Below are 71,917 nucleotides of genomic sequence, written 5' to 3' on the forward strand. Positions count from 1 at the left end.
GGCTAAAGATCCACAAATGGCGGCCTATCTGGAATATGTGCAGGAGTTGAAGAGTTCTTTTGCCTCTTTTGAAGTAGTGCATGTGCCCAGAGAGCAGAATGCCCGAGCTGACTTGCTAGCTAAGCTCGCCAGCTCGGGCAAGGGGGGTAGGCAAAGGACGGTGATTCAAGAAACTCTAAACACGCCGAGAGCATTTGTGGCAGATCACCTGGTCCTTTAGATCAGCAAGTCGACGGAGAAAGCCGCGAGAAGCCATAAGTCCCTGACGCAAGAAACTCTGAGATCGCCGAGAATTAGAGCTTGCCAGGGAGAGAAGGTGAACGTGATGCAGGTCTGCGCTACCCATGAGCCAGACACTTGGATAACCCAGTACAAGCGATGCCTGGCGGATGGCCTTCTCCCGCTGGATCCGACTGAGGCTAGGAAGGTAAAGAAGAATTCTAGCAAGTACACCCTGATCGATGGCGATCTGTACAGGTTTGGGTTCACTCACCCGCTCCTGGAATGTATACATGGCGAGAAGTGCACGAGAATCATGGCGGAGCTCCACGAAGGTATATGCGGAAGCCACGTCGGGGGTCGAGCTCTGGCCGCGAGGACTCTCCGTGCAGGATACTACTGGCCATCCATGAGAGAAGATTGCAAGAAGTATGCCCAATGTTGCAAACAATGCCAGCAGCACGCCGATTGGCATAAGGCGCCTCCCGAGGAGTTGAAGTCGATTTATAGCCCTTGGCCGTTCCATACCTGGGGAATCGACATCCTGGGACCTTTCCCGCTGGCGATCAGGCAGATGGAGTACTTGGTGGTGGCGATTGAATATTTCACCAAGTGGATCGAAGCAGAACCAGTGGCCCAGATCACCGCACACAAGATTGAAGGTTTCGTGTGGAAGAACATCGTGTGCCGGTTTGGAGTGCCTAAACGCCTGGTGTCGGATAATGGGACTCAGTTTGCAAGCCACTTGTTGAAGAAGCTCTGCGAAGGGGTGGGAATTCAACAAGTGTTTGCATCCGTCGAGCACCCTCAGACAAATGGCCAGGTGGAGTCAGCTAATCGGGTGTTGTTGAGAGGTTTGAAGAGAAGGCTAGAAAAAGCCAAGGGAAGCTGGGCTGAGGAGGTGCCCCGCATAGTCTGGGCATACCACACCACCGAGCAGTCAGGAACCCACGAGACCCCGTTCAGCCTAGTCTATGGGTGTGATGCGATGATTCCAGTAGAGATCCAGGAGAGCTCGCCGAGATTCCAGAACTTTGTAGAGGAAGACTCGAATGAAGAGAGAAGGCTGAACCTGGATCTACTGGACGAGGTCAGGGAAGGGGCGAGACTGAAAGCTGAGGCGGTGAAGAGAAGGATTGAACGAAGGTACAACTCGAAGGTGATGCCAAGGCAATTTAGAGAAGGCGACCTGGTGATGAGAAAATCCCACCAGTACGAGATGGAGAATAAGCTGTCGCCTAAGTGGACGGGACCGTTTAGAATAACCGAGGTGCTCGGGAACGGCGCCTACCGCTTAGAGACGCTGGAAGGAGGGGCGATTCCTCGCACTTGGAACGCCATGCACCTGAAGTTGTACTATAGTTAAGAGCTTGTAAGTAAAGACAAACACAAAAGTTACATTACAATGTCTCTGATAAAACAGTTTGAAGGGGGCACTCTTTTTTCCCTAAGGAGGGCTTTTAATGAGGCCACCCAATAAAAGAAGAGTTTACGAAGTACAAGGCGTTTTCAGATTGCATGCTTGCTGTTTTCCAAAATGTTTTGAAGAAGGACCTTGTCACTTATACGTGACTTAAGGCGAGTAAAGGTATATTGCATGCTTTCTAAAAAGTTTTTAAGTCCTCATCGTTTTTCGGCGATTGGAGGCATCAGTTAAAGTTTTTAAGTCCTCATCGTTTTTCGGCGATTGGAGGCATCAGTTAAAGTTTTTAAGTCCTCATCGTTTTTCGGCGATTGGAGGCATCAGTTAAAGTTTTAAGTCCTCATCGTTTTTCGGCGATTGGAGGCATCAGTTAAAGTTTTTAAGTCCTCATCGTTTTTCGGCGATTGGAGGCATCAGTTAAAGTTTTAAGTCCTCATCGTTTTTCGGCGATAGGAGGCATCAGTTAAAGTTTTTAAGTCCTCATCGTCTTTCGGCGATCGGAGGCACCAGTTAGAAGACCTCAACGCCCTCGCGCGTTCTGAGGCAAGTTAAAGACCTCCTCGCCGTCGAGCGAGTGCAGGCGAGAAAGAGAAAAAGTCCTCAGTGTTTCTGGGGGCGAGAAGATGTAACCCCTGGGGCAATGTAGAGGCAAGTAAAAGTCCTCAGTGTTTCTGGGGGCGAGAAGATGTAACCCCTGGGGCAATGTAGAGGCAAGTAAAAGTCCTCAGTGTTTTTGGGGGCGAGAAGATGTAACCCCTGGGGCAATGTAGAGGCAAGTAAAAGTCCTCAGTGCTTCTGGGGGCGAGAAGATGTAACCCCTGGGGCAATGTAGAGGCATGATTTAAAGACCTTCTCGCCTATGAGCGAGTTCAGGCGAGTTAAAGACCTTCTCGCCTATGCGTGAGTTCAGGCGAGTTAAAGACCTTCTCGCCTATGAGCGAGTTCAGGCAAGATAAAATCCTTCTCGTCTCGAACGAGTTCAGGTACGGTGTAGAGGGTGGAAGAAGTTCTGAAGGTGGCTAAGGTAGGTTCGAAGAGAACGCCTAGCCACCCGGTCTCTCGCTCTGAAGCACAAGGTGGCAGAGATGGATCCAAAAGGCATCTCTACCCCCAGATCAAAGAGCAAGGGCCAAGGCGTGAAGCCAGAGAGAAGCTGATCGCCAAGAGTTTCTGGTGACCAGGAAAAGTTCAAACGATGGCGAGAATGTTAAAGGACCCGTTTTGATGGAGCAGATCGGGTGAAGCAGTGTTTAAGCCAGTAGCTGAGTCAAAGTTTGTTGCTTAAGGTATCATTTTACGCTAAGGGTTATTGCCTTAAGTTACGAGTTGATAAATGTGGTTATTATTCGAAGATGAGATGGTTCGAAACAGCCAAGTACAAGGTCGTGCCTACGAGATTACTGAGTTACTTCGTTGAAAGTTAAGCAAGCAAGGAAAGTTGAAGCAGTTAAAGAAGTCATAAGAGGAAAAACGCAGACTTTGTCATTAACGGTGAATAACAGTTCAAAACGTATATACGAAAGGACATAAAGTTTATTACAAGTCATAATGCAAGGGAGAGTATGAAAGCAATGGATGAATTAAATTGATCAGTCTTCGGCGGGCACCACTTTTCCATCCACCACTTCATTATCCAGCGACACCATGCTGAGATCCAGGTCGGGGAACAAGCAGGCAAATTGTTCCCATGCAGCTTCGAATCCAGCGGCCAGAATTTGAGCAGAGTTTAGCTTGAGTTCTTCAATCTGCTTCTGAAGTTCCTCAATCCTCTTCTTGAGATCTTCAGTTTGCTCTTTCAGCTCCTTATTCTGTCGCTCCAGCTCTTCAACCTGTTTCTTGAGTTGTTCATTGGTCTCTTGAGCCTGGAGAAGGTCTTCAGCAACCTTCTTGGATTCCGCTTGCACTTGGGCCAATTCAGCAGCTACCTTTCCCTTCTCTTCTTTGGCTTTGGCGAGATCAGTTATGGCGTCGTCCCTTGCCTTTTCCACCTGCCCAAGGAGGGTCTCTCGGTCGGCTGACCTTTTCTCTAGTTTTTGCACCTTGACGGCGTCGGCCTTCATGAGAGCCTCTAGGTCAGCCACCTTGACGCGGTAAGGCACAATCTTGCTCTCTAGTTCGATCTTTTCTTGAGCAAGCTGTTGCACTTTGTGGCGGAGATCAGTGGCCTCTTTGCGCGCCAACCTGAGCTCGGTGCTCATTGCGTCCTCCACTCGGGAGTGTTCAATCTCCGCCAGCGTCAAGTTGAAAGACAACTTCTCCACCTCAACCCTCATGGTGCTGTTCTCGGTCTTGAGGTTGAAGAGGTCGTCTTGGAGCCTCCTGGTAGAGCTTTCCACAGCTCTGGTGATGATGGCTGGGATATCTTCTGCTATCGTCTTTAGCTTAGCAAATAGAGGCTCCCACATCCTCGTGACCTCAAGGGGGAGGTTTGCTGCTTGTAGAGGCACCAGAGGCGCTGTGGGGGCCTGTTGTGGGTTCTCGTCGCCACCTTCCTTAGCAGGTTCTTCAGTGGGCGCTTGTTGGCGTGGTGACGGAATCGGGGATTCGGTGATCAGAATCGGTGAGGTATGAGCGACCTCATCCCCGATTGGAGCAACCTCTGCGGCTGAGGCATTTGAAGGGGGACCCCCTCCCGCTGATATATGTGGCGTGGAGGCGCTCGGGGGGTCCTCCATAAAGTTTGGCTCTTGGGCCTCAACCGCAGGCGACGCAGTGGCTAGCGGGATGGCTTGGACTGGTGAAACAGGAGCTTGTGGGGGTGGCGATGATGGAGGAGGAGCAGGTGTGGATGGTGGCGTTGACGAGGGAAGAGGGGGTGGTGCAGGTGGTGAAGAAGGTGCCACCCTCTTCCTCTTTGTAACGAGGCCATCCTCAGTGACCTCGTCATCTTCTTCCTCATCCTCTTGGACTATCTGGGGAGCCTTCCTCTTAGCCCTCTTAAGGACGAGTTTCTTCCGCTGGGCGGCGGGTTGGACGTCGGAGGATGCTGGTTGCTTAGGTGGCGATCGCCCGTGGACGATGGTTGTCTCCACCACCGAGTTGGGCACTGTTTGAGAACCCGTCGCCAACCCGTGGGTTCGGGCGAGCGCCCTCAGTTCAGCAAGCATACCTTTGCCCAACATGTTATCTACATGAAATGAAAATGCATGGGTTAACTCAAGGAGAAAATAAGTGCACAAGGCAGTATGCAGCATAGCAGATAATCGGTGCAGGAAAAATAAAACCAAAGTCTTGCGCATAACGCACAAGACGCCCAGAAACAGTCGAATAGCAGCAGTATCAAAACAATAGTGAATGTTCTAACCTATTCGAATTTCGAGTTGGTCCTCGTAGAATTCGAAGCAGATCAGGGTGGTGGTAAGGAAGGTGATGTTGGCATCCGCGACCCTTTTCCAGAAAAGGCAGAGATCTCGGTCCAACGCTCCCATGCTGTCAGGACTCCTGGGTCTCCTGAAGCAGCTTTTGGACTCTTTCTTCCCCTTGTCCACCCAGTACAAGGGGAAGCCGTCGAGTAGGGAGTCGTCCTTGTCGTTGGGGCGCACTTGGACGAACTTCCCCTTCCAGTCCTTGTAGGATTGCTGGAAGATAGCAAAGATGGACCTCCCAGCAATCGCGTTCAAGCTAACCCACAGGCGATCTCCTGGGTGCTTGGCTTCGAAGAGAAATAAAAAAACGTCCACGGATGCGGGCAACCCCAGATGGTCGCACATCACTTGGAAAGCTCGAACAAACGCCCAGCTGTTGGGGTGAAGCTGGGCGGCGGCAATGTTGAGCTCGGTAAGGAGTTCCCTCTCGAATCGGGTGAAAGGGAACTTGAGCTTCACCTTCTTGAATAAGGTCGTGTAGACGAAGCAGAAGGGCCCGTCGGCGTTCACTTTGTCATCAGCACAAACAGGCAGATCGGGGGGGCAAGGCAACACTATCATCTTTTCGTCGTGCTCCTTATGAAATGATTGATGAAGCTCATCCCCCTTAGTCAGCCGCAAAACTACTCCCGCAGTGTTCACAGAAGATGTCTCCCTCAGAAGGGTCGAGTTGGCCCAGGGATACAAGGTTTTGAAGTCTGGCAAGGGAACGGGGGCTCCTCCGGCGATAGGTGGAGTCGCCTGGGCCAGGTTAGGGCGGGAAGACGCAGGCCTCTCAGCCTGGGAAGATGAAGCGCCACGAACTCGTGGTGGGTCGTGTGCTTGAGAAGGGGGGTTTCTTGATGAAGGGGGAGGATTCGGGGTGATCTTTGTGCGAGTCATTGTTGCAGCTGCAAAGGAAGAAGAAAAGGAAAAATGATCAGGGGTTACAAAGGCTGACTCGATCATGGAAGGAAGGTGAAAAACGAACGAACGTAGGTTCGTTGCGATGATTGACGAAGCCCTAGGTTACATAGAAGGAGAAATGAAAAAAGCAACCCACAGCGTATGCACCAGGCAGTTACAGGATGATGCGAATCGGTTAAAATGCAAGAAAAACCAGCAGAAGAAGGAAAGTAGGTACCTTTTGATGATCAGGAAGACGATGAAGGTTGATGGTGATTCAGAATGTTGGAGAGCGCTGAGAGTCTTTTGCAGAAGAAGGTTAGAGCGTTCGTGAATGCGAGGGAAAGTGATGGAACAGTATTGAGTGAAAATGGGTTTAAGAGTTTTTTCGAAAATGGGTTTGGGAAGCGCAAACGATAACTGAAGGTAACCGTTGATGAAGCCACGTGTCGAGTGATGAACGAGGGGTTTGGTGGAGCGTCAGAGCAGCAGAAAGTACAACCGCTTGGAATTCTACGTCAGTGCCACGTAGATCGGTGTTGACGTGACTCTTTCAGTCTTTTCGCTAGACGAGTCTTCGCTTAAGACTGGGGGGCTTGTGTACCGCCCTGGTAGTCGGGAGAGATGACGTGGCATCCCGCTACAGTATAGGCGTGTTGGCAAGGCGCCAGGTTGGCAGAAGGGAAGGAAGTCGGGGGGCTCGTGAAGTCGCCAGTTATTAAGTTGGCGTGTTCCGATCTCCAGCATACCAGAATAGGCGATCACCGAGTTAAAGATGAAGTCGCCAGATGTAAACTCAGGCGACCAAGCGATTGGAGATCGCCAGAAAAAGCACATCGCCGAAGATGAAGGAGAAGCAGATTATGAAGGCGGCCGGCGAGACCACAGGGAAGGTATATGAAGGCACCCTAACTCGCCAGTTCCAGTAGAGATCGCACTCCCAAGTTGGCTATGTACTGGACAGTACCATGCATAGGTAACTTAGTAAAACAAGAGTAGAAGCAGCGCCCAAGTCAAGGAGGCTCCAGATGATGGCACGTGTACAGTTGGATACGAGCCACGTGTCCAAGTCTGTAACTGCCAGGAGAGAGAAAGTAACCAGGTATATAAGAGTTCTCAACGAACTTTCTAAGGTACGCACGTTCAGATTATACTCTTTATGCTTGCGAGTTATAGAGCTGACTGTGAGAGAGGATTTGCACGGTTCTTGTTCTCTTAGTATTTGGTGATTCGGTCACTGACTTGGGCGTTGGAGTGCGATCGGCCGCAGCGGCGCCGCTCTGTTTCTTTGCAGGTTCTTGAGGTGGATCTCGAAGAGGAACGGAGGTGTGAAGCGGTGCACACGTCGATCCTTTGACGAGGCAGTTTCCAGCGTTCTGGTCAACAGGCAGGATCAAGACCCAAGAGGAAGGCTCCTCAAGTGGTGCAAGAGGAAGAAGAGGATGATGAAGAGACTGAGGATGGCCTCGTTACTAAGAGAACAAGGGCGGCCCCCTCTTCACCACCTGCACTTCAAACACCAACACCGCCCTCACCTCCAGCTCTACTGCAACCAGTCCAAGCGACGCCCTTAGCCGCCGCGCCCCCAGTGGTCGAGAGCAGCGACCCAAACTTCATAGAGAACCCTCCAAGCGCCTCCACACCATTCGTATCTGCCGGAGAGGGTCCTCCTTCAACCACTTCTATTGCTGGGGCTGCGTTAGGAAACGATGAGGGCGCTCAAGCCTCGCCATTCTCATAACAGAATCTCCGACCTCACCACCACGCCAAGAAGCCCCCCTCACCCTACAAACTCAAGAGGGTGGTGGTGAAAGTCAGCACCAAACTCCTCCAGCACCTCCAGCAACAACCTCAAGCCTCCCAACCTCCTTCAAAGAGATCTTGGGACCCTTCACAGCCCGACTGAAGATGATGGCGGAGGATCTTCCCTCTATTGTATCAAAAGCTGTGAAGGACTCCCTCAAGAAGCTTCAAGAGGAGAACTCCGCGCTCAAGGAGTCGAACCTGATGATAAGGGCTGAGGCTGAGAAACTCTCTTGCAACCTGATGATGGTGGAGTTGAACACTCAAGGCTGGAGGACGCCATGGATGCTGAGCTTAGGAGCACTCGCAAGGAAGCCTCCGACCTACGCCAGAAACTGCATCTCCAAGTCCAAGAGAAAATCGACTTGGAAAGCAAGCTGGTCCCTTACAGGCTCAAGGTGGCAGACTTGGAGGCCGCAGAAAAGGCGGATGCGACCAAGATGGAAAACCTTGAGAAAAGGTCAGCAGATCGGGAGGTTCTCCTTGGGAAGGTCGAGAAAGAAAGGGACGATGCTCTTGTTGAGCTCGCCGAAGCTCGAGAGGAGGCCAAAAAGATTGCTGCAGAGTTGGCCCAGGCTCGGGACGAAGGCAAAAAGGCTGCTTAAGACCTAGCTCGAGCTCGTGAGGAAAAGGAAGAGCTGAAGAAGCAAGCACAAGAGCTTGAGCAAAGCACCGCCCAAGTCCTCACCGCCGGGTTTGACGCTGCTCTGGAGCAAGTAGTGTGTCAATACCCCGAGCTCGACCTCTCCATGGTGTCGATCTGCAACGAGGTGGTGGATGGGAAGATTGTACCCTCCGAAGACTAGCTGCCTTCCTCCATCACCTTTTCTTTTGTAAAAACTTTATCTGTAATTACTTTTTATTGTACCGACCAGGTAGTCGGGAGTGATGACGTGGCAGCAAGCGATAATATAGGCGTGTTGAACGGAACACCTGACTGGCAGAAGGGAAGGACATCGGGAAGTCTGTGTAGTCGCCAATCGTTAAGTTGGCGTGCTCCGATCTCTAGCATACCTAAACCGGCGGTCACCCGGCTTGTGTCGTCGTATGTGAGCTTAGGGGACCAAGTGGTCAGAGATCGCCGAGAGGGGGACATTGCCGAAAGATCAGGAAAGCTTGTTCAAGGCTTTCAAGGGGCACGAGTACGAAGGATGAAGTTATCAGATAATCATTCCCCAGCCAGAGGTTGAGGCAAGGGAACAGTTTACCAGAACATGCACGATGAGCAAGTATTGCAGATCGTGATAGCGGCAGGTGAGATCACATAGAAGGTGTGCATGGTGACACCCCGTGCTCGCCATTAAAAGAGATCGCACTCCAAGGCAGCTACGCACCTAGTTACTCCTGACCTGAGTAACTTAGTCGAACAGCCTGAAGAGTAGGAGTGGCGCTCAAGCAGAAGACGCTCCAGATGGTGACACGTGTACAGGTGGATGCGAGCCACGTGTACAAGTGGATGCGAGCCACGTGTCCAGAGGTGTAACCGTCAGGAGAGAGAAAATGCACAGGTATATAAGGAACTCTTAACAGATTCTGAGGTACGCGCGTTTAGAACACTTCTTTACGCTTTGAGAATACTTGAATACGTTGAGAGAGATTTTGCACGGCTCCTTGAGTTTTCAGCTTTTCTCTCTTAGAGTTTTGGTGATTCCGTGACGGACTTGAGCGTCGGAGCGCGATCGGCCGCAGCGGCGCCACTCTGTCTTTTGCAGGTTCTTGAGGAGAATCGAGGTGTGGAGGACGGAAGCTAGCATGGTGCAAAGTCGATCCAGAGGGAGATACCTTTGACGTGGCAAGACTCTTGCGCTCTGGTCAACCGGCAGGATCATCAGGCGCCCACCGTGGGGCCGTGTAAAACCTGTCCCCATCCACAGCGTGAGTTCTTGAAGTTTTTGTTTGGTTGTGTGCTGATGCAACCATTTTCCACCGTTCGTTCGAGCTTTGTTCGGTGAATTCGAGTTTCCCGCCGTTCGTTTGGGTTTTCATCGGTAGTTTGAAGTTTTCCACCGTTCGTTCGAGCTTTCGATCGGTTTGTTGAAGTTTCTTGATGTTTGCGCGGTTTTCAATCGGTTGATGCGATGTTTTACTGTTCGTTCGCGTTTCTGGTTGGTGAATCGGGAGTTTTGCTGGAGGAGCGGTAGGTTCGTGGTAAGATTGCAAGTTTCTGTGAAAGTTTCGACGTCCGAATCTATCGGCGTGCTGTTGTGGTTGCGTTCTTGGAAGTTCTTGGGAGTTTGAGAGTTTCTGACCGATTAATTGCTGGATCGATCGTTTGCTGCTGAAGGTCTTGTTCACTGAAGTTTGGTTTGTTGAGTTTTCATGAGAAAGATGAGAAGCAACCGTTCAAGTCCTGTTGTGCCCGTTGCTGCAGAAGGCGCCATGACCATGGCACAGATGATGGAGATCATGCGTGCGCTGCAGGCGAATGTGGAGGCATCACGCATAGAGCAAGCGAAGATGCATGAAGACCTGGTCGCCTCTCAGGCCAGGAATGAAGAGCTCAGCAAAGTGACTGAGGAGTTGCGTCAAGCTCTTCAGGAGCAGAGAGGACGCCCAGTTGTTGAAGAGGTCGCGCCGTCGTCGCCATCGCACGTTTTCCCTATGCCGTTTGCTCAGGCGATCACAGACACGCCTATCCCTGCGAGCGTAGTACCTGTGAAAGCTTCTTTCACCGGCGTGGAGGACCCTGAGGCACATCTCACTACGTTCCACACGCAGATGATGCTGTCAGGAGGCTCGGATGTTGTATATTGCAAGATGTTTGTGAGCACGCTTCAGGGAACAGCGCTGGAATGGTTTGTAAGCTTGCCTACAGGTCGCATAACCAACTTTCAGCAGTTTTCGAAGCTTTTCATCGAGCAGTACATTGTGAACAAGGCACCACCTAGGGTTACATGGTTTGTAAGCTGTTCGACATAAGGCAATACCAGAGAGAGTCCCTCAGGGACTATTTGAATCGTTTTGGAGCACAGATGGTCCGCTCGCCTGCCAAAGACGAGGAGATGCTGGTATACGCCTTCAAAAAGGGCGTGTTGCCGGGACCTTTCTGTGAGGCGCTGATTAGGGCTCACCCCGCCACGTTTGCTGAGGTTAGGCGGGCCACCGCCGACGAGAGTGAGGTCGCCGAGAAGAGAGGGAGCGTGGCCCCTGCTAGGCCACGTGCCCAGACTAGAATCCAGCCGCAGAGGGTGCTGGAGACGATGGCGGCCAAGAAGGATCAAAGGACTCGCCATCCTTATGATCCAAGAAAAAACAAGGGAAGGGGCCCAGGGCGCCCCAGGGAGTACAATCGCCCACCAAAGTACAAGTTTGTCATGGGGTTGGCGGATCTGATCGCCATTCCCAACATAGCGGCCAGGCTTAAGGCGCCGGAGAAAGTGGGCGACAAGGTGTTAGGACCAAAACCAAACTCTTGGTGTGAGTTCCACCAGAGTTTTAGTCACACAGTGGATTCGTGTTTGGCCCTGGGATACCAGCTCGACGATCTGGTCAAGAGCGGGTTTTTGAACAATTACCTGCTGGACAAGAGGACGGGAGGTGCGTCGAGCTCCCAGCCGGCGGGTGGTGAGGCTCAGCAGCATGACATGCCCACCCATGGCGAGATCCACACCATCGCTGGAGGTTTCTCGGGTGGTGGATGCAATGCATCACAGAGGAAGAAATACGCAAGGTCTGTGATGACGGTGGATATGTTCGAGGACCACTCGCCAGATGTGGACATCACGTTCATGAAGGAGGATCTTCGGGACGTTGTGCCTCACGACAACGATCCCATAGTCATCTCGCTTGTCACGGCGGGAAGGAAGGTCCACCGGGTACTGGTGGACCAAGGAAGCTCGGCGGATGTAATGTTCTGGCCGACTTTCACACAGTTACAACTACCCCTTGACCAGCTAAGACCTTGTGGAGGGTGCTTGTATGGCTTCGCTGGCGATCAGGTGGAGGTCAGGGGGTACATCGAGCTAAGAACAACGTTCACGAATGAGGTGGCCTCGAGGACGGAGAAAATCAAGTACCTCGTTGTGAATGCCCCCTCAGCATATAACATTTTGTTGGGAAGACCAACCCTCAACAGAATAGGAGTTGTGCCCTCAACTAGGCACATGAAGGTTAAGTTACCATCGATGGAGGGGTTGGTGATCACCATCAGATCTGACCAGAAGGAGGCGAAGAAATGAGGTCAGTAAGTTACATCACCACGACGCCGCCTCCCGGTGTGAAACCCAAGCCAGCAGAATGGCGAGTTGCTGATGCGGCGATGGAAGTGGCCGCCGGAGGCGATGTCGCCATGGTGGATGCTGAGGTTGAGGGAGAGGGCGCCGGACGGGAAGAAGAAGCGAGGAACCGCCCAGAGGAAGCGAGGGAATTGGGAATCGTCTGGGCGGTGATCGCCAGGGAAACCAGACCCAAACCCGTCGAGGAGTTGCTTGAAAGGGAGATCGGGGGAAAGGTCTTCAAGCTGGGAAGATCTTTGGAGGCTGAGCTCCAAGACTAGATCGCCAAGGTGATAGAACGAAATCTGGATGCTTTTGCATGGTCTGCTTCAGACATGCCGGGAATTGACCCCGTTTTCTTGTGTCACCATTTGGCAATGGACACACAAGTCAGGCCAGTGCGGCAGAGAAGAAGGAAGTTTAACGAGGAGAGGAGGCAGGCGATCAGGGATGAAACACAGAAGCTCCTCGCCGCAGGCCATATCAGGGAGGTCCAGTACCCTGAGTGGTTGGCTAATGTCGTGCTGGTGAGGAAGAGCAATAGGAAGTGGCGCATGTGCGTTGACTTCAGTGACCTGAATAAGGCTCGCCCAAAGGATTCGTATCCTTTGCCAAGCATAGATGCCCCGGTCGACAGTGCAGCAGGGTGCAAGTTGCTGAGTTTTCTGGACGCCTTCTCGGGGTATAATCAAATAAAGATGCATCCTATGGATGAATAGAAAACTACCTTCATGACTGAGAGGTCGTGCTACTGTTACAAGGTGATGCCTTTTGGGCTGAAGAATGCTGGGGCCATGTACCAAAGATTGATGGATAAGGTACTTGCACCAATGCTGGGAAGGAATGTGCAAGCGTACGTAGATGACATGGTCGTGACCTCGTTAGAGAAGAGCAAACACGTCTCGGATCTGGAGGAGTTGTTCACCACGATTGCAAAGTTCAGATTAAAGTTAAACCCCGAGAAGTGCATTTTCGGCGTGGAGGCAGGGAAGTTCTTGGGGTTCCGATCAAGGGGCAGATTTTCGCTGATTTTGTGGTCGAGCTCTCGTCAGAAGCAGCACAAGTTGAAGGGGATGATTTTTGTTGGGTGCTCTCGGTGGACGGATCGTCAAACCAGCAGGGTAGCGGTGCTGGATTCATTCTAGAAGGGCCCAACGGCGTGCTGATAGAACAGTCCCTAAGGTTTGCCTTCAAAGCCAGCAACAATCAAGCAGAGTATGAAGCGTTGATCGCCGGAATCTTGCTGGCCAAGGAGATGGGGGCTAGGGTGCTGATGGCTAAGAGTGACTCGTTATTAGTCACGGGACAAGTAATAGGCGAGTTCCAGGCCAAGGATCCACAAATGGCGGCTTACTTGGAGTATGTGCAGGAGTTGAAGAGTTCCTTTGTCTCATTTGAAGTGGTGCATGTGCCCAGAGAGCAGAATGGCCGAGCAGACTTGCTAGCCAAGCTCGCCAGTTCGGGCAAGGGGGGTAGGCAGAGGACAGTGATCCAAGAAACTCTGAAGACGCCTAGAGCATTTGTGGCAGACCACCTGGTTCGTCAAATAAGCAAGTCGACAGAGAAAGCGGCGAGGAGTCACAGGTCCTTGACCCAGGAGACTTTAAGATCGCCGAGAATAAGAGCATGTTGGGGGGAGAGGGTGAACATGACGCAGGTCTGCGCTACGCATAAGCCAGACACATGGATAACACAGTACCAGCGCTGCCTGGCAGATGGCCTTCTCCCGCTGAATCCGACGGAGGCTAGGAAGATAAAGAAGAACTCCAGCAAGTTCACCATGATAGATGGCGAGCTGTATAGGTTTGGGTTTACACACCCACTCCTAGAATGTGTGCACGGAGAAAAATGCACTAGAATCATGGCCGAGCTCCATGAAGGGATATGTGGAAGTCAGGTCAGGGGGTCGAGCTCTGGCTGCAAGAACTCTCCGTGCAGGTTATTACTGGCCAATAATGAGGGAGGACTGAGTAACTACATGTCTCCGTCATGAACGTCGTTTTACACTCATCTCTTGGATGCATCTTGATCTGATTGTAATCTGAGAATGCGTCTAGGAAACTTAGCATTTTGCAGCCCGAGGCGCTGTCCACCAATGCATCGATGTTGGGCAGCAGGTACGAATCTTTGGGGCACGCCTTGTTCAAATCTGTGAAGTCGACGCACATCCTCCACTTCCCATTCGCCTTCTTCACTAGAACTACGTTGGCCAGCCACTGAGGGTATTGTATCTCCCTGATGTGTCCGGCGCTTAGCAACTTTTGCGTCTCTTCTTTCACGACGAGGCATCGCTCTTCGTTGAACTTTCTTCTTCTATGTCGTACAGGGCGAACCTTGGCGTCCATGGTAAGGTGGTGGCACAAAAAATCCGGGTCGATGCCTGGCATGTCTGAGGCGGTCCATGCGAACTCATCTAAGTGGCGTGAGATCACGGCTGCCACTTCCTCTTGTTCTTCTAGGCTCAACAAACGTCCCAACTTGAACATCTTACCCCCTATCTGCCTTTCCACCATATTGTCTATTGGTTGGGGTCGCCTATCCCGCACGCTCTCTGCACAAGACTCACTTTTGTGATCCTCTTCTAGTGGCGTCGCCCCATCGGATGCATCGAGCGTATCTTTCTTCCATGGGCGAGGCCTCACCGTATCTTTCTTCCGTGCGCGCATCTTCTATAGGCGTCGCCCCTGCAGGTGTGGCCTCGACAGGCGTGGACTCCGCGGGCGTCGCCTCTTCCAAGTGTTCTAACTCTATTCGCGAATCTGAGACGGGTGGTCATTCAATCACCATCACCACGCCTCTCTTTGTCTTCAGGCTATTTTCATAGCATTTTCGGGGCTCTTCCTGATCTGACCTGATTACAATCACTTTGCCACTAAGATCTGGTAACTTCATCTTCTTGTGGCGCGTTGAGGACACTGCCCTTAGCCTATTCAGCGCTGGTCTGCCCAACAAGATGTTGTAGGCTGAATTGGCATTTACTACTAAGTACCGAATGCTCTCGGTACGTGACGCCGCTCCATTGGTAAACGTTGTCCTTAGCTCTAGATAGCCACATACCTCGATTGGGTTGTCCGCGAACCCATACAAGCATCCGGTGTAGGACCTCAACAAGTCAGGGGACAACTGTAGCTTGTTCAAGGTCGACCAAAACATGTCATCTGCGGAACTGCCCTGGTCGACGAGAACCCTATGCACCGTTCTCCCGGCGGTGACGACCGAAATGACCACTGGGTCATTGTCATGTGGGACGACGTCACGTAGGTCAGCTCTAGTGAACACGAGGTCCGACTCCCAAAAGTCATCGAAAAATTCCTCAGCAACTGAATTCACTGACCTCACATACCTCTTACGCTGAGAGGCAGTGGGCTCTCCTCCGGATAAGCCACCAGAAATGGTGTGCACCTCTCCATGGATTGGCATTTCATGCGCCTGACCCTCCTCTGGTACCGCCAGGGCTGTGGTCACAGCAGACCCAGCAAGATAATCCTTTAGGAAACCATTCTTCACAAGCTCATCCAACTGATAGCCCAGCGCTAAGCAGTTGTTGATATGGTGCCCGAAATGCCTCGTGAAACTCACACCACAACTCTTTGTGGGGTCCCAGCACCTTGTCAGACTTCACCGATGGCCTCAACCTGTCAGGTATGTTGGGCACAACGATGAGGTCTTTTAGCTCCACCACAAAATTGTGCCTCAGGGGTCTATTTCCTTCCCTCGCTGGCCTGTTTCCCTCTGCTCGACCCCTGGGCTGGGGCCTCCTTGCCTCGTAGGGGCGCTTCCTATCTTGGTTCTTCCTCTCTGTCGTGGCCTCGTGGACCCTGACGGTTTGTGCGCGCGTCTGTGCTCTTGGGCGTGCGAGCGCAACACTTGTGCGTTTCTCATACACTTCACCCTCAGAACCGCGCGACGCCTTATCTCAGCAAAAGTTTTGGGGCGGTTGCGGATGATTGACTCGCAGAATGGCCCGGGGCACACCCCCTTTCTGAATGCGTACACGATCATGGGCTCTTCTGTGGTGCCAATCTTCACCACTTGCGCCCCAAAGCGGTTTATGTATTCCTTCAAGGTCTCGCCTTGATATTACTTCACGTCGAACAGGTCGTATGAAACTGGTGGTGGAGCCCTGTTGGCTAGATATTGCTCTCTGAACACCTGCGAAAGTTGTGCGAAGGACGTGATATGACCCTCGGGGAGGCTGATGAACCAGTCCATGGCCATCGCAGTCAAGGTGCTCATGAAGAGCTTGCACCTTACGGCGTCGGAGCCGCCTACCAGCATCATCAGCGTGTGGACGCAGTGAGATGCGCCTTAGGGTCCTCCATCCCTGTGAACGTCACCTTGGGCCCAGTGAATGTGTTGGGAATCACCGTCTCCAGGATCGCCTGCGAGAACGGTGTAGAGAACACCCTTGGTGGAGTGAGATGCTCAAGCTCAAGCTCATCCCTGTGTGGTTGCGCCACCCGCGATGCAACTCCTCATTCACGCGACACAACTCATCATTTCTCGCCTGAGACGCCGCGAGATCTGCCTGCATGCGCTCTTGCTCAGCCTTCGACGCTGCCATTGCCTCCTGCAATCCCTGCATCATGCCCATGACCTGCTGCATGGTCATCTCTTCACTTTCAGCGTGCGTCGTACCTTGCCTCGTGGATCTCATTATTTGTGGTTTCTGGAACTTCTTCTAGCTGTCGTGCAACTCCAAGGGACGTTGGGAACAAACTGAACCCAGAGCACTTGGTGCAACTGTTCAAAGTTCGCGACGAACGGTGGATCTTGGAGAAATCTTGAAGAAAGTAGCTTGAAAACTCGGATTGTGTGATGGTACTTGATCCTGCCTGTTGACCAGAACGCTGGAAACTGCCTCGTCTAAGGATCGACTTGCGCACCGCTTCAAACGTCCGTCCTTCTCCAAGATCCACCTCAAGAACCTGCAAAAGAACAGAGCGGCGCCCCTGTGGCCGATCGCACTCCAACGCCCAAGTCAGTGACCGAACCACCAAATACTGAGAGCAAGAACGCTCAAGAAATCTCAAGGAACCGTGCAATGTTCTCTCTCACAGTGTGCTCTAGAACTCGCAAGCGTAAAGAGTATAATCTGAACGTGCGTACCTCAGAAAGTTCGTTGAGAACTCTTATATACCTGGTCACTTTCTCTCTCCTGGCAGTTACAGATCCGGACACGTGGCTCGCATCCAGTCGTACACGTGCCATCATCTGGAGCCTCCTTGACTTGGGCGCTGCTTCCATCTTCCATTTGGCTAAGTTACTTATGCATGGTACTGCCCAGTGCATAGCTAACTTGGGAGTGCGATCTCTACTGGAACTGGCGAGTTGGGATGCCTTCGTACATCTTCCCTGTGGTCTCGCCGGCCGCCTTCATAATCTGCACCGCCTTCATCTTCGGCGATGTGCTTGTTCTGGCGATCTCCAATCACTTGGTCGCCTGAGTTTACCTTCTGGCGACTTCATCTTCAACTGGGCGATCGCCTGGTATGCTGGAGATCGAAGCACGCCAACTTAATAACTGGCGACTACACGAGCCCCCCGACTTCCTTCCCTTCTGCGGATCTGGCGCCTTGTCAACACGCCTACACTGTAGCTGGGTGCCACGTCGTCACTTCCGACCACCAGGGCGGTACACAAGCCCCCCAGTCTTAAGCGAAGACTTGTCCAGCGAAAAGACTAAAAGAGTCACGCCAATACCGATCTACGTGGCACTGGCGCGGAATTTCAAGCGGTTGTACCTTCTGCTCCTCTGACGCTCCACCAAACCCCTCACCCATCGCTCGACACGTGGCTTCATCAACGGTTACCTTCGGTTAACGTTTGCGCATCCCAAACCCATTTCGAAAAACCCTTACACCCATTTTCGCTCCACTGTTCTGTTGAAGATGGTTGCTGCCCCTTCAAGATTGTGTTTGATGAAGACTTGTATGTAGTGTTTGATGAAGACATTTATGTACTTTCCATGTATTTGTGCTTTGCTTTAAGTATGTCTTAGTTAGTGCTTAGAGGTTGTCTAAGAGTAGCTTTTTGCTGAGTAACTCACCTCATAACCACTGGCCATGTGTTAAGAACAAGCATAAGTTTTCTAAAACTGTTTTTCACATGTTTTACACAAAAACACGTTTTACTGCATAAAAATAAATCTGTTCTTTTCTAAATAAACAGATTCATTTTTCTTCACTGATGCCTTGGCTAAAGTCTTGTAAAAATTTGATTTTGTGCATCAGGTATTTTGACTAAGTCTCCTTCTTTTCAAAACGATTGAGTTTCAAATAGTTAAACCTTCTCTGTTTTCGTTTTGAAAAATAAATCTGTTCATCTGTAAATGAATAGATTCTTTTTCTCTCTGGTGCCATGACAAGCTTAAACGTTTTCAGTTTTATCTCTGCACCAGAATGGTTGACTAAGTCTCCTCACTTAACAGATTCTCTAACTGCTTTTTGAAAATAAATCTGTTCATTTTATTTTCAATCTGTTCATTTTATAACAGCTTTAACTGTTTTTCAAAAATCTGTTATAAGCTGGCTTTCTATAAAATGCAAACTTGTTTTCTGAGTTTAAAAACGATTCAAACAGTTTATACATTTGCAAAAAACAAGTTTTGACAGCAGAGAGTTAAGTGTTTTCAAGGATTAGCATTTGTTCTTCAAAGATTTCGAAAATCACAAAGTGCTTGTTCTTGGTTTGGTTCCAAAAGCTTGGTGTGAGGTGCAGCTACTGCTCTAGCAATCTTGCCTACTGGTTTAAGGCTGATCTTTGCTACCTCAATCAGGTGTAGTCGTTTCACTTCTTATTACTTGTAAAAGTTTGGTTGAATCCTCTTCTTGATAGGTGTTCTTGGAGAGTGGATGTGTGTGTGAGTGCTGAAATAGGTTTTTTCAGCAAGAGTACCTAAGTTCTTGTAGGTTTCAAGAACAGTGGGAAGTGTACTTGATTGTACTGTGTTTTAGTGATTTCCACCTGTTGTTGGTGAAGACTGGATGTAGCTCAGGTTGAGTGAACCAGTATAATTGCTTGTGTTCATTCTCTCTCTCTCTCTGCAATTTCGTTTCTGCATAATTGATAAAACAGCAAAGAAATAAATCTGTTCAATTGAAAATAAATCTGTTCTTTCTGGGCACTGTGCATACTGTTCTTGATTTCTGAAAAAGCTGTTGTAATCTGATAAGAACATACAGAATCTGCTAAAACCAGTGGAACAGATTGACTGTGATAAGCTGATCAAGAAACTGTCAATATCATTAATTGAACCTTAAACAAATTGCTAAAAGTTGAAGCTTGCTGTTCTGTGATTAAGTGTTCTTAATTTCTGGAAAATTGCTTAATATCAAGAAGAACATTCATAGTCTGTTAAAGTCCACTGGAACAGCTTGTGTGCAAAGGTAACTCAATTAATTAGCATGCTATAATCACTTGCTTGAAATTGAAGCTTGCAGTTTTGTGTTTCACTGTTTTTTCAAATCTGATATTTGTGTGTGTGCTGCTGAAAATTTTCACTGCATGATCTTGTGATTAATCTTGCTGAATTAAAAGCTTTTCAAACAAAAACAGTGCTGAAATAAATCTGTTCATTTTTACATAAATCGATTTATTTTCTGTAAAACTGGGTTAAACACTGTTTCTGCGAAGAAGTTTTAAAGGGTCAATTCACCCCCCCTCTTGAACTTTGGCACTATTAAACCCAACAATTGGTATCAAGAGCTGGGACTTGTAGTTTAATCAAGTTTGTTTGTAAAAATGTCTGAGTTTAATGTGCTTTTTGCTGAGGGTTCTGCTGTAAATAGACCACCTATGTTTAATGGATTGAATTATGCATTTTGGAAAGTTAGAATGAGAATTTTTATGGAATCCATTGATGCATTAATTTGGGAAGCTGTGGTCAATGGACCTTATGTGCCAATGCAGATTGTCAAAGATGAACAAGTTGAAAAGCCAAGGTCAGAGTGGAGTGATACTGAAAGGAGAAAAGCTCAACATGATCTGGTGGCCAAGAATATAATAACTTCTGCATTGACAATGGACGAGTTCTTCAGAATATCTCAATGTAAGTCAGCAAAGGAGATGTGGGAAGTCTTAGAAGTGACTCATGAAGGGACTGAGGATGTAAAAAGGTCAAGGAAACATGCACTCATCCAAGAGTATGAGCTGTTCAGAATGCAACTCGGAGAGAACATTGCTGATGTGCAAAAGAGATTCACCCACATTGTGAATCACCTCACAGGCTTGGGAAAAGAATTTGATAAAGAGGAGCTCAACATAAAGATATTGAAGTGCCTCGACAGAAGCTGGCAACCAAAGGTGACAGCTATCTCTGAAAGCCGTGATTTGTCAAAATTGGGAACTACTGCACTGTTTGGAAAGCTGATGGAGCATGAGTTAAAGCTTAAAAGACTTAAAGAACAGGAAACAACAGAGAGGAAACCCAAAGGTTTGGCACTGAAAGCAACTGAATTGGATGAGATCAAGGAAGAAAAGGAAGATGCTGAAGATGATGATACAATCAACCTTCTTACAAAAAGATTCAGCAAATTTCTGAGGAAGAAAAGCAAAAATAGGAACCAGCAGAAAAGAAGGTATCCTAAACCTAATGATTTAAATTCCTCTAAATATACTTGCTTTGGATGTGGCAAAACAGGGCATATCAAAACAGATTGTCCAGACAATCAAACAAGGGACAAATCTGCCAGCAAGAAATTTGAAAGGAACAAAGGAAGAAGAGCCTACATCTCATGGGAGGAAAATGAAGTTTCCTCAACCAGCAGTTCTTCAACAGAAGATGAGGAGAACAATCTGTGTTTTATGATGAAGGATGAGGAGTCAAGCTCTGAATAAGTAAGTAATTTCTCTGCTGATTCTGATAACTATGATGATTTGCTTGCTGCCTTCAAGGAAACACATGAGGAAGCCAATAGGCTAGCTTTAATATGCAATAAGCTGCAAAAGGTGAATAATGTGCTTGCACCTAAAGTAAAAACACTTGAAGAAGAATTGCATAAGGCCAAAACAGATTTGGTAAGCCTTGAACTGACTTGCTTGCATGCCTCTATTAAAAACTGTGAAAACTGCAAAAGATTGGAAAAACAAGTGGAATATTTGCTGAAAACCCTTTCCAATTTCACCAAGGGAAGAGAGAACCTTGAGTCTCTCCTTGGATCACAGAATGTTGTTTTCAATAAGAATGGACTTGGTTATATCCCTGGAAATACAACCAATGTCAAAAAGCTTTCAAGTTTTTTTGTTCCAGCAAAATCAGTTTTTTCAGCTTTTAACAGTGGCAAAAAGGCATCTCATGTAACCTGTTTTTACTGCATGAAATCTGGTCATACATCTAGGTCTTGCATTGCTAGAAGACATCTTGTGCCTAAGAACTTAGCTAAGTGGCTACCAAAGAGAAGGTGTTAATCTGTGCTGGACCCTATACTGAAAAGGGTACCATTTGTATATTTTTTATTCTGTTTTGCAGATTGGAAGCAAGAAGAACCAGTGGTACTTGGACAGTGGCTGTTACAAGCATATGACTGGAGATCTTACAAAGTTCACCAGCCTAAAGCTCAAAGCAGAAGGACATGTGACCTATGGTGACAATAACCGAGGGAGAATTTTGGGCAGAGGAACTGTTGGAACAGGGAGCTCAACAACCATTGAGAATGTGCTGTATGTAGAAGGACTTAAGCATAGTCTTCTCAGCATAAGTCAGCTTTGTGACAAGGATACAAAGTGAATTTTGAGTCAAGTGGCTGCACAATCTCAAGTAATTCATCTAGTAAGGCATTGTTTACTGGTAAGAGAGTGAATAACATTTACTTGTTGAATATCATGGAAACTAACTCTTCAAATGAGTGCTTGCTGTCCAGAAGTGATGAGTCTTGGTTGTGGCACAGGAGGATAACAGGCTTTGTGATGCTTGTGTGAAAGCTGCAGGTTTGCCAAAAGAGTGGAAAACCCCAAGAGACTTAACCCTTGATAATGTCATTGGGAACATTGAGAAAGGAGTATCAACTAGAAAATCCTTGAACAATTTCTGTGAAGCAATGGCCTTTGTATCTCAAGTTGAACCCAAGAATTTGAAGGAAGCTCTCAAGGACAGTAACTGGATTTTAGCTATGCAAGAGGAACTGAATCAGTTTGCTCTTAATGAGGTCTGGACTCTTGTTCCTAGAATACCTGAGATGAATGTAATTGGAACAAAATGGGTATTTAGAAACAAAATGGATGAGCATGGAGTGATCACCAGAAACAAGGCTAGGCTTGTAGCTAAAGGGTACAATCAAGAAGAAGGAATAGACTATGATGAGACATATGCACCAGTGGCTCGGTTAGAAGCTGTTAGACTGCTGCTTGCCTTTTCTTGCATCAAAGGGTTCAAGTTATTTCAAATGGACGTGAAGAGTGCCTTTCTAAATGGCTATATAAATGAAGAAGTATTTGTTTCACAACCACCAGGTTTTGAAGACCATCAACATCCAGAATATGTGTTCAAACTCCAAAAGGCTCTCTATGGACTCAAGCAAGCTCCTAGGCAATGGTATGAGAGGCTAAGTGATTTTCTCACCTCACAAGGCTATGACAGAGGCACATCAGATAAGACCTTGTTCATTAAGAAAAAAGGAGATGACTCAATTCTAGTCCAAGTATATGTGGATGACATCATTTTTGGATCAAACAATGGAGAATTGTGTGAAGCTTTCGTGAAGGTCATGAAGAGTGAGTTTGAAATGTCAATGATGGGTGAGTTGAACTATTTTCTAGGCTTGCAGGTCAAACAACTCAAGGATGGCATTTTCCTAAGTCAAGCTAAGTATTGCAAGGATCTGCTGAAGAAATTTGAAATGGACAAGTGTAAACCAATCAGCACACCCTTCTCAACAAGCTGTCATTTGGATCATGATGAAGCTGGAATTTCTGTTGATGAAACCAAATACAGAGGACTCATAGGATCACTGCTGTATCTTACTGCCAGCAGGCCAGATATAATGTTTGCAGTGTGCATGTGTGCAAGGTTTCAGTCTGCTCCTAAAGAATCACACTACAATGCTGTCAAAAGGATTTTGAAGTATTTGCAAGGAACTAAAGAAGTTGGCTTGTGGTATCCAGGTAACATTTCATTAAGCTTAACTGGATATTCTGATTCAGATTTTGCAGGTTGCAAAATTGATAGGAAGAGCACAAGTGGAACCTGTCATTTGCTTGGATCAAGCTTGATCTCATGGCAATGCAAAAAGCAGGCTTGTGTAGCTCTTTCCACTGCTGAAGCAGAATACATTGCAGCAGGGAGTTGCTGTGCTCAAACTATATGGCTTAGACAGCAATTGAATGATTTTGGTATCTCACTTAACCATATACCTCTGCTGTGTGATAATACAAGTGCAATCAACTTAACCAAAAATCCTGTCATGCATTCAAGAACCAAACACATTGAAATAAAGCATCATTTTCTAAGGGAACACATATCTAATGGAACATGTGATATTAAGTTCATTGGTACTGATTTACAACTTGCTGATTTGTTCACAAAACCATTAGCTAAAGATAGGTTTAATTTTCTGCTTAATGAATTGGGCATTGTAAATGTCAATTGTACCTAGCAGTGAAAAATTAAATCTGTTTAATCGCAATTAAATGTGTTTATTTTCTGCACTGATACGCATTGATGACTAGGAAAGAGAAATTCTGATCTTTGACTGCTTTACTGATTTAGTGGGCATTAACCTCTGTACCTTTGACGGTTTTGGTCATGGTTATGTAACCGATTTGATGGTTTGGGTGCTCAATAAGAATTTGAGTGTATGCATCGTGACCCTAAAGATTTGGTGCTTATTTTCAAAGATACTCTGCACAAAATTCAGAAGCATAAAATCTTCATGCATATCTTCTCATAACTGCCATATCAATCCATTTATTCTGCTATAAATCTGTGTGAATACTTGCTACCCACATTGGCCATTCTCTTTCTATTCTCACCATTTGAAATCAAGAAAAGAATTCAGGTTACCATGGCTTCGTCTTCAAGACAAAAACAGAAAGGCAAGGGAAAGCAAACCACTTCTCAAGGTGTGTTAGAAGGTTGGTTCGCTGGAAATGAAGAAGGCATCAATGCCTACATTCATGAAACAAGCAGGAAGCAGATCAACATACCCAAGGTGCTGGATTTCAACTGGCTGAAAGCTGAAAAATTGGTAGAAACAAGGGCTGTGTTGAAGCACCAGAAACTGAAAAAGATGCTGGAATTAACGGGTAATGTCTATCCTGACTTTGTTAAGGTGTTTTATACTAACCTCACATTGGATGGGAAGAATGTTGTCTCTTATGTGAAAGGGACAAAGATGAAGATCACAAGTGAGGTATGGAATTCTGTGGCTGGAATAAAATATGCTGGACTGAAAGTAGGGAAAGGGAACACCAGTGGAATTTCAGAATTCAACAAGCTGCAATATTACAAAAGTTGCATGAGGAATCCTACAGAAAGCATAAACAGATTCCATGCAGGACATTTGAACCTCACTCCACGTCTAGTTGCATACATCATAGCTTGGCAACTGATTCCAAGAGGGACAAACCATGTTGTCTTACATGAAGAGGATCTCATTCTCCTATACTGCATCATGAACCAGATTAAGGTAAACTGGGTGTTCATTGTCAACGAACACATGCTCAAGTCAAAAAGGTTGGCTGATTACAGGTTTCCCTATGCTATTCTTGTTTCCAAATTAATTGATTACTTTGGTATTGATGTTACAAATGAGAGAAATGACCCTATCAAAGCTGTAAGTGAGATTGATACTTCAACTCTCACCAAAATGGGTTTTCACAAAATTGAAAACAAGTGGGTGGTTCTCAAGGAGAAGGACACTCAAGCAGAACATGAGGATGAGGATGAAGCTGTTACCATGGAAGATGACTCTCCTGCTGCCCAATCTGAACATGAGGAAGTTGCTGCAAATGCCATTGTTGCCTATCAAAATCCAGAATACCGTGGAGAACCAATGTCTATGTTTGAGAGGCAAGTGCTGTACCGTCTTGATGTCATGTCTGCAGAACAAAGGGCACACTTTGAGGCTACTCATGCAAGGTTCCAACACCTTGATCATCAGATTGAAGGAGTTCAGACACAGCTTGCAGAGCTTTACTACAAGGATCAGTAGTTTTTCTGCTTTTAATGCTTTCTTTATCAGTTTTCAAGTTTCTGTAATGCTGAACAATTTGGTTTTTTGTTTCTGAACTATTATGGTTATAATTTCTGCTTTATACCCCTGTATTCCCTATGCTTATATGCTGTTTGATGAATCCAAAGGGGGAGAAAAATAGCTCACCATTCTAGGTGATGCTAGCTGTAACAGGGAGTTAATTCTGCACCTTTAAATCAATTCATATGCTATGCAATACTGCTGTTTTTTTCTGGTTTAAAATCTGGTGCAGTGCAGGTGCAATTCTGGTTTAAAATCTGGTGCAGTACAAGTGCTTAAAGCAACAAAGCTATGAGGTTTAGCTATGGGGATTTGTCTCCATCAAACAGGGGGAGATTGTTGAAGATGGTTGCTGCCCCTTCAAGATTGTGTTTGATGAAGACTTGTATGTAGTGTTTGATGAAGACATTTATGTACTTTCCATGTATTTGTGCTTTGCTTTAAGTATGTCTTAGTTAGTGCTTAGAGGTTGTCTAAGAGTAGCTTTTTGCTGAGTAACTCACCTCATAACCACTGGCCATGTGTTAAGAACAAGCATAAGTTTTCTAAAACTGTTTTTCACATGTTTTACACAAAAACACGTTTTACTGCATAAAAATAAATCTGTTCTTTTCTAAATAAACAGATTCATTTTTCTTCACTGATGCCTTGGCTAAAGTCTTGTAAAAATTTGATTTTGTGCATCAGGTATTTTGACTAAGTCTCCTTCTTTTCAAAACGACTGAGTTTCAAATAGTTAAACCTTCTCTGTTTTCGTTTTGAAAAATAAATCTGTTCATCTGTAAATGAATAGATTCTTTTTCTCTCTGGTGCCATGACAAGCTTAAACGTTTTCAGTTTTATCTCTGCACCAGAATGGTTGACTAAGTCTCCTCACTTAACAGATTCTCTAACTGCTTTTTGAAAATAAATCTGTTCATTTTATTTTCAATCTGTTCATTTTATAACAGCTTTAACTGTTTTTCAAAAATCTGTTATAAGCTGGCTTTCTATAAAATGCAAACTTGTTTTCTGAGTTTAAAAACGATTCAAACAGTTTATACATTTGCAAAAAACAAGTTTTGACAGCAGAGAGTTAAGTGTTTTCAAGGATTAGCATTTGTTCTTCAAAGATTTCGAAAATCACAAAGTGCTTGTTCTTGGTTTGGTTCCAAAAGCTTGGTGTGAGGTGCAGCTACTGCTCTAGCAATCTTGCCTACTGGTTTAAGGCTGATCTTTGCTACCTCAATCAGGTGTAGTCGTTTCACTTCTTATTACTTGTAAAAGTTTGGTTGAATCCTCTTCTTGATAGGTGTTCTTGGAGAGTGGATGTGTGTGTGAGTGCTGAAATAGGTTTTTTCAGCAAGAGTACCTAAGTTCTTGTAGGTTTCAAGAACAGTGGGAAGTGTACTTGATTGTACTGTGTTTTAGTGATTTCCACCTGTTGTTGGTGAAGACTGGATGTAGCTCAGGTTGAGTGAACCAGTATAATTGCTTGTGTTCATTCTCTCTCTCTCTCTGCAATTTCGTTTCTGCATAATTGATAAAACAGCAAAGAAATAAATCTGTTCAATTGAAAATAAATCTGTTCTTTCTGGGCACTGTGCATACTGTTCTTGATTTCTGAAAAAGCTGTTGTAATCTGATAAGAACATACAGAATCTGCTAAAACCAGTGGAACAGATTGACTGTGATAAGCTGATCAAGAAACTGTCAATATCATTAATTGAACCTTAAACAAATTGCTAAAAGTTGAAGCTTGCTGTTCTGTGATTAAGTGTTCTTAATTTCTGGAAAATTGCTTAATATCAAGAAGAACATTCATAGTCTGTTAAAGTCCACTGGAACAGCTTGTGTGCAAAGGTAACTCAATTAATTAGCATGCTATAATCACTTGCTTGAAATTGAAGCTTGCAGTTTTGTGTTTCACTGTTTTTTCAAATCTGATATTTGTGTGTGTGCTGCTGAAAATTTTCACTGCATGATCTTGTGATTAATCTTGCTGAATTAAAAGCTTTTCAAACAAAAACAGTGCTGAAATAAATCTGTTCATTTTTACATAAATCGATTTATTTTCTGTAAAACTGGGTTAAACACTGTTTCTGCGAAGAAGTTTTAAAGGGTCAATTCACCCCCCCTCTTGAACTTTGGCACTATTAAACCCAACATGTTCCATCACTTTTCTTCGTATTCTCGAACGCTCCAACCTTCTTCTGCGAAAAAAGCTCTCGACGTTCTTCAACTTCCCGAATCACCAACATTCTTCATCGCCTTCCTGATCATAAAAAGGTACTTCCTTTCCTTCTTCTGCTGGGTTTTACTGCATTTTAACCGATTCGCATCATCCTGTAACTGTCTGGTGCATACGTTGTGGGTTGATTTTGCTATTTCTCCTTCTTCGTAACTTAGGGCTTTATCTTTGTTGTAACGAACCTTCGTTCGTTCGTCTTTTCACCCTTCGTTCATGGTTAGAGTCAGCCCCTGCGAGTCCTGATTGCCTTTTCTTGTCTTCTTCCTTTGCAGCTTCCATCATGACTCGCTCCAAGATCACCCCGAATCCACCTCCTTCATCACGAAACCCTTCTTCACAAGCACGCGACCCACCGCGAGCGCGCGGTGCTTCATCTTCTCATGCTGAAAGGCCTGCACCTTCACGCCCCAACCCGGCCCAGGCCACCCCACCTGTCACCGGAGGAGCCTCTGTTCCCCCACCAAACTTCAAAACATTGTACCCCTGGGCCAACTCGACCCTGCTGAAAGAAACGTCTTCCGTGAACACTGCTGGGGCAGTTCTGCGGTTGACGAAGGGGGACGAGCCTCATCAAATGTTTCATAAGGAGCACGATGAGAAGATGGTAGTGCTGCCTTGCCCCCCCGATCTGCCCGTTTGTGCCGACGATAAGGCGAGCAATGACGGGCCCTTCTGCTTCGTCTACACAACCTTATTAAAGAAGGTGAAGCTCAAGTTCCCTTTCAGCCGTTTCGAAAGGGAGCTCCTTACCGAGCTCAACATCGCCGCCGCCCAGCTTCACCCCAACAGCTGGGCGTTTGTGCGAGCGTTCCAAGTGATGTGCGACCATCTGGGGTTGCCCGCATCCGTAGATGTATTTCTGTTTCTCTTCGAAGCCAAGCACCCAGGAGACCGCCTGTGGGTTAGCTTGAATGGGATTGCTGGGAGGTCGATCTTCTCCATCTTCCAGCAGTCCTATAAAGACTGGAAAGGGAAGTTCGTCCAAGTGTGTCCTAACGACAAGGACGCCTCCCTACTCGACGGCTTCCCCTTGTACTGGGTGGACAAGGGGAAGAAAGAGTCCAAGAGCTGCTTCAGGAGACCCAGAAGTCCTGATAGCATGGGAGCGTTGGACAGAGATCTCTGCCTCTTTTGGAAAAGGGTGGCGGATGCCAACATCACTTTCCTCACCACCACCTTGATCTGCTTCGAGTTCTTCGAGGACCAACTCGAAATTCGAATAGGTTAGAACATTTAAACTGTTGTTTTAGTACTGCTTCTGTTTAACTGTTTCTGAGCGTCTTGTGCGTTATGCGCAAGACTTTGGTTTTATTTAAGCCCACCAATCATCTGCTTTGCTGCATCCTGCCTTATGCACTTATTTTCTCTCTGAGTTAACCCATGCATTTTCGCTCTATGCAGATAACATGTTGGGCAAGGGTATGCTCGCTGAATTGAGGGCGCTCGCCCGAACCCACGGGTTGGCGACGGGCTCTCAAACAGTACCAAATTCGGTGGTAGAGATCGTCGCCACACAGGGCCGATCGCCACCTAAGGGCCCAGCTCCCTCCGACGTCCAACCCGCCGCGCATCGCAAAAAGCTTGTCCTTAAAAGGCCTAAGAGGAAAGCTCCCCAGGTGATCCACGAGGAGGAAGAGGAGGATGACGAGGCCACTGAAGATGGCCTCGTTACGAAGAGGAAGAGGGTGGCACCTTATTCACCACCTGCACCACCCCCTCTTCCCACATCAACGCCACCATCTACGCCTGCCCCACCTCCAACCTTGCCATCTGCACCAGCTCCTGCCTCACCTGTCCAAGCCATTCGCACCACCTGAAGTTGAGGCCGCCGAGCCAAACTTCATGGAGGACCCCCCGAGCGCCTCCACGCCATATGTATCAGCTGGAGGGGGTCCCCCTTCAAATGCCTCAGCCGCAGAGGTTGCTCCAATCGGGGATGAGGTTGCTCATACCTCTCCAATTCTAATCACCGAATCCCCGACGTCGCCATCACGCCCAGAAGCGCATACTGAAGCACCAACTAAAGAAGGTGGCGACGAAAACCAACAACAGGCGCACCTGGTGCCTCTCCAAGCAGCAAACCTCCCTCTTGAGGTTACGAGGATGTGGGAGCCTCTTTCTACCAAGCTGAAGACGATAGCAGAAGACATCCCCACCATCATAACCAGAGCTGTGGAGAGTTCCACCAGGAAACTCCAGGACGACCTCTTCAACCTTAGAACTGAGAATAGCACCATAAGGGTTGAGGTGGAGAAGTTGTCCTTCAACTTGACACTCGCGGAGGTTGAGCACTCCCGAGTAGAAGACGCAATGAGCACCGAGCTCAGATTGGCGCGCAAGGAGGCCACTGATCTCCGCCATAAGGTGCAGCAACTGGGTCAAGAAAAGATTGAACTGGAGAGCAAGATTGTGCCTTATCGCGTCAAGGTGGCTGACCTGGAGGCTCTCATAAAAACTGACGCCGCCAAGGTGAAGAAATTGGAGCAAAGGTCAGCCGACCGAGAGACCCTCCTTGGAAAGGTGGAAAAGGCGAGGGATGACACCATGGCTGAGCTCGCCGAAGCCAACAAGGAAAAAGGGGAGCTCGCTGCCGAATTGGGACAAGCGCAAGCAGAATCCAAGAAGGTTGCTAAAGACCTTCTCCAGGCTCAAGAAACCAATGAACAACTCAAGAAGCAAGTTGAAGAGCTGGAGCAGCAGAATAAGGAGCTGAAAGAACAAACTGAAGATCTCAAGAAACGGATTGAGGAACTTCAGAAGCAGATTGAAGAACTCAAGCTGAATTCTGCTCAAATTCTGGCTGCTGGATTCGAAGCTGCGCGGGAACAATTTGCCTGCTTGTTCCCCGACCTGGACCTCAGCATGGTGTCTCTTGATAACGAGGTAGTGGATGGAAAAGTGGTTCCTGCTGAAGACTAATCGATTCTCTCCATCTGCTACCTTCGTGCCTTTCCCTTGTATATAATTTTGTAATAAACTCGTATTTTCTTGTACATGTATTTTTGAGCTGATACTTTACTTAATGAAATTACTTTTGCATTTCTTCTTGTAACCTCTTCGTCTACCTTTAACTTTCCTTGCGTGATTTACTTCAAAGAAATAACTTAGTAATCTCGTAGGCACGATCTTGTACTTAGCTGTTTCGAACCATCTCAACTTCGAATAATAATCACATTTAACAACTCGTAAACTTAAGGCAATGAACCTTAGCGTAAAATGATACTTCAAGCAATGGACTTTAACTCAACCCCTGGCTTTATAACGTCGCTACACCCGATATGCTTCATCAAAACGGGTCTTTGACTTCTCGCCATTGCTTGAACGTTTCCTGGTCGCCAGAGACTCTTGGCAACACCAACTTCTTCCTGCCTTCACAACTTGGCCATTGCTCTTTCATCTGGGGGTAGAGGCGCCTTTCTGATCCTTCTCTACCTCCTTGTTCTTCAGAGCAAGAGACCGGGTGGCTAGGCGTTCTCTTCGAACCTACCTTAGCCACCCTCAGAACTTCTTCCACCCTCTACACCATACCTGAACTCGTTCGAGACGAGAAGGATTTTATCTTGCCTGAACTCGCTCATAGGCGAGAAGGTCTTTAACTCGCTTAAACTCGCTCATAGGCGAGAAGGTCTTTAACTCGCCTGAACTCGCTCATAGGCGAGAAGGTCTTTAAATCGTGCCTCTACATTGCCCCAGGGGTTACATCTCCTCCCCCCCCCCCAGAAACACTGAGGACTTTTCACTGGTGCCTCTACACTGCCCCAGGGGTTACATCTTCTCGCCCCCAGAAACACCGAGGACTTTTACTGGTGCCTCTACATTGCCCCAGGGGTTACATCTTCTCGCCCCCAGAAACACTGAGGACTTTTACTGGTGCCTCTACATTGCCCCAGGGGTTACATCTTCTCGCCCCCAGAAACACTGAGGACTTTTACTCTTTCTCGCCTGCACTCGCTCGACGGCGAGGAGGTCTTTAACCTGCCTCGGAACGCGCGCGGGCGTTGAGGTCTTTTAACTGGTGCCTCCGATCGCCGAAAGACGATGAGGACTTTAGCTTTAACTGGTGCCTCCAATCGCCGAAGGACGATGAGGGCTTAAAACTTTTTTAGAAAGCATGCAATATATCTTTACTTGCCTTAAATCACGTATAAGTGACAAGGTCTTTCTTCAAAACTTTTTGGAAAACAGCAAGCATGCAATCTGAAAACGCCTTATACTTCGAAAACTCTTCTTTTATTGGGTGGCCTCATTAAAAACCCTCCTTAGGGAAAAAAGAGTGCCCCCTTCAAACTGTTTTATCAGAGACATTGTAATATAACTTTTGTGTTTGTCTTTACTTACAAAGCTCTTAACTATAGTACAACTTCAGGTGCGTGGCGTTCCAAGTGCGTGGCGTTCCAGGTGCAAGGAATCGCCCCTCCTTCCAGCGTCTCTAAGCGGTAGGCGCCGTTCCCGAGCGCCTCGGTTATTCTGAACGGTCCCGTCCACTTAGGCGACAGCTTATTCTCCATCTCGTACTGGTGGGCTTTCCTCATCACCAGGTCGCCTTCTCTGAACTGCCTTGGCATCATCACCTTCGAGTTGTACCTTCGTTCAATCCTTCTCTTCACCGCCTCAGCTTTCAGTCTCGCCTCTTCCCTGACCTCATCCAGTAGATCCAGGTTCAGCCTTCTCTCTTCATTCGAGTCTTCCTCTACGAAGTTCTGGAATCTCGGCGAACTTTCCTGGATCTCCACTGGAATCATTGCATCACACCCATAGACCAAGTTGAACGGGGTCTCATGGGTTCCTGACTGTTCGGTGGTGTGGTACGCCCAGACTATACGGGGTACCTCCTCAGCCCAGCTTCCTTTGGCTTTCTCGAGCCTCCTCTTCAATCCTCTCAGCAACACCCGATTGGCTGACTCCACCTGGCCATTCATCTGAGGGTGCTCGACGGATGCAAACACTTGTTGAATTCCCACCCCTTCGCAAAGCTTCTTCAACAGATGACTTGCAAACTGAGTCCCATTGTCCGACACCAGGCGCTTGGGCACACCAAACCGGCACACAATGTTCTTCCACACGAAACCTTCGATCTTGTGTGCGGTGATCTGGGCCACTGGTTCTACTTCGATCCACTTGGTGAAATACTCAATTGCCACCACCAAGTACTTCATCTGCCTGATCGCTAGCGGGAAAGGTCCCAGGATGTCGATTCCCCACGTATGAAACGGCCAAGGGCTGTAAATCGACTTCAACTCCTCGGGAGGCGCCTTGTGCCAATCGGCGTGCTGTTGGCACTGTTTGCAACACTGCGCATACTTCTTGCAGTCTTCTCTCATCGTTGGCCAGTAGTAGCCTGCACGGAGAGTCCTCGCGGCCAGAGCTCGACCCCCGACGTGGCTTCCGCATATACCTTCGTGGAGCTCCGCCATGATTCTCGTGCACTTCTCGCCATGTATATATTCCAGGAGCGGGTGAGTGAACCCAAACCTGTACAGATCGCCATCAATCAGGGTGTACTTGCTAGAATTCTTCTTTACCTTCCTAGCCTCAGTCGGATCCAGTGGGAGAAGGCCATCTGCCAGGCACCGCTTGTACTGTGTTATCCAAGTATCTGGCTCATGGGTAGCGCAGACCTGCATCACGTTCACCTTCTCTCCCCGACATGCTCTAATTCTCGGCGATCTCAGAGTTTCTTGCGTCAGGGACTTATGGCTTCTCGCTGCTTTCTCCGTTGACTTGCTTATCTGAAGGACCAGGTGATCTGCCACAAATGCTCTCGGCGTCTTCAGAGTTTCTTGAATCACCGTCCTCTGCCTACCCCCCTTGCCTGAACTGGCGAGCTTAGCTAGCAAGTCAGCTCGGGCATTCTGCTCTCTGGGCATATGCACTACTTCAAAGGAGGCAAAGGAACTCTTCAACTCCTTCACATATTCCAGATAGGCCACCATTTGTGGATCTTTAGCCTGGAACTCGCCTGTTACTTGCCCTGTGACTAGCAGCGAGTCACTCTTAGCCATCAGCACCCTGGCTCCCATCTCCTTGGCCAGCAAAATTCTGGCGATCAGCGCCTCATACTCTGTTTGATTGTTACTGGCTTTGAAGGCAAATCTCAAAGATTGCTCGATCAGCACGCCATTGGGCCCTTCTAAAATGACTCCAGCACCGCTACCCTGCTGGTTCGACGATCCATCCACCGAGAGTACCCAACGGAAGCCGTCCCCCTCAACTCGTGTCGCCTCAGACGAGAGCTCGACCACGAAATCTGCAAAGATTTGCCCCTTGATCGGGCCTCGGGGCTCATACTTGATGTCAAACTCTGACAGCTCCACTGCCCATTTCACCATCCTTCCCGCAACATCGGGCTTCTTCAAAACTTTCTGGATGGGCAGGTCAGTCATCACCAGTATGGTGAAGCTATGGAAATAGTGGCGCAACCTCCTCGCCGAAAACACCACAGCCAGCGCAGCCTTCTCCAGGGCCTGATATCTCGTTTCGGGGCCCTGCAACACCTTACTAACAAAATAAATAGGCTTATGTGCCTGATCTTGGTCTTGGGCGAGCACCGCACTCACCGCCCTCTCAGTTACAGCAAAATACAACCTGAGAGGGATCCCCACCAGCGGTTTGCACAAAACTGGCGGGCTCGCCAGATACTCCTTCAGCTTGACGAAGGCTTCCTCGCACTCCTTCGTCCAGGCAAACTTGTTATTGCGCCTCAAGCACTGAAAATAGGGATGTCCCTTCTCTCCGCTAGCTGACACGAAGCGAGACAGGGCTGCCATCCGACCTGTTAGCTGTTGAACCTCCTTCACCGTAGCTGGGCTCCTCATCGCTAAGATGGCGGCACACTTATCAGGGTTGGCCTCTATGCCTCTTTCAGTCAAGAGGAAACCCAGAAACTTCCCAGCTTCCACGCCGAAAATGCATTTCTCTGGATTCAGCTTCAATCTGAACTTGGCGATCGTTGTGAACAATTCCTCCAAGTCGGCAACGTGCTTGCTCTTTTCCGGCGAGGTCACGACCATGTCATCGACGTACACTTGCACGTTCCTTCCCAGCATCGGTGCAAGTACTCGATCCATCAACCTCTGGTTCGTGGCCCCCGCGTTCTTCAGCCCAAACGGCATCACCTTATAGCAATAGCACGATCTCTCCGTCATGAAGGCTGTCTTCTCTTCATCCATGGGATGCATCTTGATCTGATTATACCCCGAGAAGGCATCCAGGAAACTCAGCAACTTACACCCTGCAGCACTGTCCACCAGGGCGTCTATACTTGGTAAAGGATACGAATCCTTTGGGCAAGCTTTTTTCAGGTCAGTGAAATCGACGCACATGCGCCATTTCCCATTACTCTTCTTCACCAGCACGACATTTGCCAGCCATTCAGGGTACTGAACCTCCCTGATGTGGCCTGCAGCGAGGAGCTTTTGTATTTCATCTCTAATCGCCTGCCTCCTCTCCTCGTTGAACTTTCTTCTTCTTTGTCGCACTGGTCTCACCAAGTTGTCCATCGCCAGATGATGGCACAAGAAGTCGGGATCAATCCCGGGCATGTCCGAAGCGGACCATGCAAACACGTCCAGATGCCGCTCAATCACCTTGGCGATCTGGTCCCTGAGCTCGACCTCCAGAGATCTTCCCAGCTTGAAGATCTTTCCCCCGATCTTTTTCTCGAGCCACTGCTCGACAGGTTTTGGCCTGGATTCTCTGGCGATCACCGCCCTGGCGATTCCCTGCTCTCTCGCTTCCTCAGGGCGATTCCGCGCCTCTTCCTCCTCCAAACCAGCGTTCCCCTCCCCCAGCTCAGTGTCCACCATCTCCACGTCCCTTCCGACGGTCTCTTCTGTTACCGTCGATCTGGGCTTCACACCGGGAGGTGGGGTGGTTGTTACATAACTCACTGATCTCTTGTTTTTCAGGCTATTCTCATAGCACTTTTTTGCTTCTTTCTGATCAGACTTGATCGTGATCACCACCCCCTCCATAGACGGCAACTTCACCTTCATGTGCCGAGTCTACGGTATAGCGCCTATCCTGTTAAGCGTGGGCCTTCCCAACAGGATGTTGTATGCTGAAGGAGCGTTTACAATGAGGTACTTGATTTTCTCCGTCCTCGAACCAGCCTCATCTGTAAACGTGGTTCTCAACTCAATGTACCCCCTGACCTCCACCTGGTCACCAGCGAACCCATACAGGCACCCTCCATAGGGCCTTAGCTGGTCAAGGGGCAACTCCAGCTGCGTGACAGTCGGCCAGAACATCACGTCTGCCGAGCTTCCCTGGTCCACCAGAACTCTGTGGACCTTCCTTCCCGCCGTAATCAACGAAATGACTATGGGATCATTGTCATGGGGCACAACGTCCCGAAGATCCTGCTTGGTGAACGTAATGTCCACCTCCGGCGAGTGATCTTCAAACATATCCACTGTCATCACCGACCGCGCGTACTTCTTCCTCTGCGATGCGGTGCATCCACCACCTGAGAAGCCTCCTGCAATGGTGTGGATTTCCCCGTGGATAGGCATCTCGTGTTGCTGGGCTTCTCCACCTGCTGGCTGGGAACTCGACGCTCCCCCCGTCCTCCTATCCAGCAGATAGTCATTTAGGAACCCGCTCTTAACCAGATCGTCGAGCTGATACCCTAAGGACAAACACGAGTCCAAAGTGTGGCCAAAGCCCTGGTGAAACTCACACCAGGCGTCTGGCTTTGGTCCCAGCACCTTGTCGCCCACCTTCTCAGGCGCTTTCAACCTAGCAGATATATTGGGAATGGCGATCAGGTCCGCCAATCCCATAACAAACTTGTGCTTAGACGGAAGATTGTATTCCCGGCGTCCTGGTTGCTGGCGTCCCTGGCCCCTCCCCTTGTTCCTCCTATCATAAGGATGGCGAGTCCTCTGGTCCTTCCTGGCCGCCGCCGCTGTATCCAGCACCCTTTGCGGCTGGATCCTGGTCTGGGCGCGTGGCCTAGCGGGAGCCACGCTCCCTCTCTTCTCGGCGACCTCACTCTCGTCGGCGATGTGAGCCACCGCAAGTCGCCTGACCTCAGCAAACGTTGCAGGGTGAGCCCTGATCAAGGCCTCGCAGAATGGTCCTGGCAGCACGCCCTTCTTGAATGCATAGACCAGCATTTCTTCATCTTTAGCCGGCGATCTGACCATCTGTGCTCCAAAGCGATTCAGGTAGTCTCTGAGGGACTCTCCCTGGTACTGCCTTATATCAAACAAATCATAAGACACCCTGGGCGGTGCCTTGTTCACGATGTACTGCTCGACGAAAACCTTCGAGAATTGCTGAAAATTGGTTATGTGACCGTTAGGTAGGCTCACAAACCACTCCAACGCCGTTCCCTGAAGCGTGCTCACGAACATCTTGCAATACACGGCGTCTGACCCTCCCGACAGCATCATCTGCGTATGGAACGTGGTTAGATGAGCCTCTGGATCCTCCACGCCGGTAAAGACAGCCTTGACAGGGACCACGCTCGTAGGAATAGGCGTGTCAGTAATCGCCTGAGCGAAAGGCATAGGAATAACACGAGGTGGCGACGACGGCGCGACCTCTTCAGCAATAGGACGCCTTTGCTGCTCCTGAAGAGCTTGACGCAGCTCCTCAGTCACCTTGGTAAGCTCATCATTCCTGGCCCGAGAGGCGGCCAGGTCCTCATGCATTCGCGTCTGCTCTATGCGCGAGGCTTCCACAGTCGCCTGCAACGAGCGCATAATATCTACCATCTGCGCCATGGTCATGGCGGCGTCGCGTTCAGCAGCGACAGGCGCCACGGGGCTTGAACGATTGCTTCTCATTTTTCTCATGAACTTAGCGAATCACAGAATGCAGCGAACAACACTTACTTCAGCTACGATCGATTTAGCGATCAATCGGAAGAAACTGTGCGAAACTCCGCAAGAAAACTCAAGAACACCGCAAACCTTCAAAGAAACTTGCAACTCCACCAGAAACCACCGCTTCTTCCACGAAAAAATCGAACAAATCGAAGAGCCCAAACTCCACCGAACAAATCACGCGTAAACAGCAGAAAACCTCACTTCACCAAACAAAACCTCAAACGAACGGTGGAAAACGTGAGAAACACTGAACAAAAGCTAGATGAACAGCGAACAACGGTTGCACCAGCACACAACCACACAGAAAGCTACGAAAACCTCCAAGACTCTCGCTGCGGATGGGAACAAGTTTTACACGGCCCCACGGTGGGCGCCTGATGATCCTGCCTGTTGACCAGAACGCTGGAAACTGCCTCGTCTAAGGATCGACTTGCGCACCGCTTCAAACGTCCGTCCTTCTCCAAGATCCACCTCAAGAACCTGCAAAAGAACAGAGCGGCGCCCCTGCGGCCGATCGCACTCCAACGCCCAAGTCAGTGACCGAACCACCAAATACTGAGAGCAAGAACGCTCAAGAAATCTCAAGGAACCGTGCAATGTTCTCTCTCACAGTGTGCTCTAGAACTCGCAAGCGTAAAGAGTATAATCTGAACGTGCGTACCTCAGAAAGTTCGTTGAGAACTCTTATATACCTGGTCACTTTCTCTCTCCTGGCAGTTACAGATCCGGACACGTGGCTCGCATCCAGTCGTACACGTGCCATCATCTGGAGCCTCCTTGACTTGGGCGCTGCTTCCATCTTCCATTTGGCTAAGTTACTTATGCATGGTACTGCCCAGTGCATAGCTAACTTGGGAGTGCGATCTCTACTGGAACTGGCGAGTTGGGATGCCTTCGTACATCTTCCCTGTGGTCTCGCCGGCCGCCTTCATCTTCGGCGATGTGCTTGTTCTGGCGATCTCCAATCACTTGGTCGCCTGAGTTTACCATCTGGCGACTTCATCTTCAACTGGGCGATCGCCTGGTATGCTGGAGATCGGAGCACGCCAACTTAATAACTGGCGACTACACGAGCCCCCCGACTTCCTTCCCTTCTACGGATCTGGCGCCTTGTCAACACGCCTACACTGTAGCTTGGTGCCACGTCATCCCTCGCCTTTTCCACCTTTCCAAGGAGGGTCTCTCGGTCGGCTGACCTTTGCTCCAATTTCTTCACCTTGGCGGCGTCAGTTTTTATGAGAGCCTCCAGGTCAGCCACCTTGACGCGATAAGGCACAATCTTGCTCTCCAGTTCAATCTTTTCTTGACCCAGTTGCTGCACCTTATGGCGGAGATCAGTGGCCTCCTTGCGCGCCAATCTGAGCTCGGTGCTCATTGCGTCTTCTACTTGGGAGTGCTCAACCTCCGCGAGTGTCAAGTTGAAGGACAACTTCTCCACCTCAACCCTTATGGTGCTATTCTCAGTTCTAAGGTTGAAGAGGTCGTCCTGGAGTTTCCTGGTGGAACTCTCCACAGCTCTGGTTATGATGGTGGGGATGTCTTCTGCTATCGTCTTCAGCTTGGCAGAAAGAGGCTCCCACATCCTCGTAACCTCAAGAGGGAGGTTTGCTCCTTGTGTGTACCGCCCTGGTGGTCGGAAGTGACGACGTGGCACCAAGCTACAGTGTAGGCGTGTTGACAAGGCGCCAGATCCGCATAAGGGAAGGAAGTCGGGGGGCTCGTGTAGTCGCCAGTTATTAAGTTGGCGTGCTCCGATCTCCAGCATACCAGGCGATCGCCCAGTTGAAGATGAAGTCGCCAGATGGTAAACTCAGGCGACCAAGTGATTGGAGATCGCCAGAACAAGCACATCGCCGAAGATGAAGGCGGTGCAGATTATGAAGGCGGCCGGCGAGACCACAGGGAAGATGTACGAAGGCATCCCAACTCGCCAGTTCCAGTAGAGATCGCACTCCCAAGTTAGCTATGCACTGGGCAGTACCATGCATAAGTAACTTAGCCAAATGGAAGATGGAAGCAGCGCCCAAGTCAAGGAGGCTCCAGATGATGGCACGTGTACGACTGGATGCGAGCCACGTGTCCGGATCTGTAACTGCCAGGAGAGAGAAAGTGACCAGGTATATAAGAGTTCTCAACGAACTTTCTGAGGTACGCACGTTCAGATTATACTCTTTACGCTTGCGAGTTCTAGAGCACACTGTGAGAGAGAACATTGCACGGTTCCTTGAGATTTCTTGAGCGTTCTTGCTCTCAGTATTTGGTGGTTCGGTCACTGACTTGGGCGTTGGAGTGCGATCGGCCGCAGGGGCGCCGCTCTGTTCTTTTGCAGGTTCTTGAGGTGGATCTTGGAGAAGGACGGACGTTTGAAGCGGTGCGCAAGTCGATCCTTAGACGAGGCAGTTTCCAGCGTTCTGGTCAACAGGCAGGATCAGTACTGATGTTTTAAATCGGCCCCACGGTGGGCTCCAAATGTTCCCGCCGGTTGACCATGGTCGTCTTTGTGCGTGGCTTGTCCTCACGAGCTAGGGCACCTTTGTTCTGCTTCGTCTGTGAGTACCCGAAAAGAAGTGGACAAAGGGGCGCCCTCGCGGCCGTTTGCACTCCGACGATCAAGTCAGCTAGCGAGAAACATCAAAGAGACACACCTCCGTATCGGAACACCGTGAATGGATGCTCGGAAGGTGGTCAAATAACTGAGTAACTAGTGCTTCTTTCCTAATTGCCTGTGCGTACAGTGGGTGCGCATGCAAAACAACTAAGGTTTGTGTGTGTAAAACTGCGAAAACTTGGTCAAAACTTGGATCCCCGTCTCCAACGTCTAAAGCCCCTTTTAAACGCCTCTCGCATTTAAAGCGTTTTAAAGCGCATTTAAAGCGTATAAAAACGCTCAACGTGTTTAAAACGTTTAAAGCATTTAAAGCATTTAAAGTGCTTTAAATCGTTCAAAACGTAAACTAAATCAATGCGTACCTTAGCGAACTTTCAGGAAAACATTGATGTTCCAGTGATTACTGCCACGTGTTCTTCTGACTTGATCGCTATTCTTTGCGGAGAGCCTTACAGCGTCGTAACCCAACTTAGGGATAATCCATCGTGTAAGTCCTTCTTTCTCGAAGTGCATCTGGCGCAAAGGGGTGACTTTCTGGGTTCCAACTCATGCGCCCCAACCTCTAGTCACTCGCCCTGGGAGTGTATCTACCTTTCTTTTTTACCATGCACGTGGTTCTCCCCTGGGCGTGGCCTTCTCATGGATCGTATCTGTCCCAGGGTCTCCCAGCGGTGGCGTGGGTACTTCACGAGTCAGGTTACCCCCTACTGGTACTAGAACTATGGCCTTGAAGCCACTTTTCTCTTCTCTTTATTACTGTTCTGAGGTACTGAGGCCTCTCGCCGTGTTGCCCCCTCCACGGTCTTTCCTATCCATGGGTATCGGGGGGTGACACCGTCAATGCCTTAACCTGGTGACGCATCATCTTGGCGACGCCTCATCCTGGCGATGCCTACACCTGGGGACGCCTCATCCTGGCGACGCCGTAAGCGGTCAACCTGTTGACTTTCTTCCCTTGGGCCCCCTTGAGGGGTCCTAACATACGTTGACTTTGACTTTGACTTTGGTCAACGCCCGAGGACGGGACGGTACATGAATCCTTTGTGGGTACTTTGGCCAGCCCCCCTCCGTGGATATCTTCCTCCACTTCTTCGAGGTTAAGAAGCAAGGGAAAAGCCTATGGGTGAGCTGGAAGAGTTCTGCTCTCCCTATTCCAACAATCCTACAAAGGATGGAGGGGAAAATTCTTCATGGTGTGCTGCACCGAGCACGACCACGCCGCGCTAGATGGCTTTCCCTTTTACTGGGTGTAAGAAGTGAAGCTAACCAAGCCCAAAACTCTGGACGAGCTGTCCTCGACTGATCGAGAGGTCAGCCAAATTTTGGCTAGCATGGGGGTCCTCGATACTTCTAAGCTGATCACTCGTGAATATGATGCTGAGGCCCTCACCATATACATAAGTATGAGAACAATTCCCCATTTAATTGTTTTGATTTCTGCTTCTGCTTGTTTTCATTCTTGCTTGTGTGTGAATTACCTGTTTTCCTCATGCTTTAACTTAGCTTGTACCTAACCCTTGCTCTGTTTGCTATCTTGGTGCAGATTCCAAAATTGATAGTAACAAAAGGCTAAGGCTCGCCCAAGCTTTGAAAACCAAGGGCGAAGCTGCGCCCAAGGGAGCTGGGGACTCCACTCACCCAACCTCCGAACCTGCTCCTACATCCCCAACCTCTCGCCCCTAAGACCCATCTCATACAACACCTCCACAAAGTCTTTCTTCTCCAATTCGCACTCCAAACTCTCCACCTCCCATAGCGGTTGTGCCCCTCGCCTTGGCCGAGACTGCCACAACACCAGCCCCCCTGGACAAAGGCAAAGGGGTGGTGGTGTTGCCTTCAGACGATGAAGAGGACTCTACTGAAGGGCAAGTCTTCAAGAGGAGGAGAACCACCAAGGTTGTCACCTCCACTTCCTCTTCCAACCACGATGCTGAATCACTAAGGGAGCACCCTCCAAGCGCCACCTCACCTCCACAACAACTGGCTTTGGAGGGTGGGGTCGAGTCTGAACCTGCTCAAACCACACCTGCACCAGTCCAAGAAATGCTGAGGGGTTACCTTCACAAAGTGTCTCCAGGGGCCAATCTGAGAGGGCTAAGAAGGAGGGCATGAACTTCTACCTTGGTGCCTTCCTTGCCTGTGCCAACTCTTGGCGTGATCAGGCCAGGGCCAAGGCTAGCGAGCTTTCTGCCCTTCAAGCTCTGGAGAAAGAGTGCGCCTCCCTGAAGGAGGAGAAACGCCGCTGGGAGCGCCAAGAGGAGGCCTACAAGGACTCCTTGAAGGTGGCTCAGAAGGCAAAGGAGGAGGCTAGTAAGAGATTGCACGAAGCAGGGCAAGCCCATGACGAACTTTTGGGGCAGGTCGTGCCTCTTCGTGTGCAAATCGTGGATCTCAAAGATGTCGTTGAAACTACCAAGGCTCAACAGAAAAAACTCGAAGACCACTGCGTCGATCGAGAGCTGAAGCTGGGAGCGGCGGAGGCAGCACTTGAGGCTAAGACCAAGACTTGTGACCTGCTTGAGGCTAAGGTTAAGGCCTTTGACTTGCTTCAAGCCGAGCTGCGGGCGGAGTTGGTAAAAGCTTTCGCGGCCAAAGATGAGGAGTTGGCCTCCAAGCTAAACACTTCAAGAAAACGGAGGAAGAGTTGGTCCGAGACGCCGCGAGTGCGTTTGCCGATGGGTTTGTTGAGGCCCTTGCCCAAGCGGCTTGCGCGAACCCGGGAATCGACGTCTCCGGCTGCAACCCCTTCAATGAAATAGTAGAAGGCCAAATCGTGCCTTTAGAAGCTCATGAGGATTAGCCTCTTTGGTAATTTTGTAACTTTGTAAAACACTTGTATCACCGTATCTGTATATATAATTGTCCCTTTTAACTTCTCGTTCTTGTATACTATTCTCCTCTTTTGCTGCTTTGATAATTGTGCTTGCATTTTACCTTCGCATCTACTATTAGATCTCCTAGTCTTGATCTGTCTTTTCCTCTTGCTCTTCAAATTCTTTCTGCTTCTTTAACTCGTAATAACTTTGACTTGATCTTTACTTACCCTTCGTGGGCCCTAAGGCACTCACCACCGAAGGTGTTACTGGCCTCGACATCGCTCGAGGGCGAGGAGGACTTATCTTGGCCGAAGCCTGTTTACCTGCACTGGGTGTCCACGCTCGAGGAGAGACCTGCTGAACACGAGGTCGTTTCGTCCTCAGCGTGTCTAAACACTTGGGACAAAGTTGCACTTTGGTGCCCACGCCCGAGGAGGGCCTGCTACAACAGTACCGTATCGTCCTCGGGGTTTCTAAACACCAAGGCTACTAGCCCTTATCTCTGCGCACTTGGGCCCACGTCCGAGGAGAGGCCTGCCCGAAGGCAGCACCGTTTCGTCCTCGTAGTGTCTAAAAACACCAAGGCGATCAGTGTTCTTGGTACCCACGCCCGAGGAGAGGCACGCTGAAAGCAGTGCCGTATCGTCCCTGGTGTGTCTAAACACCAAGATAACCAGGGACTTTGGTGATTACGCCTAAGGAGAAAGTTTCCCAAAGGATGGCGCTTCTTCTATATAGCGTGTATCTGCACCAGAGTCGCCTGGCTCTCCACTGCTCCAAACTTCCTTACTGCCTGATGCCCACACTCGAAGGAAAAGCCCCCAGCCACTTCCTTGCGAGGTGTCGAGGCATCAGACACCGGGCCTAGCCTTTCTTACCTGGGGAGGGGGCGTCCAGAAGGAATCTGTTAAACCCTGCCCAGGGACTAAACGCCCGGATTTTAACTTTGCTATACGTACCTTTCAAACTTGACGTCCACGCCCGAAGGGTGCGCTCCCGCCACTCCCTTTGGGGTGGCGACACGTCAAAGTTGGTTTGCGTACTTGGTGTCCACGCCCAGAGGAGATATCCACGTCCCTCCTGCTGAGGTGTCTACTCACCATGGTGACGGGTTCACCTCTCAATGAACTGCGCCCTTTCCCTCTAGCGTTTCCTTACATTACAAGAAAAAGGAAAATGAGACAGTGTATTCTTGAACTGCTTTTTTTACTTGGGTGACCTCATTAAAAAACCCCCGAAAGGGAAAAAGAGTGTCCCCTTTAAGAACTGTGTGCTACAAAATGTTCTTTAACTAAAGTAAAACTTTAAATTGGTTGCGTTCCAGGTGCGTGGAATGGGGCCTCCCTCCAGAGTCTCAAGCTTGTACGAACCGTTCCCCCTAGCCTCGGTTACTCTAAAGGGCCCGATCCACTTGGGAGACAACTTGTTCTCCAACTCATATGGATGAGCCTTTCGCATGACCAGGTCAGCTACTTGGAACTGCCGCGGCTTCACCTTAGATTTGTACTGATGCTCCACCCTTCTCTTCACAGCTTCAACCTTTATTCTCTCCTCTTCTCTGGCTTCGTCCAACAGGTCTAAGTTCACCCTTCTCTCCTCATTGGACTCCTCTGCCACAAAGCTTTGGAAACGAGGCGAGCTCTCATGAATATCCACTGGGATCATGGCGTCCGACCCATACACTAGGCTGAACAGCGTCTCCATAGTGGAAGACTGGGGCGTGGTGTGGTAAGCCCACACGATCCTTGGTACTTCTTCTGCCCACGCTCCCTTGGCTTTCTCAAGCCTCCCCTTCAACCCTCTCAACAAAATTTTGTTCGCGGACTCCACCTGTCCGTTCGTTTGAGGGTGTTCGACAGATGCGAACACCTGCTTGATGCCTACTTCTGAGCACAACTTACCCATTTGTAGGCTGGCAAACTAGGTACCATTATCTGAGACGAGACGCCTCGGTACACCGAAGCGGCATACAATATTCTTCCACACAAAGTGTTGTACCTTGTGTGCACTGATCTGCGCCACTGGCTCTGCCTCTATCCACTTCGTGAAGTACTCGATGGCGACTATCAAGTACTTCATCTGCCTTATTGCCAAAGGGAAGGGCCCCAAAATTTCGATTCCCCATGTGTGGAAAGGCCACGGGCTATAAATCGACCTCAGCTCTTATGGAGGCGCCTTGTGCCAGTCAGCGTGCATTTGGCACTGCTTGGAACGCTGAGCATACCTCACGCAATCCTCCCTTACTGACGACCAGTAGAACCCTACACGCATCACCTTGGATGCCAACGACCTCCCCCCTACATGGCTTCCACAGATCCCTTCGTGGAGCTCCGACATTATCCTCGTGCACTCGTTGCCGCTCACACATGTCAGAATCGGGTGCATGAACCCATGCCAGAATAGTGCTCCATCGATGAGAGTGTACCTTGTGGAGCTTCTCTTTATCCTCTTGCCCTCTCCAGCCTCCACTCCGAGGATCCCATTTGCGATGTATCGTCTATAGGGCGTCATCGATGTGTCCCCCTCCTCCAAAACGCACTCCTGTACACGACCCTCTTCTTCAGGCAAGGCTGGATAAACACTAACTTTGGGCACCCTCGTTGTGTCCTGAATCAAAGACCGATGGCTCCTCGACTTTCCCTTAGTCGTTCTGATATGGAGGACGTCCATCCTATTATCTGCCACAAACTTTCGCGGCGTCTTGAGGGTCTCCTGGATGACTGTCCTCTGCCTTCCCCCCTTGCCTGAGCTGGCCAGCTTGGCGAGCAGGTCAGCACGGACATTTTGCTCTCTCGGGACATGCACCAACTCAAACGCAGCGAAAACTCCCTTCAACACTTGGACGTACCTCATATACGCCGCCATTTGCGGGTCCTTTGCTTGATACTCCCCGGTCACCTGCCCCGTGACCAGCTGCGAGTCACTCTTCGCCACAAGGCTTTGCGCACCCATCTCCTTGGCTAAAAGCATTCCGACAATCAAAGCTTCGTAATCATTCTGGTTATTACTTGCCTTGAAGGCGAACCGCAGGGCTTGCTCAATCAACACCCCGTTGGGCCCCTCAAAGACTATCCCGGCACCACTTCCATGTTGATTGGAGGACCCATCCACTGAAAGCATTCACTGTGACCCTAACTCCACCTCTTGGGGGACGCCTCCCGGTGAGAGCTCTGCGAAGAAGTCTGCATAAATTTGCCCTTTGATGGATCCCCTGGGCTCGTACTAAATATCGAACTCAGACAACTCTACTGCCCAGCGAACCATCCTCCCTGCGACGTCTGGCTTCTGCAAAACCTTCTGGATGGGGAGGTCCGTCATCACTACCACCGTAAAACTATGGAAATAGTGACGGAGCCTCCGGGCTGAGAACACCACTGCCAACGCGACCTTCTCCAGCGATTGGTATCTCGTCTCCGGGCCTTGCAAGGCCTTTCTCACGAAGTAAATAGGCCTCTGCACCTGATCTTGCTCTTGAACCAACACAGAGTTGATGGCCCACTCCGTTACTGCAAAGTACAAGCGGAGGGGCTCGCCTGTCCGTGGCTTGCACAGCACGGGGGGCGTCGTCAAGTACTCCTTCAGCCTGAGGAAAGCTGTTTCGCATTCTTCTGTCCACACGAAACGTTTCTTCCTTTTCAGGCACTAAAAATATGGGTGGTCTTTATCTCCACCAGCAGATACGAACCTTGACAAGGCCGCCATGCGCCCTGTTAATTGTTGGACTTCCTTTACTAAGGCTGGGCTCCCCATGGCGATGATTGTTGCACACTTGTCGGGGTTCGCCTCTATCCCCCGCTCAATGAGCATGAATCCCAAGAACTTCCCCGCCTCGACCCCAAAAATGCACTTCTCCGGGTTCAGCTTGAGGCGCTACTTGGCTATTGTGGCGAACAACTCCTTCAAGTCAGCTGTGTGTCGCCCTCTTTCCTAGGAGGTCACCACCATGTCATCAACATAGGCATGCACGTTTCTTCCCAGCATAGGTGCGAGGATCCTATCCATCAGCCTCTGGTAGGTGGCGCCTGCATTCTTCAGCCCAAACGGCATGACCTTGTAGCAGTAGCTACACGTCTCGTTCATGAACGTCGTTTTGCTTTAATCTCGTGGATGCATCTTGATCTGATTGTACCACGAAAATGCATCCAAGAAACTCAGCATCTTGCAACCCGAGGCGCTATCCGCCAACGCGTCGATGCTGGGCAATGGATACGAATTTTTGGGGCACACCTTGTTCAAATCTGTGAAGTCGACGCACATTCTCCACTTTCCATTCGCCTTCTTTACTAAGACGACATTGGCCAGCCACTCAGGGTATTAGATCTCCCTGATGTGCCCAGCGCTCAACAGTTTCTTCGTTTCTTCCTGCACGACGAGGCGCCTCTCCTCGTTGAACTTCCTCCTCCTCTATCGTACAGGACGGACCTTGGGGTCCATGGTGAGATGGTGGCATAGGAAATCTGGGTAGATGCCTGGCATGTCCGAGGCGAACCATGCGAATGCGTCTAGGTGGCGCGAGATTACCGCCGCCACCTCATTCTGCTCTTCATGGCACAGTAATCATCCCAACTTGAATACCTTACCACCAATCTGCCTCTCGACCACATTGTCTACCTGCTGGGGTCGCCTATCTCGCACGCTCTCTGCACGAGACTCGCTTTTGTGGCCTTCTCTCCTAGGCATCGCCTCATCAGTTACTTCAGGCGAGGCATCCTTTGATACTCCCTCCATGGGCGAGGCCTCCTCGGATACTTCTTCCATGGGCGAGGCCTCCCCATGTGCTTCTTCTGAGGGTGCGGCGTCCCCGAGCGTTTCCTCCGCGGGTACAGCCTCGACAGGCGTCTCCCCACGGGCGTCGCCTCCTCTAGAGGCTCTACCTCCGTAGGCGCATCCGAAACGGGCGGGCCTTCCATCACCATGACCACTCCCCTCTTTGTTTTTAAGCTATTCTCGTAGCATTTCCGGGCCTCCTCCTGATCTGACTTGATCACGATCACCCTGCCACTAAGATCTGGCAACTTCATCTTCATGTAGTGTGTGGAGGCCACTGCCCTTAGCCTATTCAGCGCAGGCCTTCCCAACAAAATGTTGTAGGTTGAATTGGCATTCACTACTAAGTATCGGATGCTCTCGGTACGTGACGTCGTTCCATCTGTAAACGTCGTCCTTAGCTCCAGGTAGCCACGTACCTCCACTTCGTCCCATACAAACATCCAGTGTATGGCCTCAGCAGGTCAGGGGACAACTGCAGCTTGTTAAAGGTGGACCAGAACATTACATCTACGGAACTGCCCTAGTCCACGAGAACTCATGATGTGATTCCAATAGCCACATAGAACAAGATTCTTGACACTTTGAGGAATCACCTTGAGCTGGAAAATAAAGAGGCACCTTCTTAGAAGTTGGATCATGGTTCTAAGTCAAGAACTCACCAAAACAAGTACCAATTCCCAAACTCATTTGGATGAACCAAATATTGTCAAATTGAATCAACAAAGGAATTATAAAAGAGAAGACCGAACAGAATTAAAACACAAACAAATGTACCGAACAGAATTTAGAAAACCAAAACAGAAAATAGGTGCTGGAAAATTAAAGGAACCGAAACAAAAACAACTCAAAACTCAAGGCAATAAGAACAAATTGAAGAAGAAGAAAGGAAGGAGAAAAGAATGCTCATGAAGATGGAGGAATGGTTGGATGATCACGCCACTAGAAGAATGGATGCTCCTAGATGAGTGTGGAAGCCGCCACTTGAGGAAACCATGGTCCTTCAAGATAAGACTAGAGAAGAAGCTCAAAGCTCTCCAAATGCTCACTCCAATTTTGAGTATAGTTTCTTTAGATAAAATTATTTGATTCTTATCAACTCGGTGCACCCTCCTCCCAGCGGTGACGTCCGAAATGACCACGGGGTCATTATCTTGTGGGACGAAATCACGTAGGTCAGCCTTGGTAAACACAAGGTCTTACTCCCACGGGTCATCCAAACCTTCCTCACCTACTGAATTAACTGATCGCACATACCTCCTACGCTGAGAGGCAGTGCATCCTCCTCCTGAGAAGCCACCAGAGATGGTGTGCACTTCTCCGTGGATCGGCATGTCGTGTGCTTGATCCTCCTCTGGTACCGCCAGGGCCGCGGCCGTAGAAGACCCAACTAGATAATCCTTCAGAAATCCATTCTTCACCAGCTCGTCCAACTGATGGCCCAGCGCCAAGCAGTTGTTGATGTGATGTCCAAACGCCTGGTGGAACTCACACCATTCATCCTTGCGAGGTCCCAGCACTTTGTCAGTCTTTACTGGGGGCCTCAGCCTATCTGCAATGTTGGGCACGGCGATAAGATCTTTCAACTCTACCACGAAACTGTGCCTCAGCGGCCTATTCCCCTCCCTCGTCGGCCTATTTCCCTCTGCTCGCCCCCTAGCCTGGGCCTCCTCGCGTCGTATGGGCACTTCCTGTCCTTACCCTTCCTTCCAGTCGCGGCCTTGTTCACCGTAGTGGGCTGTGCACGCGACGACGCTCTTGGGCGTGCAGGTGCAACGCTGGTGCGCTTTTCGCACACCTCGCCCTCAGTGGCGATGTGCTCCACAGCGCAACGCCGAATCTTAGCAAAAGTTCGGGGGCGGCTTCGGATGATTGACTCACATAATGGTCCAGGGCACATTCCCTTCCTAAACGCGTAGACGATCATAGGCTCCTCCGTGGTGCCAACCTTTACCACGTGCGGCCCGAAGCGATTGATGTATTCTTTCAAGGTTTTGCCTTGATACTGCTTTACGTCGAATAAATCGTACGATACTGGTGGCGGAGCCCTGTTCGCTATGTACTGTTCGCGAAACAGCTATGAGAGCTGTGCGAAGGAGGTGATGTGGCCGTCTGGAAGGCTGATAAACCAGTCCATGGCCATTCCCGTCAACGTGCTCATGAAGAGCTTGCACCTTACGGCGTCAGAGCCACCTACCAGCATCATCTGCATGTGGAACGCAGTGAGATTCGCCTCGGGATCCTCCATTCCCGTGAACGTCACCTTAGGACCTACGAACGTATGTGGGATCACTGCCTCCATGATCGACTACGAGAACGTTGTGGAGAACTCCCTTGGTGGCGTGAAACATTCACAGTCATCTGCTTCACGAAGCCCTGAGTGGTTGTGCAACCCGCGGCGCAACTCCTCATTCGTACGGCATAACTCTTCATTCCTCGCATATGACGCCGCGAGATCCGCCTGCATGCGCTCTTTCTCTGCTCTTGATGCGACCATCTCCTCTTGCAGGCCCTGCATCATCTCCATGACCTGTTGCATGGTCATATCGTACTCTCAGCGCGCGTCGATATTTGCCTTGTTGTCTTCATTTCTTGCAGTATCTTGGAAATCTTCAAGCTGTAACGGTGGTTCTTGACAAACCTTCCAGCGAAAAACGAACGGAATTGCGAACAAACGGTAGCAACTCAAGAAACTGGGGAACGAACGGCAGAAACCGATCAAGATCAAAAAGAACGGTGGAAACTAAGTTGAACTGAAGAACAATCGGAAAAAACTAAGCTGAACGGAAAAACGATCGGTGAAAACTGAGCAAACCACCAACAAACCACGAGCAACGGTGGAACTGAGAAAACTTCAACAACGAAAACTTGAACTGGACTGAAAGCAATCGGTGAAACTGCATAAACTTCACAACGAACAATGGATCTTGCAAGATTCTTGGAAAACTCTCTCGAAAACTACTACTGAAACCCCTGAACACTTGCGGTGGGACTTGATGTTTTAGATCGGCCCCACGGTGGGCGCCAAATGTTCCTGCTGGTTGACCAGAACGTGCTTCGTGCGTAGCTGCGCCTCAGGTAACAAGGACACCATCGTCTTGGTTCCAGATCTTCACCCTACACCGCCGCGAGTACCTGAAACAGAGAGAACAAAGGGCGCCCTAGCGGTCGTTTACACTCCGACGATCAAGTCAGCAAGCAGAAAACACCAAACACCTTCGTATCAGAGCACCGTAACTGAATTGTAACTAACTTCCCTCTCTCTCCAATCACTTGTGCGTACAGTGAGTAAGCGAGCAAATGATTAGAGTGTGTCTGTAAAATGCGTAAAGCATACCTCACTAAACTTTCAGAGAAGCTTATGTACCTTGGGTTTCAGTGCTTACTGCCACGTGGCCTTTCTGACTTGATCGCAACTCCTCGTGGAAGGCCTTACGACGTTGTAACCCAACTTAGGGAAATCCCAGCGTGTAAGTCTTCCTTCCTCGAAGTGCATTTGGCGCAAGGGGTGATTACTTGGGTGCCAACTCATGTGCCGCAGCCTCTAGTCACTCGCCCTGGGAGTGTATCAACCTTCCTCTTGCACCATGCACATGGATTGCCCCCTGGGCGTGGCCCTCTCCCGGGTCGTATCTATCCTAGGGATTCAACAGAAGTGGCGTGGGTACTTCACGAGTCAGGTTACTCCCTACTGATACTGGGGATATGGCCTTGAAGCCACCTTTCTCTTTCCCTTATCACTGTTCTGAGGTACCGGGGCCTGAGGCCTCCTCGTCCGTACCGTGGCCTCTTATTGTGCCGTCCCCTCCACGGTCTTCCCTGCCCGTGGGTATCGGGGGATGGCAGCATCGACGCCTGAATCTGGCGACGGCCACACCTGGCGACGCCCACACCTGGTGACGCCCAAAGCGGTCAACTTTGACTTTCCTCCTTGGAGCCCCCCTTGGTGGGTCCTGCCATATGTTTGACTTTGACCACACCCAGATGCTTGGACCGAGGTCTCAAGCACATGAGCATTCTGGTCCAGTGCACAAGGCCCCTAGGCTTGAGCCGAGCTTGACTAGGCGAAGAGGCTTTCTAGCATTTTGGTGGCTGACACGACGTCTTCCCCAGCAAGTAGGTGAGGTGCGATAAGCGAAGCGTCTTTGAGGTGATGTCTCACCACACTTAATCCAAAACATACTCATGATGTCTTCATCAACGATTGGAAAACATTGTCGCTTGGCATTCCCTTATTCAAATATTTTCTCCTTGAAACCTCACTCCCATTTCATTGTTCCATTTCTCTAAACCTCTAAAACCCTTTCAGCCTCCACAGCTTCAGAAAATCTTGCACTTTCATACCGCTCTTACTCCAAAATTCTTTATTCACACGTTCTTTTTCCAATCAGCTATCACACCAGGTATTTTCCCTCTACTACTTTCTATTGTCAAATGCTTATTCATCTTACCGATTACATTTTTTGAATTGAGATTTTTCTTTCATTTTGCATTCGTTGCCTGAACCGTATTTGTATCTGTTTTGTGTTTGTGCTTTTGCTATATATATATATATATATATATATATATATATATATATAATTGCGATGGATTACCATACCATGTATCCTTGGGCCCCAAAAAGCCTTTTAGATGAAAGCTCCTTTTATACCACCCACAAGCGTGTTATAAGTTTAAGAAAGAGTGATTGTAATTTTGGTAGGGCGCACAATAGGTTTGTAAATATATTTGTGTGTAAGGAGAATGAGCTTGTGTGTTGCGATGAATCCTCAGATTCCTGATTAATGAATCACTGAATGGTCATGTCGCTATCCCTTGTTCGAAGGCGACAATCATCATCTCTTCATCGTGCGTTTAAAGTCTTACCGTGACCGCGCAGAACCTATTCAGATAATCTTTCAGAGTCTCTCCTTCCCTTTGTCTAACGCTGAAAAGGTCGTACAATCTCGAGGGTTTTACCTTGTTAACATGGAACTGTTCTCTAAACATCTTGGAGAACTGAGGGAAAGAGGTGATTTAACCATCTCGGGTCCCACTGAACCATTGTAGGTATGTACCTGTAAAAGTTTCCATGAACATTTTACATCGGATGGCATCTGATCCTTCAGAGATGATCATTTGAGCATTGAATATCGTGAGATGATTTTCAAGGTCCTCTATTCTTGTGAAAAAGGCAATTTTAGGTATGATGTAATGAGGTGGCACAGGCTCATCCAGTATTTCCTGTGAGAATGGCTTGGGATTATCTCTCACTAACAAGTTCAGATATCATTCCTTAGTAGAACGTCGGTCACGTCGATGCAGGCTCTTCTGTAATTCCTCATTGGTTTTGCACAAATCCTCATTGGTTTGTGCATGCTCCTCCATAGCTCTTGCTCAGCTTGATTTCTGCCATCAGATTATGTTGTAGAAGCTCTTGTTCATCTCGAGCTTCTGCTTGCAGCCTCTCTTGCTCGGCCTTGGCTTCTTCTTGGATCCACTCTTGGATCAACTCTTACTCTCATATGTGCTCCTCGTTCGCCTCTTTGAGGGCCTTCATGGCATCCATGAGTTGTTGTAAGACGGAGACATCGCTTCCTTTAGATCCCTGTGGGCCTTGCCTTGTGTTTCTCATAAAGTCAAAAGGCTCAGTCGCAAATGAGGATGGGATAAAGTTTTATCGGGCCCCACGGTGGCACCAAATGTTCTTGTTGGTTGACTTCGAACGAGCTTAATGGGAAAGCTCCTCTTCTACTTTGTCTTCCATTGTTGCTTCAAGGTGCCGCTTCACTGGGACAAAGGGGGCTCTACCTGTTGATCACACTCCGACGATCAAGTTAGTGAGGGCATTCAAATATCAAATCATTTTCAGTCTCAAGTATTCAAAAACAACATGCCTTTACTAGGGGTTTCAAGCCCCTTTTATAAATATCCTTTCAACTGCTTTCTCCAATCAGAGCAGGATTTCAACAGGGAGAATATAATCTAATCAAAAAACATATAATCATAACAGAAAAGCATATTGCTTATGTGCATGTTTATCTTCAGGTGCTTAACAACAATAAAACATTTTGTTCACATGCACCTTTATTCTCAGGTGCTAACTACTTTATTCCCAACAATTTTTATTTATATTTAATTAGCATATATATTATAATCAATCAGAATATTCCTTCTATTTAATATCTTTATCGAGTTGTGTACAAGTATTAGGGTCGAGCTCATGGCCCACCCTTTGGGACCATACTAGCCAAAAAACCGAGCTGACCTAAACGCTTGAACGAGGTCCCAAGCACTCCTGACCAATACAGTAATAATAATAATAATATTAGTAATAATAATATTAGTAACATTAGTAATATTAATGATATTAAATTTTTTATTAATATAGTGGTTAAAACTTCTTGGGTTTGGGTTCTAGTCCTTTGGTATAGTAGTTACTCAAGGGGTTTGGGTTCTACTCCTTTGGTATAGTGGTTAAAACTTCTTGGGTTACTCAAGGGATTTGGGTTCTAGTCCCTCCCATGTATTACTTACGAATGTGTAATCCAATGTAGATTTACATGGAAATCCTGAAACATGCATAAGTGTTCAAGTCAATTTTTCTTCATAAGTTATTATGTGTTAGTGTTTTGCGGATGTGGTTTTCTTTTCTTGGGTAGATATAAAGTGAGATTTTTGTGTTGTGTTACATGTATCATGTTTTTATTGTTTTTTAATTTTTGTTTAGTTCAGCGATTCCACTCATGTTCTTTATTTGGCTTAGATACACACATCATTTACATTCAATATTATAGTCTGTGTACATTGCATTTATCTTATTTTATTTGCAAACTTGGTAATATTTAAAAAAGTTTGTGTACCGACCAGTCCTTGGTCATCGATTCCAGTGACTGTCCTCAGACATCGTACACTGATGCCTAATAGTAAAGATAGGCCACGTAAGGTGGGTCCCAGATACACGTGTCAGGATGTTGGTCAGTCTTCGGACATTGGTACCATAGACCTCAACGTTGGAGATCGACATCAGACCTCGCCAGAAGAGGGAGAGATCGAACGTCGACGGTCTGAACAGTTATATTGGGCCATAAAAGGTGGGTCCCAAAATTACACAGTTATAGTTGAAAACAGCATATATGAGAAAAGCCTAAGTCACGAGGGATCCATGCAAGTAGTGTATAGCGCATTCAGGCGTGACACGAGTAAACAGTCCTTGGAGGCGCTAAGGCGAAGCGAGTCAACCGGCGAGAACATTTGGCGCCCACCATGGGGCCCAATAAAACAAGGTCCCACTCGCAATCATGTTAAGAGTTTTTACCAACGATATGAGGAGTGTGAGGCAAGGATTTGTTGCAGCCGCAGGTGTCGCGCCCCCTGGAGGGGACAGCGTCACCATGGAACAACTCATGAAGACCATGCACGCCATCCAGGAGGCGGTGGTGGCATCTAGAGTTGAAATAGCCGCATCACATGCGGACAATGAAGAACTGCGCAAAACCAATGAGGAACTGCACATAGATTTGTGATTCAACCGGTTGTTTTTATCAGCAGTTAATAAAAACAACTTAAAACATATATATGTGAGATAAGGGAAAGAGAGAATCACACAAACAGATTTATACTGGTTCACTCTTACACCAAGAGCTACATCCAGTCCCCAAAAACCACTGGGTAATCCACTATGCAATCAAAACCAGATTACAGACATCACACGTCAAAGTAGTGACCTTGAACCCCTCAAGAAACACACTACCTTTGGCAAACCACACCAAGAGTGTTGATCTTGAACACCTCAAGAACACACAACACTCTTTGGCAACACAACTACAGAAATACAGTAATCAAGGAAGAAGGGAATAGAATACACCTGGGTATTACAAAGCTTAAAGTACAGAAGTACAAGCCAATCCTATTCCACACACTTAAGAATGATAAAAAACTCTTTCAAATCTTGGAAAAACTGTTTTGATAAACTCTTTCTCTTACTGCAAGATTAGAAGCGTAAAACCACCTTTATATATACCAACCAAGTGGTCAAAAGGATTTAATAAAGGAGCCAAGTTAGTTAGGATCATTTAAAACATATTAAAACCATATTAAAGGAACCAAGTTAGTTAGGATCTGTTAAGGTTTTCAGGAAAACAATTGATTGTTTTGTCAAAACAATCGATTGAATTGACTTGACAGCAAAGTCAAGCTTTTCAAAACCTTTTCAAAAACTGCTAAGCTAAAACAACCTGTTGTTTCCAAGTGTCACGTCACCAGCGCAGAGAGTGTCACGTCACCAGCGCAGAGAATGTCACGTCATCAGAATGCCACGTGGATGGTAGGGCGAGGCCTTGGTCTTTTCGCTGAAAACAATTATCAGCTCAAGACTGGGGGGCTTGTGTACCGACCCGTCCTCGGGCGTTGACCAAAGTCAAACATACGATGGGACCCACCATCGTATGTTTCAAAAAACAACCTGTTGAAATTTCAATAGCATTTTAGAAAACTCATCTTTTCAAAAGGTTAAATATTCAAATGAACTTGGATCATCTTAAGGAGTGATCCAAGTGTCACGTCACCAGCGCAGAGAATGTCACGTCATCAGAATGCCACGTGGACGGTAGGGCGAGGCCTTAGTCTTTTCGCTGAAAACAATTATCAGCTCAAGACTGGGGGGCTTGTGTACCGACCCGTCCTCGGGCGTTGACCAAAGTCAAACATACGATGGGACCCACCATCGTATGTTTCAAAAAACAACCTGTTGAAATTTCAATAGCATTTTAGAAAACTCATCTTTTCAAAAGGTTAAATATTCAAATGAACTTGGATCATCTTAAGGAGTGATCCAAGTGTCACGTCACAAGCGCAGAGAATGTCACGTCATCAGAATGCCACGTGGACGGTAGGGCGAGGCCTTAGTCTTTTCGCTGAAAACAATTATCAGCTCAAGACTGGGGGGCTTGGGTACCGACCCGTCCTCGGGCGTTGACCAAAGTCAAACATACGATGGGACCCACCAAGGGGCTCCAAGGAGGAAAGTTAGTGTATTGACCGCTTCGGGCTTCGCCAGGTGTGGGCGTCGCCAGGTTTTAAGCGTCTCCCACCTTAAAGGCGTGACTCGTAGTCCTAAGAGCGTGCTTTGGCCCAGATGGAGCCACCCCCTGATACCCATGGGTAAGGAAGACCGTGGAGGGGGCGGCATGGTAAGAGGCCACAGTACGGGCGTGGAGGCCTCGGACCCTAGTACCTCAGAACAGTAATAAAGAGAAGAGAAAGGTGGCTTTAAGGCCATATTCCCAGTACCAGTAGGGAGTAACCTGACTCGTGAAGTACTCATGCATGAGGTGTAGGACGTGGCTACCCGCGCCACCTTTGGAGAATCCCTGGGACAGATACGACCCGGGAGAGGGCCACGCCCCAGGGGTAATCCACGTGCATGGTACGAGAGGAAGGCTGATACACTCCCAGGGCGAGTGACTAGAGGTTGGGGCGCATGAGTTGGCACCCAGGTAGTCACCCCTTGCGCCGGATGCACTTCGAGGAAGGAAGACTTACGCGCTGGGATTTCCCTAAGTTGGGTTACAGCGTCGTAAGGCCTTCCACGTGGAGTTGCGCTTAAATCAGAGAAGCCACGTGGCAGTAAGCACTGACACCCAATGATGATAATCAAATAAAAGAGGCTTTTATTAATAGAGGAAGAGGACATCCACCCTCACATTTGAAGTTCTTCCTTCTAGTCTTCTCAAAATTAAAAGAAGACATAAAATAAAGATGAGGCCCAAGCCCAAGCCCAAGAAGGCCAAAGCCCAAAAAGTCCAAGTCCATCCCATGAAGGACAAGGCCAAGCTTTGAAATACTCTTGTATAGTTTTAGGAGGTGTGGTTATTAAATAAAGGAGTGTGAAAATATAAAATAAAGTCACATTGTCCATGTGACTTAGGAGAGTGGTGTAGGTGTAGTTTTTAGGAGGTGTCATAGTAGAAAAAGGTCACACCTCCCATGTGACTTGTTTTTGGTGGGAATTTCAAATGAGTTTTATTTGAAATTTCCCACCTATTTTTCAGCACCTCTAGGCTATAAATAAAGGTGCTTAGCTTGTACAATTCAGATTTGAATTTTGATTAGAGAAACTATACTCAATTTTTGAGAGAGCATTGGAGAGCTTTGTGCCTTCTTCACTAGTCTTATCTTGAGAGTTCCATGGTTACCTCAAGTGGCGGCTTGCACACTCATCTTGGAGTCACCATCCTCTAAGTGGTGTGATCATCAAACCAAAGCCTCCATCTCCATAAGTTATTCTTTCTTTCATCTCTATCTTGCTATTGATTTCACATCATGTGGTATCAAGAGTTTAGGTGTGTTCTTGTTTAATTTTTGAGTTGTGTTGCACTTTAATTTCAAGAGCTCTTTAATTTCTTGCAATTTAAGTTTCTGTTTTAGGCTTATTTGAGTATTGCTTGCTGTTTTAATTTTTGTGCCTATCATATGTTTGAGTATTTTCCTTTTTGAATCCATACAAGTTTTGTCTTAGTCTTGTTTTTCCATAATTGTCATCACTTCTTGTAGTACTTTTATTGATTTTGTTGTTTCTTGCTTTAGTGTCATATAATTTTTCTGAATTTGATATTGATCCTTTGTGCATATTCTGTTTTAGAATTGAGTTCATACTTGTATTCTAGACCTATACAAGTTCCTATACATCATTTTCCATTATGTCTTTGCTAGTTCATAATTCTGTTTTTCATTCCTATTAGGATTCCTCTGTTTCTGAAAACGTGCTTACTGTTTTTCCTTATTGCAATTGATTTACTCACTGGAAAATTCTGAAATTCTGGATTTATGGCAAGGTGTTATAAAAGCATAGAAAAAAGAAGTATTCAAAAATTCAAAGTACACAAAAAATGATAAATAAAATTCAAAAAGTGTACAATTCTGCCGAAAAAAATACGGTAATCTGGCAGCGATTTTGAAAAATTTATCTCAATTAATTGGCTTACTGGTTTTGCATAACTCCAGTGCCATTTTTGAGCTAAGATCTTGAAGTTTCTGTGGTTAAAATTTAATAATCCAGTTCGCTTTATATCATTCCAGTTAAATCAGTGAACATCAAGCACAGTTTGCATAAAAAAAAAATTCCAGTAGCTAATTTTTGTTTTCTTCATCTACTCTAGTGCTTTTCTTTAAGTATTCTTTTGTGTGCCTACTTTCTCATTGAGTTCCTTATTTTTCTTGCTTGTCTTTTGTTCATTAATCTTTGAGTTTGTCAAATATCTAGTATTCCTTTTGTTATAGCCTTTCATTGCTTATACTTTTTCTTGTTTGTCTTTATTGCTTCATTGGTTTTGTTGTGGTTGGCTTTGAGATTGGTGTGCCTTGCTTTGACATCTTTCATTTGAGGATTCCTAGACCTCAAGATCAGCTTGGTGCAGGGACATTATTTCTTTGAGAGTGACTTCTTTTTTCTAGCCAAATTCACTTCGGCAATTTGGTTGCCAAACTCATTTTTTTTGCTAACTTTGTTTCTTGACTTGTTTGCTGTTTTTGTGTGTTTGCTGTTTTCATTTGCAAATGGCTGGCTATTCAAGTGGTGCATCTTACAAGCAGCACTCTCCTTCCAAAGCTTCGGTCCTTGGTGAATTGCATGAAACTCAATGCACCATTAGGCGTTTGGAAGAGAAATTGCAAAAGATGGAGGTGCAACAAGCTAGGTCATCTCACTCTATCCATGATGGGCATCATTCACATAGACCTTCATCAAGGGGTTCTTCAAATGACTTAGGCCGTGAAGAGGACCATAGGAGAAGGCGAACTCCACCACAATTCAATGGACAAAGACATCACAACATGGGGAGAGACATCACCATGGAAATTACTACTACCAAGATGCAAAGGCTAGGCTACCTTCGGTCAAAATTCCTAGTTTCAATGGGGATAGTGATCCTAATGTGTATCTAGATTGGGAGGCTAAATGTGAACAGATTTTTGACCTCCATATGATCCTAGATGAGCACAAATATAAGCTAGCCACCTTAGAATTTAGTGATTATGCCAAAGAATGGTGGCATAAAATTGTAATGGACATTATATATCGCAAGAAACCTCCCGTGGTTTCTTGGAATACTTTGAAAGAGTATATGATGTGAATCCACTAGCACAATTAGAATGATTCTTGACATTCTTAGGAATCATCTTGAGTTGGTTAAGAGCTAGGCACTTTATCATAGAAATGGATCAAGGTTCTATGAACAAGAACTCACCAAAACTAGTGCCAAAACACAAACTCATATAGAAGATCCAATTATTGTCAAATTGAACCGAACAAAAAGGCACAAAAGCTAAGCAAACTGAATTTGAATGCTGGAAATTAAATTGAACCGAACAAAAAGCTGGAAAATGAAGAAGAAAGATGAAGAACAGCAAAGCTCCATAAAAGGACCGAAGCAACACAAAATAAAATGAAACTGCCGAACCAAATTCAACAAGGAAACAAGCTAAGACAAGGAATTAACAAAAGAAGAAAGGAAGGAGAAGAGAGTGCTCATGAAGATGGATGTATGGTTGGATGATCATGCCACTAGAAGGATGAGTGTGCTGCCGCCACTTGAGGACACCATGGATCCTTCAAGATGAGACTAGAGAACAAGGCTCAAAAGCTCTCCAATGATCACTCAAAATTTGAGTATAGTATCTTTTCTCTAAAATTCAAATCTGAAATTTACAAAGAGAGCACCTCTATTTATAGCCTAAGGTGCTGAAAATGCAAGCTAAACAAATTCAAATTTCCCCCGTAAACATATTCTAGAACCGGCGCCAATTGCAAGGCATGAGGGAGGTGTGACCTCTTCCTTCACTTTGGCACCTCCTATTCTACTCCTACACCTATCTACTAACGCACCCCCCCTCCTAAAGCTCCTAACTAAAGCCTAAAAGATGCTATAACAAAAGAGGTTTCTAATGTTTCCCTCTAAGCACCTTCAACTAAATACATTACAAAAAGAGAAAATAAATGTCCCCTAGCTCCTAATGCTTTGAACATGCTTCTTGTAATCCTTTGAGGTGGGCTTTGACCTCCATGGGCGTCCTCCATTTGTGCCTCTACCTCTTCTTGATCTTGTTGATTGGCCTCCATGTCCTCTTGAGCTTGATCTCCATCAGTATATGCGCGCGAGGTTTGGTCCTCATTCTAGGAAGGAACACTTGTTGAAGTTCCAAAGGCTTCCTCAAGGACATAGGATGGTAGATGAATACTTTAAATATTTGAAACCACTTTGACTAAAATGAATATGCATGATAATGAAAAGTCAAAGATTAAATGGTTTGTACGTGGTTTGAGAAGAGATATTAGAGACTTTGTAGAATTAAAAGAATATTCTTCTTTAAAGAGAGTGTTTCACAAAGCCATCAAGGTGGAATCATATCTTTTGAAAAAAACTTTCAATAATCCTCATGATGGTGATTTCTACAACTCTTCTAGGAAGGATGCAAACAAAATTTCTACTCCAATTTCTCCTTCCAATTTTTCCAAACAAACCATGTTTCCAAAGAAAGTTTCTACTACAAATACTTCTACTCCTAAGTCACCTACCAAAACTTCAAATATCAAATGTTTTAAATGTTTAGGTTTTGGGCACATAGCTCTTCATTGTCCACAAAAGCAAATCTTAAAGATCACCAAGGTAAAACAAGACCTAACTCACCCACCTACCACAAGTAAAAAAGAAAAAGACAAAGAAGGCCAAGTTGACATGGGTCTTATCCTTTCACCTCCAAGGTGTTTTCCTTCCTTATCTTTTTCATTACCCAAGGTTCCTATTTCACCACCATCTTGGTTAAAAAATGTTAGGGATGATTTGTTCATACCTCCTAATGGTTGTCACCATTTAGGAGGTCTTTTACCAAAACATTACATCATTCCCAAACAAATTTTTCCAACTTGGTCGATTTATAGAACCTCCTTTTCTGAAATCCCATTGTTTACAAATGCTAAGTCATGTTTACATTTTTCTTCCACTTTTAATTGTAAAACTAAACTGACTTTGTTATATGCAGGGATTCAGAATTCGTGGACGAATTCTCTCCAAGTGAAGGAGTATGATGAGAATCAAATAAAAAAGGCTTTTATTAATAGAGGAAGAGGACATCCACCCTCACATTTGAAGTTCTTCCTTCTAGTCTTCTCAAAATTAAAAGAAGACATAAAATAAAGATGAGGCCCAAGCCCAAAGCCCAAGCCCAAGCCCAAGAAGGCCAAAGCCCAAGCCCAAGTCCATCCCATGAAGGACAAGGTCAAGCTTTGAAATACTCTTGTATAATTTTAGGAGGTGTGGTTATTAAATAAAGGAGTGTGAAAATATAAAATAAAGTCACATTGTCCATGTGACTTAGGAGAGTGGTGTAGGTGTAGTTTTTAGGAGGTGTCATAGTAGAAAAAGGTCACACCTCCCATGTGACTTGTTTTTTGTGGGAATTTCAAATGAGTTTTATTTGAAATTTCCCACCTATTTTTCAGCACCTCTAGGCTATAAATAAAGGTGCTTAGCTTGTACAATTCAGATTTGAATTTTGATTAGAGAAACTATACTTAATTTTTGAGAGAGCATTGGAGAGCTTTGTGCCTTCTTCACTAGTCTTATCTTGAGAGTTCCATGGTTACCTCAAGTGGCGGCTTGCACACTCATCTTGGAGTCACCATCCTCTAAGTGGTGTGATCATCCAACCATTCCTCCATCTTCATGAGCTTTCTCTTCTCCTTCCTTCTTTCTCTTTTCAAGTTCATGTCTTAGTTTGTGTTCCTTGTCTTTTTGGTTCGGCATTTTGAATTTCAGCTGGTTGTTATTCTTTTGTTTTTAATTTTGGTTTCGTGCTTTTAATTTTTTAGCAATTCTATTCGGTATTCTTGCCTTTTGTTCCATTTTAATTGGTTCAATTTGACAATACATGGAACTTCCATATGAGTTTGGGTTTTGGTACTAGTCTTGGTGAGTTCTTGTTCATAGAACCTTGATCCAATTCTATGATAAAGTTCCTATCTCATATCCAACTCAAGATGATTCCTAAGAATGTCAAGAATCATTCATATTGTGCTAGTGGAATCATATCACCCAAGGTATATAAGCTTTTCTGGAAGCTTAGTAAGGTACGTTCTAATCATTTGCATGCTTACACACTGTACGCACGAGTGATTTGAGCACTAGAGAGAAGTTCGTTAGAATACAGTTACGCGCCTTCAGAGCATCGCAGTTACGGTGTTCCGATACAGAGGTGCATGGTGTTTTCTACCTACTGACTTGATCGTCGGAGTGCAAACGGCCGTGAGGGCGCCCTTTGTTCACTCTGTTTCAGGTACTCACGGCGGTGTAGGGTGAAGATCTGGGTTCATGTTCATGTTGTTTCTGGTCAACCGGCAGGAACATGGTTCATGTTCTTGAAATGGGTTTCCCATGGGTTTCTTGATTTGTGTTCTTGAAATGGGTTTCTTGATTTGTGTTGTTGAATCTCCACTTCCTCTATACTTCGCGGTTACAGAAAAGGCAATCAGTTCGGTTATGCTGCAAGAGCAGGACCAGGCGCAGAAGCCGATCTACTTTGTTAGCAAAGTGTTGCGAGGGCCAGAGGTGAAATACCAGGCCATAGAGAAAGCAGCTCTAGCAGTAGTGTTCTCATCGTGAAGACTTAGCTACTACTTCTAGAGCTTTACCGTAATAATGATGACAGACCTTCCAATTCTCAAGGTCTTACAGAAGCCAGATGTGGCAGGAAGGATGGTGCGATGGGCGGTGGAGTTATCAGAGTTTGATGTGCAGTATGAGCCCAAAGGCCCCATTAAAGGCCAGGTTTATGCTGACTTCGTAGTAGAGCTCTTCTCGGCAGCCACACACCAAGAAGGAGCAAGTTTCAGATGGGTACTCTATATAGATGGTTCCTCCAACCAACAAGGTAGTGGGGTTGGAGTCATCTTGGAAGGGTCAAATGGGTTGCTAATTGTGCAGGCCCTGCGGTTCGCTTTCAAGGCCACTAACAACCAGGCGGAGTTTGAGGCCCTGATCGCTGGAATGCTGCTAGCAAAAGAGATGGGTGCGAAAGGTTTGCGGGCAAAGAGTGACTCCTTGTTAGTCACAGGTCAGGTCACGGGGGAATACCAAGCTAAAGACCCTCAGATGGTCGCATATCTAGAGTACGTCCAGGTTCTGAGGGAGACGTTTGAGGTGTTCAAGTTAGTCCACGTACCCAGAGAACAGAATGCTCGAGCAGACTTGCTTGCAAAGCTCGCCTATTCGGGCAAGGGGGGCAGACAGAGGACAACCATTCTGGAGACCCTGAGGACACCTCGAACTACCACAGACAACATGGCAGAAGTTCAGCAGATCAGCACATTGGAAGGAGTGAAGACGAGTCATCGGTCGTTAACACATGAGATGCTTAAAACACCCAAAATAAGCGTGTACCCAGTTGCTGGGGAAAGGTCGTCGCAGGTTTACCAAATCGAAACAGAAGAAACTTGGATGACACCCTACCAACGCTATTTGGCTTATCAGATAATCCCCCTAGAGCCTACAGAGGCTAGAAAAATTTGAGCAAGTACACCTTAATCGATGGGAAGTTATTCAGGCATGGGTTCACCCACCCCATCCTGGTGTGTGTAAGTGGTGAGCAATGCACGCGCATTATGGCAGAGCTGCATGAAGTGATTAAGGTTCAATTAATAGCTTGACAATTAATTGAGTAACCTTTACAATCAACCTGTTCCAGTGGCTTTTAACAAATTATAAGTGTTCTTCTTAAAATCAAACAGTTTTCCAGAAATTAAGAATAGTATGAACCGAGCCCAGAAAGAACAGATTTATTATTGATTGAACAGATTTATTTCTTTGTTGTTTTAACAGTTATGCAGAAATTTAAGTGCAGAGATTAAGGGAGAATGAACACAAGGCAATTATACTAGTTCACTCAACTGAGCTACATCCAGTCTTCACCTAAACCAAGGTGAAATTCACTAAATAACAAACACAAATCCCACTGTTCTTGAAACCTACAAGAACTTAGGTACACTTGCTGAAAAACCCTATTTCAGCACCCACACACTCTTCAAGAAAACCTATCAAGAAGAGTGTACAACCAAACTTTTACAAGAAAAGAAAAGTGAAACGAATACACCTGATTGAGGATGCAGAAATCTGCCTTATACCAGTAGAACAGATTGCTAGAACAGTAGCAGCACCTCACACCAAGCTTTTGGAACCAAACAAGAACAAGCACTTTGTGATTTTCGAAAACTTCTAAGAACAGATGTTAATTCCTTGTAAATCCTCAATTCTCTGATGCAAAACTTGTTTTTACAAATGTATGATCGATGTTTAAACTCAGAAACAAGTTTTCATTTTATAGAAAACCAACTTATAACAGATTTTTGAAAAACAGTTAAAGCTGTTATAAAATGAACAGATTGAAAATAAAATGAACAGATTTATTTTCAAAAAGCAGTTAGAGAATTTGTTAAGTGAGGAGACTTAGTCAGCCATTCTGGTGCAGGGACAAAACTGAAAACCGTTTAAGATAGCCATGGCACCAGAGTCAAAAAGAATTTATTCATTTACAAATGAACAGATTTATTTTTCAAAACGAAAACAGAGAAAGCTTAACTATTTAAAACACAATCGTTTTGAAAGGTAGAAGACTTAGTCAAAATACTTGATGCACAAAATCTAATTTTCACAAGACTTAGCCAAGGCATCAGTTTAAAAATGAATCTGTTTATTTAGAAAAGAACAGATTTATTTTTATGCAGTAAACGTGTTTTTTGTAAAACATGTGAAAAACAGTTTAAGAAACCTTATGCTTGTTCTTATCACATGGCCAGGGTAGGAGGTGAGTTACTCAGCAAAAAGCCCACTCTTAAACAACCTCAAAACACTACCTAAGACACACTTAAAGCAAAAGGAAATATACATGAATTGTACATAGAAGTCTTCATCAAACACATGTCTTGAAGGGGCAGCAACCATCTTCAACAATCTCCCCCTGTTTGATGGAGACAAAGCCCCATAGCTCTATTGCTTTAAGAACCTGCACTGCACCAAAATTAAACCAGAAAAACAGAAGCATTGCATAACAAGTGAAATGGTTTAAAGGTGCAGAATTTAACTCCCTGTTTTAGCTAGCTTCACCTAGCATGGTGAGCTATTTTTCTCCCCCTTTGGATTCATCAAACAGCATGTAATCATAGGGAAAAAACCAGAAGCATAACCATAATAGTCCAAAAGATAAAGACAAATTGTTCATCATTACAGACTTTTAAACTAATAAAGAAAGCATGAAAAACAAGAGACTACTGATCCTTGTAGTATAACTCTGCAAGTTATTCCTGTACCCCTTCAATCTGATCATCAAGGTGTTGAAACCTTGCTTGAGTAGTCTCAAAGTAAGCCCTTTGTTCTGCAGTCATTACATCAAGGCGATACAACACTTGCCTTTCAAACATGGACATTGGTTCTCCTCGGTATTCTAGAGCTTGATAGGCAACTATGGCATTTGCAGCAACTTCCTCATGCATAGATTGGGTAGCAGGTGAGTCATCCTCCATAGGAACAGCTTCATCCTCATCCTCATTGTGGAGGTTTGATGCTTCATGTTCTGTTTGAGGGTCCTTCCCTTTAAGAACCACCCACTTGTCCTCAATTTTGTGAAACCCCATTTTGGTGAGACTTGAATTATCAATCTCACTTACAGCCTTGATAGGGTCGTTTCTCTCATTTGTAACATCAACACCAAAGTAATCAATCAATTTGGAAACAAGAATAGCATAGGGAAAGCGGTAATCAGCCAACCTTTTTTATTTGAGCATGTGTTCATTGATAATTGTACCGCCCTGGGAGTCGGAAGTGATGACGTGGCATCAGGCTATTGTATAGGTGTGTTGATGGGACGCCTGGCTGGCAAAAGGGAAGGAAGCCGGGGGGCTCGTGTAGTCGCCAATTATTAAGTTGGCGTGCTCCGATCTCCAGCACACCAGAACCGGCGGTCACCGGGTTAAAGATGAAGTCGCCAGATGTAAACCTAGGCGACCAAGTGATTAGAGATCGCCGAAACAAGGACATCGCCGGAGATGAAGGCAGATAGACATTTCCCAGCTGGCCAGAGGATGAGGTCGGGGGACAGCTTGCTTGAGCATACACAGTGAAACAGGTGGTGCAGATCATGAAGGCGGCCGGCGAGACCACAGGGAAGGTGTGTACGAAGGCACCCTAACTCGCCAATCCAGAAGAGATCGCGCTCCAAGACAACTATGCACTGAGTAGTATCATGCATAAGTAACTTAGCCAAAGGAGAGTCAGAAGTAGCGCCCAAGTCAAGGAGGCTCCAGATGATGGCACGTGTACAGCTGGATGCGAGCCACGTGTCCAGATGTGTAACTGCCAGGAGAGAGAAAGTGCCCAGGTATATAAGAGTTCTCAACGAACTTCTGAGGTACGCACGTTCAGATTGTCTTCTTTACGCTTGCTAGTTCTTGAGTATACGGAGAGAGAACTGGTTCACGGTTCCTTGAGAGTTCTTGAGTGTTACTCTTAGTAATTGGTGGTTCAGTCACTGACTTGGGCATTGGAGTGCGATCGGCCGCAGCGGCGCCGTTTCTTCTTTTGCAAGTTCTTGAGGTGGATCGCGGCGAAGGACGGAGGCAAACACGGCGCATACGTCGATCCAAGTTTGACGAGGCAAAGCTCCAGCGTTTTGGTCAACAGGCAGGATCAATAATGAAAACCCAATTTACCTTAATCTGGTTCATGATGCAATATAGAAGAATTAGATCCTCTTCATGTAAAACCGCATGGTTTGTACCTCTTGGAATAAGTTGCCATGCTATGATGTAGGCAACAAAACGTGGAGTGAGGTTCAAATGCCCTACATGGAACCTGCTTATACTCTCTGTAGGATTCCTCATACAGCTTTTATAATCTTGCAGCTTGTTGAATTCTTGAATTCCACTGGTGTTTCCTTTTCCTACTTTCAGTCCAGCATACTTAATTCCAGCCACAGAATTCCACACCTCACTTGTGATCTTCATCTTGATCCCTTTCACATAAGAGACAACATTCTTTCCATCCAATGTGAGGTTAGTGTAAAACACTTTAACCAAGTCAGGATATACATTACCTGTTAATTCTAGCAGCTTTTTCAGTTTCTGGTGCTTCAACACAGCCCTTGTTTCTTCCAATTTTTCAGATTTCAGCCAGTTGAAATCCAACACCTTGGATATATTAATCTACTTTCTGCTTGTCTCGTGAATGTAGGCATTGATTGCTTCTTCATTTCCAGCGAACCAACCTTCTAGCACACCTTGAAAGGTGGTTTGCTTGCCCTTATTTTTCTGTTTCTTGGAAGAAGAAACCATGGTTGAACCAGAATTTTTCTCTTGTTTCAAATGGTGAGAACAGAAAATGGGTAGCCAATGTGGGTAGCAGATATTCACACAGGTTTATATAGAAATGAATAGGTTGATATGGCAGATATGAGTGGATATGCATGAAGATTTTATGCTCTGAATTTGTGCAGAGAATCTTTGAAAATATGCAACAAATATTTAGGGTCACGATGCACACAACTCATACCTTCATTGAGCACCCAAACCATCAAATCGGTTACATAACCATGACCAAAACCGTCAAAGGTACAGAGGTTAATGTCCACTAGGTCAGTCAAGCAGTCAAAGATCAGAATTTCTCTTTCCTAGTCATCAATGCATATCAGTACAGAAAATAAACACATTCAATTACGAATAAACAGATTTAATTTTTCACTGCTAGGCACAATTGACATTTATAATTCCCAATTCATTAAGCAGAAAATTAAACCTATCTTTAGCCAATGGTTTTGTGAACAAATCAGCAAGTTGTAAATCTGTACCAATGAACTTAATCTCACATGTTCCATTTGAAATGTGTTCCCTTAGGAAATGATGCCTAATTTCAATGTGTTTGGTTCTTGAATGCATGACAGGATTTTTGGTTAAGTTGATTGCACTTGTATTATCACACAGCAGAGGTATATGGTTAAGTAAGATACCAAAATCATTCAATTGTTGTCTTAGCCATATGGTTTGAGCAGAGCAACTCCCTACTGCAATGTATTCTGTTTCAGCCGTGGAGAGAGCTACACAAGCCTGCTTTTTGCATTGCCATGAGATCAAGCTTGATCCAAGCAAATGACAGGTTCCACTTGTGCTCTTGCTATCAATTTTGCAACTTGCAAAATCTGAATCAGAATATCCAGTTAAGCTTAATGAAATGTTACCTGGATACCACAAGCCAACTTCTTTAGTTCCTTGCAAATACTTCCAAATCCTTTTGGCAGCATTGTAGTGTGATTCTTTAGGAGCAGATTGAAACCGAGCACACATGCACACTGCAAACATTATGTCAGGCCTGCTGGCAGTGAGATACAGTAGTGATCTTATGAGTCCTCTGTATTTGGTTTCATCAACAGCAATTCCAGCTTCATCATGATCTAAGTGACAGCTTGTTGAGAAGGGTGTGCTGATTGGTTTACACTTGTCCATTTCAAATTTCTTCAGCAGATCCTTGCAATACTTAGCTTAATTTAAGAAAATGCCATCCTTGAGTTATTTGACCTGCAAGCCTAGAAAATAGTTCAACTCACCCATCATTGACAATTCAAACTCACTCTTCATCACTTTCACGAAAGCTTCACACAATTCTCCATTGTTTGAACCAAAAATGATGTCATCCACATATACTTGTACTAGAATTGAGTCATCTCCTTTCTTCTTGATGAACAAGGTCTTATCTGATGTGCCTCTGTCATAGCCTTGTGAGGTGAGAAAATCACTTAGCCTCTCATACCATTGCCTAGGAGCTTCTTGAGTCCATAGAGAGCCTTTTTGAGTTTGAACACGTATTCTGGATGTTGATGGTCTTCAAAACCTGGTGGTTGTGAAACAAATACCTCTTCATTTATATAACCATTCAAGAAGGCACTTTTCACATCCATTTGAAATAGCTTGAACCCTTTGATGCAGGAGAAGGCAAGTAGCAATCTAACAGCTTCTAACCGAGCCACTAGTGCATATGTCTCATCATAGTCTATCCCTTCTTCTTGATTGTACCCTTTAGCTACTAGCCTAGCCTTGTTTCTGGTGATCACTCCATGCTCATCCATCTTGTTTCTAAATACCCATTTTGTCCCAATTATATTCATCTCAGGTATTCTAGGAACAATAGTCCAGACCTCATTAAGAGCAAATTGATTCAGTTCCTCTTGCATAGCTAAAATCCAGTTGCTGTCTTTGAGAGCTTCATTCAGATTCTTGGGTTCCACATGAGATACAAAGGCCATTGCTTCACAGAAGTTGTTCAAGGATTTCCTAGTTGATACTCCTTTCTCAATGTTCCCAATGACATTATCAAGAGTTAGGACTCTAGGAGTTTTCCACTCTTTTGGCAAACCTGCAGCTGCAGTAGATTCTTGCATAGTATGTGTATCAGCAGTATCAAAATGAATCGATTCATTTTGATTTAAAATAGATTTAAAATCATTATTGTCAAGGTCATCAGCAGCAGTTTTAGATATGCTATGATCAGTTTCATCAAATACAACATGCATTGATTCTTCTACTATGAGCAACCTTTTATTGAAGACTCTATATGCATGACCATTCAAAGCATAACCAATGTGCACACCTTCATCAGATTTAGCATCAAACTTACCAAGATTTTCTTTGCCATTATTCAATACAAAGCATTTACACCCAAATACCCTAAGGTGGCTCACACTAGGTTTTCTGCCCTTATACAATTCATATGGGGTTTTCTTAAGAATTGGTCTTATTAAGGTCCTATTTAACACATAAGCTGCAGTATAGACTGCATCAGCCCAAAAATACTTAGGAAGCTTAGATTCATTTAACATAGTTCTAGCTAGTTCCTCTAATAATCTGTTTTTCCTTTCAACTACACCATTTTGTTGGGGTGTCCTAGGGGCTGAAAAGGTGTGTGATATCCCATGCTTCTCACAGAACCTCTCAAATCTAGCATTCTGAAACTCTCCCCCATGATCACTTCGAATTGATTTAATGCAACAATCATTTTCATTTTGCATAATCTTTGCTAATTTCTTAAAGGCAATGTAAGCATCATGTTTATGTGCAAGAAATAAAGTCCATGTAAATCTAGAGTAATCATCCACAACAACTAAAGCATACAAATTTCCAGCCAAGCTAGCAACTCTAGATGGTCCAAATAAGTCCATATGCAGTACATCCAAAGGCTTTTTTGTAGAGACAATATCTTTTAAATTGAAAGAAGATCTGATTTGTTTACCTTTCACACAAGCATCACAAAGCCTGTTATCCTGAAATTTAATGTTAGGTAAACCAGAAACTAAATCTTTAGATTTCAATTTATTTAAGTGATTAGTGTGTATGTGAGCTAACCTCCTGTGCCACAGCCAAGACTCATCACTTCTAGACAGCAAACACTCATTTGAAGAGTTAGTTTCCATGATATTCAAAAGATATATGTTATTCACTCTCTTACCAGTAAACAGTACCTTCCCAGATGAATCACTTGAGATTGTGCAGCCATTTGACTTAAAATTCACCTTGTATCCTTTGTCACAAAGCTGACTTATGCTGAGAAGATTATGCTTGAGTCCTACATAAAGCACATTCTCAATGGTTGTTGAGTTCCCTGTTCCAACAGTGCCTCTGCCCAAAATCCTTCCTCGGTTATTATCACCATAGGTTACATGACCCTCTGCTTTGAGCTTCAAGCTGGTGAATTTTGTAAGATCTCCAGTCATATGCTTGGAACAGCCACTGTCCAAGTACCACTGATTTTTCTTGCTGCCAATCTGCAAAACAGAATAAAAATGATACAAATGGTACCCTTTTCAGTATAGGGTCCAGCACAGATTAAAACCTTCTCTTTGGTAGCCACTTTGCTAAATTCTTAGGAACAAGATGCTTTCTAGCAATGCAAGACCTAGAGGTATGACTAGTGTACCGACCAGGTCATCAGGTGTGATGACATGGACAAAAGAAAAGTAGGTGGTCCAGAAGTCAACATAGTCGTCGTATGTAGAAGCGGCGTTCTGCAGTATACATAACCAGTTACCGCCAAGATGAGTCATCGCCCAAGAGAAGGACATCGCCTAAGCAAGACGTCGCCCAAACGAGACGTCACCCCAGTAAGACATCGCCCGAAGAGTCAACCCGCGTGACAGAAGCATTTCGCAGAGAAGAGGGCCCACACGATGGAATAACCCTAAGTTGGGTGGCGGCGCTGTGGGACCCTCCGCACAGAGTAAACGATCAAGTCAAAGGGGGCACGTGACAAGGCCCACGTACTCATTAAAGACCTCCAAGGAAGGCTGCATGCATGACACGTGATTAATTGGGGCACTCAAATAGTATGATGGCGCGAGAAATACAGTACCTAAGTTAGAGCCCAAGTGGCCGCAAGGTTAGTCATTGCACTCTGGATAAGGGAAGTCCATGGGCCAGATACGCTAAGATCTTAAGGATAGCGGCGCAAGGACCTTCTCCCAGGAACCCTAGATAATAGCAAGCAACGCAGAGGTAAA

General features: G+C 46.7%; 2 protein-coding genes across 2 annotated transcripts; one reads left to right on the forward strand and one right to left on the reverse strand.

Moving 5' to 3' along the window:
* The first annotated feature begins 19,652 nt into the window (after positions 1 to 19,652).
* Positions 19,653 to 42,532, forward strand: LOC150025579 (uncharacterized). The gene is made up of 2 exons (XM_090294114.1): positions 19,653 to 20,707; positions 41,851 to 42,532. Exons 1-2 carry the CDS (start codon positions 19,653 to 19,655, stop codon positions 42,530 to 42,532), a joined length of 1,737 nt encoding a protein of 578 aa, XP_090150240.1.
* Positions 42,533 to 43,876: 1,344 nt separating this feature from the next.
* Positions 43,877 to 44,293, reverse strand: LOC150025580 (uncharacterized). Its single transcript, XM_090294115.1, has one exon. It carries the CDS (start codon positions 44,291 to 44,293, stop codon positions 43,877 to 43,879), a length of 417 nt encoding a protein of 138 aa, XP_090150241.1.
* Positions 44,294 to 71,917: the final 27,624 nt, after the last annotated feature.

The sequence above is a fragment of the Phaseolus vulgaris genome, chromosome 8 (assembly GCF_051622355.1).
Source record: "Phaseolus vulgaris cultivar YP4 chromosome 8, ASM5162235v1, whole genome shotgun sequence".
Taxonomy (NCBI): domain Eukaryota; kingdom Viridiplantae; phylum Streptophyta; class Magnoliopsida; order Fabales; family Fabaceae; genus Phaseolus; species Phaseolus vulgaris.

Coding starts and splice junctions, on each gene's coding strand:
- LOC150025579 (XM_090294114.1), top strand. CDS start 19,653: ATGTCTGAGTTTAATGTGCTTTTTGCTGAGGGTTCTGCTGTAAATAGA. Junction 20,708..41,850: donor GAAGATGAGGAGAACAATCT/GTGTTTTATGAT, acceptor AAGTGTCTCCAG/GGGCCAATCTGAGAGGGCTA.
- LOC150025580 (XM_090294115.1), bottom strand. CDS start 44,293: ATGGAGACGCTGTTCAGCCTAGTGTATGGGTCGGACGCCATGATCCCA.